The sequence below is a fragment of the Nyctereutes procyonoides genome, unplaced genomic scaffold (assembly GCF_905146905.1).
Source record: "Nyctereutes procyonoides isolate TBG_1078 unplaced genomic scaffold, NYPRO_anot_genome, whole genome shotgun sequence".
In the NCBI taxonomy this organism is placed as follows: Eukaryota; Metazoa; Chordata; class Mammalia; order Carnivora; family Canidae; genus Nyctereutes; species Nyctereutes procyonoides.
In genome coordinates, this window is record NW_026575041.1 from 20,592,642 (window position 1) to 20,664,309 (window position 71,668).

The 71,668-nt window shown below is 45.9% G+C and overlaps 1 protein-coding gene across 1 annotated transcript; it reads left to right on the forward strand.

The window, feature by feature from the left end:
• Positions 1-1,802: 1,802 nt before the first annotated feature.
• Positions 1,803-54,333, forward strand: PANX1 (pannexin 1). Its single transcript, XM_055320573.1, has 5 exons — positions 1,803-2,204; positions 33,708-33,844; positions 47,257-47,480; positions 48,509-49,167; positions 49,677-54,333. Exons 1-5 carry the CDS (start codon positions 2,024-2,026, stop codon positions 49,754-49,756), a joined length of 1,281 nt encoding a protein of 426 aa, XP_055176548.1. The 5' UTR covers positions 1,803-2,023; the 3' UTR covers positions 49,757-54,333.
• The last annotated feature ends 17,335 nt before the right edge of the window (positions 54,334-71,668 follow it).

Consider the following 71,668-nt stretch of genomic DNA (forward strand, 5'->3'; position numbering starts at 1 on the left):
CCTCTGTCATTCATCTCTATCAAAGACAGGGCACCAGTTTGGGCTCCTGTTACACTTCATGCGCAAAATTTCAACAGCCTTTCACCTGGCCTCCCTGCCTCCACTCAGCGTTCCCCATCCATTTTATACAGGGCTGGAAGATTAACCCTTTTAAAGCCCAACGCTATTTGTATAGCCCTCCCCAAACTGCCTAATGCCCAGGGGGGAAAAAAAGTTCAGACTACCTTCTCTGGCCCAACCTCTTCATCTTTGACTCCCTCACCTTCATCTTCCCTATACCAGTGTTAGATTTCTGTACTTCCCACGTCCTAACAAGTTCTTTCTTGCCTCTATTTTGAATTCCACAAACGTGCATTGATTGCCTCCCTGCTAAATTTTAAAGACTCTGCCAGGGCCGAGGACAATTTACGAAAAAGGCAGGGGTCCTGGCTAACCAACCTGAGGAACCCTGGGGGAGATCGTGGAGCTTGGTGAGGCAGGCAGTGGCCACGCTAAGAAATTTGGATTTTATCCTAAAAGCAACACACACTTTATGTAGGGCAGTGACACCATCCGATTGGAGCTTTTCAAAGCTCCCTCTGGCCGCTGTGGGAGAAAAGTGGCTTATCCGCCTTTGGGATCCACTGCTGTATGTGGTTAAGAGAAAGGATGAGCACTGGGTGTTATACTGTACGTTGGCAAATCGAACTCCGATAAAAGAATATACAGAGAGAAAGAGAAAGAGGAAGGACGGTGGCCTAAATCCCAGTGCTGGAAGGGCATGTGGAGAAACACCATCACCTTTTCACCTGGCGAGGACCAAGTGAATCTGGAAATTCACTTTCCAAACTATGGCAGCTGGGAGAACTGGAAGCGTCAAAGACGACGCTGGAGGCTCTGGCTTGGGTGGATGGCGGTGCTTTCCGCCAGCCGGGGAAGACCGGAGTTCAGCCGGAGGGGAAGATAAGGCCTGCGTTCCCGGGTCCTAGGAGTCCGAAGTCCCGGGAGCCACCCGGGCGGAGGGCGGCGTAACTGCTGGAAGAGCCTTAGGACAGGTGGAGACGTGCGCGACGGACCTGAGCGCAGGCGGGGGGGGGGGGGGGGCCGGGGGGGAAGAGCCGAGGAGGCAGCGCAGCCCGAGGGGCCCTCCTGCCTGCGGGTTCTGCCCGCCACAGCATCTCCTCGCGCTTCTCAGGCTCCACCTCCTGGAAGTGGGTCGGCAGCGGCGGCCGGCAGCGCCCACAGCCGGCGCGCGCGGACGGCGGAGGCTGGAGGCTCGGCCCCCCGGCGCGGTCACCGAGGCGCGGAGGGTGCAGAGCCCCGTCCTCTACGCCGGCCGCTGGGCTCTGGCGGCAGCCGTGGCCCTTGGAAGCGCTTGCGGCTCCTGTTCAGCGGGTCCACCGTGCAGAACTGCGGGGAGAGCGGCGTCGCGGGGACCGTCCCGTCTACGCGGCGAGAGGTTCCTTTCATTAAGGATCTCAGAAACCGCGGCCCAGGAAGGGGGCGGGGCGGGGCGGGGCGGGGCGGGGCGCTGAGGCCGAGGGGCGGGGCGTTTCCGCGGCGCCGCTGCTCCGCCGGGGATCGCCGTGCTGGGCGGGCCGGGCCGGCCGTCCCCGGGAGCTCCGCGCGCCCCGGCTGTCGGAGGAGCTCGGAAGAGCTCGGGTTCCGGGAGAGCTCGGCGGGCTCTGTGCGAGCGGGGCGCGGGCGGGGGCGCCGGCGGGGGGGCGGGGGCGGGCGGGCCAAGCCGGAGCGCACCCGGGGCCCGCGCGGGGCGGGCGGAGCGCGGGCGGGGGGCGGAGCGCGGGCGGGGGGCGGGGCGGGGGCGCGGCGGCGGCGCTGTGGGCCTCGCAGGCAGCCGCGCGCCGCGGCGCACAAAGGCTGGCGCCTGTGTGAGCCGCCCGGGAGCGGGCAAAGGGAAAGCGAAATCCGCGGGGGCGGCAGGTGACGGCGAAGGCGCGGCGCCGCGGTCCCGAAGCGGGGGCCCGGGCCTGCCCCGCCCCGCCCCGCCCCCTGGGCCCGGGGACTGAAGCGCGCCGCCGCGGCCATGGCCATCGCCCACCTGGCCACCGAGTACGTGTTCTCGGACTTCTTGCTGAAGGAGCCCTCGGAGCCCAAGTTCAAGGGGCTGCGGCTGGAGCTGGCCGTGGATAAGATGGTCACGTACATCGCCGTGGGGCTGCCGCTGCTGCTCATCTCGCTGGCCTTCGCGCAGGAAATCTCGACGGGTAAGGCGGGGCGCAGGGGGGCGGGGGCGCAGGGGCGCGGGGGCGGGGGCGGGCCGGCGGCGGGAGCCGCGTGGCCGCGGTCCTGGGTCTGCGGGACGTGGTCTGACTGCGCGCCCCGTCGGTGGACGCGCGGTGGAAAGGCAGCCCCAGGCTGATGGCCTCTAGTGTTCTTTGCGCACGTGGTGCAGGCTGTGGCCTGCGGATCCCGCTTGCATCCCCCCCCCCGTTCTGCCTGCACCCCGCTGATCCCGACTGCGCCTTGGAGTGCGAGCCCTGCCCTCGCACCACGGCCTCCTCATCCCGTCCTCTCTCTCCCACATTTGCGTAATTATCCAAAATTTTGGAGCAGAGAAGTTCTGAGTGGCCGAGCGGAGGGCGTGAAGAAGAGTACTCCACGGAATCTGTGCACTCCCTTCATTATCTTACTGGCTGATACCGAGGCTTGAGCTCTGGGGGGTTGGTTGTGAATGATGGGAAATGACTGCACTTGGCAGGTATTAGCGGGATCCCAGAATCCTCCATCTCAATGGCCTTATTATGAATGGGGGATGAACAAGCCCCCTTCACGTGGGCTGTCGTTTACTCATAATAACGCTTCTGAGGTGCCAGTGTTTGGGGCAGGATCCTGTGGTTGCCTAATAAGACTCTGGTCTTCCTCAAGAGCTGAAGCATAGAAAAAGGATACTTTCGAGGCAACAGGAAAGCAGCTAGAAAGTTTTGATGGGCGGTGGGAGAGAAGAGAGGACGGTGGGGCTGGGCCTGGGGAAAAGCCTATGTGAGAAATGGTGCCTGCCTCCAGCCGTGGAGCACAGTGGAATTTGCATAAGCAGAGGTGAGACCTTTGTTAAGATTCTGAGATCACAATTGCACTACTCGGGATTTACCCCAAAAATACAGATGCAGTGAAAAACCGAGACTCCTGCACCCCAGTGTTCATAGCAGCATGTCCACAATAGCCAAACTGTGGAAAGAGCCTCGGAGTCCATTGACAGATGAATGGATAAAGAAGATGTGGTCTCCGTATACAATGGAATATTCCTCAGCCATTAGAAACGACAAATACCCACCATTTGCTTCGACGTGGATGGAACTGGAGGGTATTATGCTGACTGAAGTAAGTCAGTCGGAGAAGGACAAACACTATATGGTTTCACTCATTGGGGGAATATTAAAAATAGTGAAAGGGATTATAGGGGAAAGGAAGGAAAATGAGTGGGAAAAATCAGAGAAGGTGACAGAACATGGGAGACTCCTAACTCTGGGAAATGAGCAAGGGGTAGTGGAAGGGAGGAGGGCGGGGGTGGGGGTGACTGGGTGACGGCCACTGAGGGGGGCACTGGACAGGATGAGCACTGGGTGTTATACTGTATGTTGGCAAATCAAACTCCAATAAAAAATATACCAAAAAAAAAAAAAAAGATTCTGAGATCACAGAGAATGTTATATATGTTCCTGGAAGGAGAAAGATAATGACTGTACTCCCTGAGGAGGAGCGTTAGTCAGTTTTGGGTTATGAGCATGAATATGGGTCCAGGTCCGTTAGAACAGAGTAGTACAGGCTTGGTAGTTTTAAAAGTGCAAAGTTATTGTGTGAGCAGAGGATGGACTGGTTGAAAACAGTACTGAATAAGCCTGGTGGTATCATGTAGGGTCTGGGATCAAGGAGGAGAATCGGAGCTAGGGAGGCCAGATGCCAGAAGATGGGGCCTTGGTTGAGGTCTTGTGCATGGATGGGGGCCAAGATTTGAAGGGAAAGGATGGGAAGGGGTGAATTCTAAGATCAAGGAGCAATAAGTGGCACCTGTGTACCTAGTTTTTAATAGGCAATGAAGGGCAGATATGACCAGAGTTGATGGAAAGGCTGCAGCCCAGAGTGATTGGAGAATGGTTGGGGGGATTTTTGTTTTTTAAAGATTTATTTATTTAGAAAGAGAGAAAGAGCACATGCACAGAGCAGGTGGTGGAGAGGGGCGGAGGGAGAGAATATCTAGCAGCCTTCCCACTGGGTGCAGAGCCTGATACGGGGGCTCGATCTCATGATGTTGAGATCATGACCTGAGCCGAAATCATGGTCAGAAGCCTGAGCCCCCCAGGTACCCTGAGAATGGCAGTACTCTTGATGAGAATAGTGAAGTTGCAGGAGGAGTTAGTTAGAAGAGGGTTATGGTAAGCTTAATTTTGTGATCTACAGCACTAAGTTGTTCAGCGTGGCAGGAAGTTGCCAAATTCATTGTGGAGAATAAGTGATCAGTTTTTTTGTCTTTGGGCAGGCATAGTCCTGGGGTTTCCTTCCGCCTTCCAGATGGACAGGAGTTGGGACTTCTAGTAGAAAGGAAAACCACCAAGCAGCTTGGGTCCTAGAGATAATCTCTCCCTTCAGCAGATGTTCTTTGGGTACAAGCTATGGGTTGGACCCAGTCCTATGCCCTGAGGGCCCAGGAGTAAATGAGGCACAGTCCCTGTCATGGAGGAGTAACACTCTTGGGCACCTGATGCCAGGAGGAGGGAGTTGGTTACCCTTGGTGATCAAAGTTGACATCTACCCCCCCCCCGCCCCCATAGTAGAGGGATTCAGAAAGCAGAAGCACTTTTCAACAAGTTTAAGTTGATGGGCTGAAAGGCATTTGGCTGGCATAGGGAATGGGTTCACCCAGCAGGAATCTGACCTTACGCTATGCGCAGAGCGCTGCTGTGTGTTGAATGGGACATGAAAGGAGTTTGAGGCATGGTCTTCCTCCCACCCTGTAAGAGTTTACCTCCTATCTGGGTGCTAGGACAGACATGTTGACAGGTGGCATTCAGCAGCATGTAATTCAATGGCAAGACAGTGTCAGGCTCTGAGCCCCAAGCAGGTGAAGGTTGGGGGAAGCTGTGGAGCAGACTCCCATTCTTCTCAGATGCTTCAGGCATGTGGGATGAAGCCAGCTGGACTGGGGAAGACCTGTCTGGTTGAGTACTCAATTGGGACAGCGAGAGTCAGGTCAGTCCAGCCAGGCTGATAGGGAAGAGCAGGAAATCTCACTCTTTTCCCACGGGTGGTGGCGTGTATATGTAAAATGTGAAAAATCACCTTTTCAGGGGCGCCCCTGCTAGGAGACATCCTTAACCCCTGAAGTGTAGCCAGGAGCCTTTGGAAGGCTTTGGGACAGTGAGCTACTGGCTGTTGAACTAATTAAGAATTAAAACACGCACCTGGTCTAGTGAGGCCTGATACTTCTAACTCTGCTGGTCTAAAACACTCCAGGCCCAGCTCCCCATAAGGTGAGCTGGGTTTGCACAAAAACCAACAACCCAACTTTACATTAACTTGGCACACAGCAGAAGACCGTTTCCATGTCATCGTGCCTGGACTAGGAAGACTGGGATGGAAGCCAGAGAAGGGAGAACTGACACTCTGTTTTACGGGCCCTAACTTTTTCTCTCCCCTTGCCTTGCCTCATGTCTTGTACACGAGTGCTCAATAAAAATACAATGAAGGAAATGCTGGAGCACATTAAGGACTTTCTGGGGTGCTCCCTTGGACTGTGGCTGGGCTCAGAGGAAGCAGGGGCATTCTGGGGAAGGGAAAGCATGGAAGAAAGGAAGCCAGGTTCCAAGGATAAGGTTAGGTCAAAAATTCCGGTTGCCAGGTCCCACCCAGTGCCTGGAATTCACCAGCTAGAGACAAGGGTTCCTGGCATGGAGAGAGAGACTTCCCAGTCGCTGGGCGACCCGGCATTTGAGAACACAAGTCATGCTGAGTTGTGGTTTCTATCCTGATGTCTGTCTCCAATAATAGCATTCACGGATACAGGTCATCATGGGAGGGAGCCAAGTTGCCCTGTTTGACTTATAAGTGTGGATTATATTCCGTGTACCCCGGATTCCCTTTGGCAGTATTTCATGATGAAGAGGGAGCTGTGTTTGTAATGTTGAAGCACTCTACTAGGTCAGGCAGATGAATGCCATTTCCTGTGGCCCGGAGAACACACACGTGTCACCAGTGTGGAAGCTGCAGGGAGGCAAAGTTCTTTGCCACAGAAGGACCCTTGTTCTAATACACCTATCCCCAGAGTTTAGAGTTTAGAAATAGGTGGGTGACACCTCTGTGTAGAATACAAGCATCAATAGGGGTGCGTGGGTGGCTTGCATAGTCAGTTAAGCTTAGGTCTTGATCTCAGGGTCCTGAGTTCAAGTCTCACATTGGGCTCCATGCTAAGCATGGAGCCTACTTAAAAAATAACAAAAAATAATGCCTAAGTAGGCTACATGGCCTTTAAGCTCTGAAGTTTTAAGAGCATTTATCTAAGCTATTAAAGAAATAGATTCCCTAAGCTACCTTTCAACATCAGTGGGACCCATGTTCTTGGACTCTTTCCACAGGGGCTGCCATGCAGTTGGCCTAGGGCTGTATATATATATATAGGTCCTGGTGCCGAGGTATTCCTCCTGCTTTGTTTCTCTGGTGCCCTAACCTGGCATGTCAGGAGGCCCTGGGAGAGGAGAGCCCCCGTCTCCTGCCAGGGTGCTTCTTGCCCTGAGCCAGGCTGGCTGGACCAGATGAGCAGCGGGGGCAGCCAGCAGACCCCTGGAAAAGGTGTTTTGTCTGCCCGGGGAGCCTTCTCTCCCTGCTGCCTTCCCAACGAGTACCCGCAGTTCTGGGCAGAGGGATCTGGTCTGTCTGGGCTAGTTTTACAGGGCCAGCATTAGGCCAGCCCGACACCGCCCCAAGCCCCGTCGAGCCGAAGGACAGACATAGATGCTAACTGTAGCTGCTTCTGATACTACTAGCTTACAGTTCTCCCTGTGTTTCCTCCACTCAGGAGAGGCTACGGATGGGTACAATTTCTCTGGGTTAATTTTTTTTCTTTTTTACTGTTGTATTTTTATTGTACAAATAGTACCTAAAAACCATTCTCATGGTAAATGATGCATAAACCACCTTCATCATGTGCTGGAGGTAACTTACCATTATGGATGCTTAGAACAGCTTCAAAGTCTCCTTCCTCTCATGAGTACACAGGTATACATTCTTTTAAAAACTAATTGAGTCCTGCATAGTGGTTTGCGTTTTCCCACTTCATATGTTTTGGAGGGTGTTCTGTGTTAGTACATAGGCATTACCTCACTATTTTTTTAATTAAAGTATAATTAACTTACAATGTTATATTAATCTCAGGTGTATGCTGTAATGATTCAGCACTTCCCTGCATTACTCACTCCTTTGCCCATCCCCTCACCCACTCCCCCTCTGGCAACCACCAGTTCGTTCTGTGTATTTAAGAATGTATTTTTTTGTTTGTCTCTTTTTGTTGGTGGTGGTGGTTTCTTAAATTTCACATGTGAATGAAATCATAGGGTATTTGTCTTTCTCTAGCTCCATCCATGTTCTTACAGAGCGTCACATATTCTTATAATTGGTTTAAGTACTCTTAATGAGGCACGTTTAGGTTCTTTCAAAATCTTTTTTTTTTTTGCCTTTTATTTTATTTTATTTAAATTCAGTTTGCCAACATATGGTATAACACTCAGTGCTCCTCTCATCATGTGCCTTCCTTAGAGCCTGTCAGCCAGTTACCCCATTCCCCCTCCTCCCCTTCTGCAACCCTCCACACGTTTCCTAGAGTCGAGTCTCTCACGGTTCGTCTTCATCTCTCATTTTTCCCCTCTCAGTTTCCCCCATTCCCTTATGGTCCCTTTCATATTTTTTATTTTCCATGTATGAGTGAGACCATATGATGATTGTCTTTCTCTGACTGACTTCACTCAGCATAATATCCTCCAGTTCCATCCACGTCAGTGTAAATGGCAGGTATTCATCCTTTCTGATGGCTGAGTAATATTCCATTATATATATAGACCACATCTTCTTTACCTGTTTGTCCGTCGAAGGACATCATGGCTTCTTCCTCAGTTTGGCTATTGTGGACTATGTTGCAACTAACATTGGAGTGCAGGTGTCCTGTCATTTCACTCTATCTGTGTCTTTGGGGTAAATACCCAATAGTGCAATTGCTGAGTTATAGGGTAACTCTATTTTTAACTTTAGGAGCCTCCACACAGTTTTCCACAGTGGCTATACCAGCTTGCATTCCCACCAACCCACCAACAGCGCAAGAGGGTTCCCTTTTCCCCACATCCTCACCAACATTTGTTGTTGTTTTTCCAGCTTTTTAAAGGGAGGCTTATATTGAAATGTATTTCCCTCTTAGGACCGCCTTTGTTGTATCCCAAAGATTTTGAACAGTTGTGCTTTCATTTTTGTTGGTTTGCATGAATCTTTTTAATTCTTCTCTAATTTCCTGGTTGACTCATTCATTTTTCAGTAAGATGCTCTTTAAACCTCCAAGTGTTTGAAGTGTTTGAGTTCCTTCCAAATTTCTTCTTGTGATTGAGTTGTAGTTTCAAAGCATTGTGGTCTCATATATGCAGGGAATAATCCCAGTCTTTTGGTGTCGGTTGAGACCTGATTTGTGACCCAATATGTGGTTCAATCCTGGAGAAAGTTCCATGCGCAATTGAGAAGAATGTGTATTCTGTTGCATTAGGATGGAATGTTCTGTATATATCTATGAAATCCATCTGATCCAGTGTGTCATTCAAAGCCCTGTCTCTTTGGTGATGTTTTGCTTAAAAGATCTGCCCTTTGCTGAAAGTGGAGTGTTGAAGTCTCCTACTATTAATGTATTATCTATGTGTCTCTTTACTTTGGTTATTAATTGGTTGATATAATTGGCTGCTCCCACATTAGGGGCATAAATATTCATAATTTTAGGTCTTCTTGTTGGATAGACCCTTTAAGTATGATATAGTGTCCGTCTTCATCTCTTACTACAGTGTTTAGTATAAAATCTAATTTATCTGATATGAGGATTGCTAACCCAGCTTTCTTTTGAGGACCATTTGAATGGTAAATGGTTCTCCACCTCTGCATTTTCAGGCTGGAGGTGTCCTTAGGTCCAAAGGAGTCTCTTGTAGACAGCATATAGATGGGTCTTGCTTTTTTATCCAGTCCAATACCCTCTGTCTTGACTGATCATTTAGCTCATTCACGTCCAGAGTAACTATTGAAAGATATGAATTTAGTGTCATAATGTTACCTATACAGTCCCTGTTTCTGTGGATTGTTTCTTTGGGCTTTCTCTTTGTTTACAGGGTCCCCCTTAATGTTTCTTGCAGAACTGGTTTGGCGGTCACATATTGTTTCAGTTTTTGCCTATCCTGGAAACTCTTTATCTTTCTTCAATTTTGAATGACAGTCTTACTGGATAAAGTATTTTTGGCTGCACGTTTTTCTAGTTTAGTACCCTGAATATATCCTGCCAGCCGTTTCTGGCCTGCCAGGTCCCTGTGGATAGGTCTGCTATTAATCTGATGTTTCTCCCAATAGAAGTTAGGGATCTCTTTCTCAAGCTGGTTTTAGGATTTTCTCTTTATCTCTGAAATTTGCAAGCTTCACTATTATATGTTGGGGTGGTGATCAGTTTTTGTTGATTTTGGTGGGGGTTTCTCTCTATCTCTTGGATATGATGCCTCTTTCCTTCCTCAGATTAGGGAAATTCTCAGACATGATTTGTTCATGTGTATCTGGTCCTCTCTCTCTCCATGCCCTCTGCAATACCAATGAGATGAATGTTATTCTTTCTCAAACTATCATTTAATTCTTGGAGTCTCTCTTTGTGGGCTCTTGTTTTTCTCTTCCTCAGCTTCCTTCCTTTCCAGACCATAAGTTTCTGGAGGGCAGGAACCCTCTGTCCTCTGGTTTACTGCTATATCCATAGTTTCCAACTAAGACTTGATACATAGTAGACATTTAACAGAGTGTGTGAATGAACAGAATATCCAGTCCCACTGGATCCTGAGTGTTAGTTATTCTATTGTCTGGAAGATGGAATTTTTTTGTATCTTCAAAGGGTTAGTTTTAAAAAAGTTTGTCAAAAATATTTGGAAACTCTGTATAGTATCATTGGAACTGACTCAAATAACAATAATAGAGGAAGGAATGTGAATTGAGAGAAGATAAGCAAACATTTAGTAATGATGAGATCAATTTTAAAGTAACTAGAACTTACCCAAGCAGCATTTGGTCTGTTTTCTTTTTTATTTTATTTTTTTTAATGTTTTTACTTGGCATTAATTGACACACAATGTTATATTAGTTTCAGGTATACAGCGTAGTGATTCAGCATCTCTATATGTTACGCTGTGCCCACCACAAGTATAGGTCCCTTCTGTCACCATACAGTGCTACTAAAATATCATTGACTATATTTCCTATAGTCAATTTCCTATATTTCCTATGCTATACCTTCTATTCCCATGACTTATCATTCCATAGCTGGGGCTCTTATTCCCCTTCCCATTCCCCTTCACCTATTTTGCTACTTCCTCCCAGCCCCTTCCCTCTGGCAACAATCAGTTTGTTTTCTGTATTTATAGATGTGGTTCTGCTTTTTGCTTATTTGTTTATTTATTCATTTGTTTTGTTTTTTAGATTTCATGTCTGTTGCAATCATATGGTATTCATTTTTCTTGGTCTGACTTATTTCACATGGCATAATACTCTCCAGGTCCATCTGTTTGCCCTAAGTGGCAAGATCTCATCCTTTTTTATGGCTGCATAATATTTTGTCTGTGTGTGTGCATGTGTACATACCACATTTTTATCCATTCATCTATTGGGGGACACTTAGGTTACTTCTATATCTTACCTATTATATATAATGCTGGAATAAACATAAAGCTTCATATATCTTTTCAAATTATGTTTTTGTTTTCTTTGGGTAAATACCCAGTAGTGGAATTACTGGATCATACAGTATTTCTGTTTTTATTTTTTGGAAGAACCTCTGTACTGTTTTCCTGTATCAGTTTTACAGTGGGGAAAAGAGTGTCTCCAATGAATGGTGCTGGGAAAACTGGACAGCTACATGCAAAAGAGTGAAACTGAACCAATTTCTAACACCATACAAAAAAATAAACTCAAAATTGATTAAGACCTAAATGTGAGGCCTGAAATCATAAAAATCCTTGTGGTTGACTGTGATTTCTTTGACATCAGCCATAGCAACATTTTTCTAGTATGTCTCCTAAGGCAAAGGAAATAAAAGCAAAAATAAACTATTGGGATTACATAAGGAGATTGGAATTATATAATAAGCTTTTGCACAACCAAGGAACCCATCAGCAAAACAAAAAGGCAAGATATTAAATGTAGGAAGATATTTACAAATGATATATTTGATAAGGGATTAATATCTAGAATATATAAAGAATTTATGCAACTCAACACCAAAAAAAAAAAAAAGGAGCAGTCTGATTAAAAATGGGCAGAAGACATGAACAGACATTTCTCTAAAGACATCCACATGGCCAACAGACACATGAAAAGATGCTCAACATCACTAGTCAGGGAAGTGCAAATAAAAACCACAATGAAATATCACGTGTATCTGTCAGAATGGCTAAAATTAAATTAAATTAAATTAAATTAAATTAAATTAAATTAAATTAAATAAAAAAATAAATTGGCAAGGATGTGGAGAAAAAGGAACCATTGTGTGCTGTCATTGGGAGGCATTCTTTCTCTTTGTTTTAGTGAACACTGTTTCCTGACTTGAAATTAGAAGACCCATTTTTGATTATTTACTCCCCCTGTCCTGTGCCCCCACCCTGACCCCTGCCCCAAGAAAAAAGGAAGAAAGGAAAATGAAACTATGGAAGAAAGTCTATTCTTTCATAATAGATGGAATTTCCACCACTGGCAAAAACTGAAAGTACATCTTGGAACCTTTACAGCTTCTAGTTTGGATTAGCAACACCCTTTAAAAAAAAAAAAAAAAACACATAAGCACCACCTTTCCTCTGCGCAGTACTTCCTTGGATTGCTTTTTGCCCAAACCCCTAACTGAGGCAGTAAGTTTGGTCCAGAGTGGAGAAGGGGAGGCAGTTTGGGAGCATCATGCCCACTGTGCCCTGGCTGAGTGAGGCAGACAGTGTGGGGACATAGGTGGCCGGGAGTGCAGGGACCCAGAGAGAACCTGTATAGTACTGAAGCAAGCCTTGCTGTCTGTGGGATACAGTTGTGTGTCAGGGAAAGGGGTTTTTCATTGTCACGGATTTATTCATCCTCTCTAAAGCTTGTGCCCCTTTTTCTCTGTATTTTATGTTTTTATCTGATGATAAAGACAGGGCTCAGTGTCAAAAATATGGAAAATAGGGATCCCTGGGTGGCACAGCGGTTTGGCTCCTGCCTTTGGCCCAGGGCGCGATCCTGGAGACCCGGGATCGAATCCCATGTCGGGCTCCCGGTGCATGGAGCCTGCTTCTCCCTCTGCCTGTGTCTCTGCCCCTCTCTCTCTCTGTGACTATCATAAAAAAAAAAAAAAAAAAAAAATGGAAAATACAGAAGAGAAAAAAATAGTAGTAATTCTACTGCCAGAGATAGCCACTCTTATATCTTGGTAATATCTTCCCCCGAGGCTTTTTAGATCTACATAGCTGACAGCTTCTACTCTTAAAAAATCAAACACTAAATCAGGGCCATCTTACCATGTATTCTTAAACTTGTTTTTTGTTGGCTACAAAATTGAATGTTGAATAGGAATATCAAAATGTAACCCTTTCACAATGTGTTTGCTAATATAAATAGCATTGTGGAGGACACACTTGAACAGAGCTCTCTTTCCAATGAAGATTCCAGTATTTTGACAAATTGTGTAAGTCTAATTAGGAGGTCAGAGTGTGCAGACATTTTCAGGACTCTGACATGGCAGGCCACCCTCCAGAAGGATCGTCCCCTGCCACTTCCACCAGCAGGTAGGAGAGGGCCCTTCTCCCACCCTCAGCAGCACGTAGTGTTTGTCGTTGACAGTTTAGTAGATGGATAAAGCTATGCCGTTGTTTCAGGTCACATTGATTCAGTCACAGCATTGAATGTTTTTCCCTAGATACTTATACCATTTACATAATTCTGTGAATTGTTCGTGCCTTTTCCTTGTCTTTCAGAGGGGAAGTTGGTTTCTCAATGGATTTTATTAACTTCTAAGATAGTTTCGGATATTTGGGGGCCATCCTTAAAGGCAGATACCTTCCTTTCCAGTTGTCAGTTACCTTTGAATTGTGACTATGGTTAGTTTTGATGAGCAGAAATTATTTTAAATTGTCAAAACTGTCTGCCTTTTAATTTTTTTATTTCTTCAATTCTGTTATGATTAGACCAGTGTAGCTCCTCCTTATGACAGTTAAATATCCATCTAGTTTTTTTCTAATGATCTTTGATGATTTTATTTGAATTTACCTCTTCAATCTGTTTTGGTCTTTTGATACTGTAAATTAAGACTCTTGCTGATAATTCCCTCATCGTTATTTATTGAGGAACCTATTCCTTACCCAGTGATCTCTGGTGATTTCTTTATTATAAACTCTGATGTGAATAAGCCTTGTTAGGACTATTTGTATTGTTCTATTGGTCTGTTAATTCTCATAAAATACCAGACCATCCTATTACTGCTTTCATCCTATATGCAAGGAGGTACCTGGGTAAATTAAATAAATAAAATCTGGAAATAGTGGAACCATGAACAAGGAAACCAAAGCAAAGCTCAGCAGTAGAAGTGTCTGACTTGCCTAGCGCAGAGTGTTGCATCTTCAGGGGATAAATTCCTCATAATATAGTAAATATTTAGAATGCTACTGAATTTTAGAAAGAGGATCATGATCAAGAGGTCCTTATTGGAACTTGTCAGGTCATCTCAACTACTGGACACTTTTTTCTTTTCGATAGTTATGAGAACCAGTGCATTGCCACATTTTGGGATGTTATTTAGGCTGCGTCAGCTTCCATATTTTGATCACTGCTATTACTAGTGTCTTTGTGATTACAGGAAGTTGTAACCAATTACAAATGGGTTCTGAGAAGAATTACAGCTTCCAAATTGGTTTGGAATGCGGTGAATATTCCAGGAGGAAGGATGAATAGGCTATAAGTTGCCTCAGTGCTTCGGCTGATGAAGCAGGCTGTGGGCAGTGAGACTCCTGAGATGCTCCCTGCACCAGCCCCAGTACATCCCACACCACCTGCTGCTGGTGTGACAGTGGAGGAAGCTTCCTCGATTCGAAATTCTAATTTGCCACATATCTTTAAGTCTGTGTGTTTGTGCGTGTCTGTGTTCAAGTTCAGACAGCAAGAGAAAGCGAAAGCCCTGCCCTTTTTTGGACACACCTACTCTTGGTCTCTTTCCCAGAGGTAACTACCACTACTGTTACTTGTTAGTGTTTTATGCTGCTCTGTGTTCCTTTGGAAAAACATGGTTTTATTTATATTTTATTCTTACTACATTTTAAACAAAATATTATGCCAAGCGTTAAGAGCTTGCAATTTGCTCATTTGTCTGCAATGTGTCCTGGAGATATTTTCATGTTGTTTCATGTAGATTTGCCTCATTCTTTTTTAGGTGTGGCATAATTTTTCCATAGTATGGACTACACCCCAGTTCATTTAGCCATTCAGTTAAGGGTCGTGTATGTTCACTCTGCATTTTCCTACTATACATGGTTGTTCAGGGAACATCCTAGGACATACTTCCTCAGGCAAGATGTGTTTCTCTAGATCAGTGGTTCTTAAACTTTTTGGTCTCATGACCCCTATATACCTCAGGCTCTTAAATTCCTTTGAAGATTTCAGAGAACTTTGGATTGGGGGTTGTATCTATCAGTATTTATCATGTTAAAAATTAAAACTGAGAAAATTTGAAAACAATTTAAATAATAAGTTGATTACATGTCAACATATATATTTTTATTATTTTATTTTATTCATTTATTCACGAGAGACACACACACACACACACAGAGAGGCAGAGACACAGGCAGAGGGAGAAGCAGGCTCTATGCAGGGAGCCCGACGTGGGACTCGATCCCAGCTTTCCAGGATCACGCCCTGGGCCAAAGGCGGCGCTAAACCGCTGAGCCACCAGGGCTACCCTATATATCTTTTAAAAAATAACTTTAAAACCAAAAATCTTGTAAGAAGAGTGATGTTGTTTTCCACTTTTACCAAATCTCCTCAATGTCAGACTTAATAGAAGACCACTGCGTTTTCACATCTGCTTTTCATTCATTGTGTGGCAATCTCACATGTCAGTGGCCTCTGGAAACCCCACTGTATAAACTCAGAATGAGAATATGAAGGCAAATAAAACTTGCTATTACTGTGAAAGTAGGCTTCACATCACGGAACTTCAATCTTCCATGGAAAGATTCTCAGGTTCTGGACCACACTCAGAGAACCAGTGCTCCAGGGTCAAACTGGAGGGTGGAGTTGGAAGTTAGAGGGTCAGGACGCCTGGGTGGCTGAGCGATTGAGTGTCTGGCTTTGGCTCAGGGCATGATCCCGGTTTGGGGATCGATCCCACATCAGGCTCCCTGCATGGAGTCTGCTTCTCCTCTGCCTGTGTCTCTGCCTCTCTGTGTGTCTCTCATGAATAAACAAATAAAATCTTTAAAAAAAACAAAAGAAGTTAAAGGGTCACAGGTGTGCACATTCCAAACATAAAAGGTACTTCCAGGTGGTCTCCAGAATATTCCCTCACCCTCCTACCGGCGATGGAGGGGAGTAGGCCTGTCCCTACAGCTTTACTGATGTGTGATATTTTCAGAGTTTTCTATTTGCTCTTCTCATTGAAACAGCATCTCACTGTTTCGGTTTGTAGTTCCCTATTTGCACTGGGATTTCACAAGACATAGTTCTGGGCTCTGGCTGTAACACTGAGCAGTGTTCTAGGGACTGCTCATTCTTTCCAGCCCATTTACTGGTGCCTTTTGGCCTTGGGTATTTGATCTTAGGGAGACCATCAGGCCTCAGCTGGTTATCATTGCCTTATGAAATCTCCCCCAACCCCAATCTATCCTGTTTCTTTTTATTTGTTTTAAGCTGAAAGTTAAAAAGAAAAAAAAAAAAGATCCTTTCCCTCTGTTCCCTATTTAAGTTTGGTCAGTGAGCAGAACTAGCAAATACCTTTTGGGAAATGTTAAAATGTCTTTCAGAAAGTCTTTCTTCTAAATGTTAACATCTGTTGCATGTTTGATGATTGTGTTGTGTAAGGGTCCTTAGAGTTTCAAAAAGCACAGAGAGAATTCTGTTCCCTCATTTGGGCAGGCTCACCTCTCCTCTGACCAGGCTTTCTTTGCAAAACAGAAAATGATGCCTGTTAAGTGAGATACTACATGGAAAACAGCCTGGTACCTGGCTTGTGTTTAGTACATGCTGCTTGACGCTGAAGCCGGTGCATGTTAAGCATCTGCAATCTGGAGGTGTTCTGCAATATCATGATAAACCAGCATAGCCAAGGTGAGCACTTCTCTCAGCTCCAGAGGAGGAGCCTGGATGGCAGAACCTCACTAGCCTCCTGTCCCTTCCCCTGGGTCCCTTAGAGGAAAGAGCCTGGTGATCTTGCGATTCTTCTTCTTAATGAGGCATCATTCCTTTTAAGTCTCTCTGAACTCACTGAGCCTTATGCCTTCAGTTTTCTTTTCTGCACACAGTGGAGTGAATACCGAAACAGGAAAGTGATGCTCTGTTAAAGAACTGAAGGAATGCCTGTATAGCTTAATGGCAAGGAACAGCTGCATGGCGCATGTGTGCCCAAAAGGCATCTGGCCCCAGAATCAGTCTCAGCCCTTGCAACATGAGGACAGTGGACTCCAATTAGTTATTGGGTGCCCTCCAGGACCCTTCTGATTCTTGATTCTGGCGCTGTGGTTCCTGCCCCACCTTAGGGTCATTACTCTTTTTCACATCTTGTTTCCACTAAGTCGTGTTCTTGTCCTTTTGGCCCATCCCTGAGCACTGCCCCTGGGAGCTTGCAGCCTGGCGGGGGCGGGGGGGGGGGGCGGATGGCCTCCCAGTAACTGCCGCATGCTGGCTATGAGAAGTGTTTTGGAACAGGTGCCCTGGTGGGGAGCCTCCCCGTTAGGGATGGCTTGATGAGGAGCAGTGCTGTACTGAGTTACCCATCAGCTTGTGCAGAGCCTCTTAGGGGAGGACAGACGTGGTTTTATTTCTGGGGAAAAGGGAACAGGATCAGTATTACTGGGGCCTGTGGAGCAGGGGGAGGCGTGATTGGTGTAAGATGAGAGAGGCAGGTAGGGGCCTGGTGGTCATGGAGCAACTGTGGCATTTGGATTTTAGTGTTGATCCAGAGCAGTCAGAGGGCTTTTAGCGGTACAGGGCATCATCAGATACGAATTTTAAAACCTTGCCCCAGGTACACCGTGAGAATGGACTGCAGCTGTAGAGACACTAGTTAGGGGCTATTGCAGTTGAATTTGGACTGATGATCTCTGTGCACTTGGAGGACAGGGACTGTCACAGGTGTCTTGGACTCTGCCATGGTACATTGTATGGGACAGTTTTTTTTTTTTAAGATTTTATTTATTCACGAGAGACATAGAGAAGCAGAGACACAGGCAGAGGGAGAAGCAGTCTGCCTGCAGGGAGCCTGATATGGGACTCGATCCTCGGACCCTGGGATCACGATCTGAGCCAAAGACAGATGCTCAGCCACTGAGCCACCCAGGTGCCCAGGATATCTTATAAAAGTTTAGTGGGGGCGCTGTGAGCACGCGGGGGCTCGCCAGCCTCTCCTGGGATGTTAGAGCTGATCTGGGAAGGTCCCGAGCTGGTCCCATTCAGTGGCTTTCTGCTCTGGGGCTTCATGGTCACTTGAAGCCTGGCCTGCCATGGGGCGGTGAGGAAGGAGTGGGCCAGAGCTGGTGTGGAAGCCTGGTCCTAGGTAGCCAGCAATCGGTGCTCATCACCTGGTGGAGCAGGAAGCCCTGTCTGCTATGAGCCTGTGAAAAACAGCTCTGGGAGGGCCTGGCCCAGGCCCCCGGGGATGGGGGCAGTGGAAGGTTGGCGTCCTGAAGGGGAATGCCACTTGTGCCTGCCCTTACTGCCTGCCTTCCTCTGCTGCCTTTAGGACCAGTGTTAACAGCTCCTGGGTGTGCATATGTAAACATACATATTTACATTTTTTGATGAGGCTTTACTTTTTTAGAGCATTTTTAGGTTCACAGCAAAACTGAGGGGAAGTACAGAGATCTGCTCTATACTCCCTGCCCCAACACATGCATAGCCTTCCCCGTTATCAATATCCCCCGCAAGAGTCGTACATTGTGTGGACTTGGGAAAAATGTGAACATGTGTCCATCATTATGGTATCATGCAGAACATTTTCACTACCCTAAAAATCCTCTGTGTTCTATTTTCCCACGCCCTACCCCCAACCCCTGGCAACCACTGATCATTTATTGTCTGTTAGTTTTGCCTTTTCCAGTGTCATAGAGTTGGAACCATACAAGTTTATAGCCTGTTGGCTTCTTTCACTTAGTCATATATATTTATGTTTCCTCCATGTCTTTTCATGGCTTGATAGTTCATTGCCTTTTGGTGCTGAGTGTCCCATTATCCCATTGTACCACAGTTTATACATTTCCCTTTTGAAGGACACCTTGGTTACTTCCAAGTTTGTTTTTTTTTTTTAAGATTTTATTTATTTATTCATGAGAGACACACAGAGAGAGAGAGAGAGAGAGAGAGAGGCAGAGACAGGCAGAGGGAGAAGCAGGCTCCATGCAAGGAGCCCGGCACGGGACTTGATCCTGGGATTCCAGGATCACGCCCTGGGCCAAAGGCGGGTGCCAAACTGCTGAGCCATCCAGGGATCCCTACTTCCAAGTTTTGACAGTTATAAGTAAAGCTGCCATAAATATCCATGCATAGTTTTTGTGTAGGCCTGGGTTTTCTTTTGGGCTAATACTAAACACAATTGCTGGATCATGTGTAAAATATGATTCGTTTTATAAGAAACTGTCTTCTGAGTATCTCTGTGTGTGCTTTCCCAGTCACAATGGACGAGCGTTCCTGTTGCTCCACATCCTTGCTAACATTTGGTATTGCTAGTGTTCCAGATTTTGGCCACTCCAGTAGGCATACACTGGTACCCTGTTTTAATTCGCCTGTCTCTGAGGACATACGATGTGGAGATGCTCCATATGCTCATTTTCCATATGCTCATTTTCCATCTGCGTATCTTCTTTAGTGAAGTATCTGTTAAACTCCTTGGCCCATTTTTAATTCAGTTGTTTGTTTCCTAACTATTGAGTTTTAAGAGTTCCTTGTGTATTTTGGGTAACACTTCTCTACCAGATGAAGCTGCCATAGACTGACATTGCCTGTGTGCTACATCCTCTGAGCACAGTGTTTGTTAAGCAGCAACCCTTCTGGACAGTTACATGTTTTTCACTTTTAAGAGACTATGGGATAGTTAAGATGTGAGTTTTGGGGGCACCTGGGTGGCTCAGTTGGTTAAGTGTCTGCCTTCAGCTCAGGTCATGATCCTGGGGTCCTGGGAGCCAGCCCCAGGGTGGCTCCTTGCTCATTGGGGAGTCTGCTTCTCTTTCTGCCTCTGCCACTCCATCCCATTTGTGCTTTCTGTATCACTCACTCTCCTCTCCCAAATAGATGAATGAATGAATGGAAGGGAGAGAGAGAAAGAAAAAAAAGGAAAAGGAAAGAAAAGAGAAAGAAAAGAAAAGAAAGAAAAGAAAAAGGAGAGGGGGGAGGGGCAAGATGGCGGAAGAGCAGGGTCCCCAAATCACCTGTCCCCACCAAATTACCTAGATAACCTTCAAACCATCCTGAAAATTTACGAATTCGGCCTGAGATGTAAAGAGAGACCAGCTGGAATGCTACAGTGAGAAGAGTTCGCGCTTCTATCAAGGCAGGAAGACGGGGAAAAAGAAATAAAGAAACAAAAGGCCTCCGAGGGGGAGGGGCCCCGCGAGGAGCCGGGCTGAGGCCGGGGCGAGTGTCCCCAGGACAGGAGAGCCCCGTCCCGGAGGAGCAGGAGCTGCACCAACCTTCCCGGGCGGAAAGGGGCCCGCAGGGAGTTGGAGCAGGACCCAGGAGGGCGGGGATGCCCTCGGGCTCCCGGGGACACTAACAGACACCTGCGCCCCGGGAGAGTGCGCCGAGCTCCCTAAGGGCTGCAGCGCGCACGGCGGGGACCGGAGCAGCTCGGAGGGGCTCGGGCGGCGGCTCCGCGGAGGGGGCTGCGGGGCGGGAGCGCGAATCCCACAGCGCAGGCCCCGGAGCACAGGGCGCCGGGACACAGCCCAGGATCCGGCCTCCCCCGGGACAGGCAGAGGCCGGGAGGGCCCAGGACAGCGAGGACGCTCCTGCCCCGAGCTGAGCAGATCAGCGGCCCCGCCCCGGAGCCTCCAGGCCCTGCAGACGGAGAACCGAGAGCCCCGGGCCCCGTAGTTCCTGCGGAGGCTGAATCCAGGCTTCCAGAGTTGCCATAGCAACTGCGGCTGTTCCTCCTGGGGCCCCACGGGGTAAACAACCCCCCGCTGATCCCGGCAGCAGGCAGGGGCAGAGCAGCTCCCCCAAGTGCTAACACCTGAGAATCAGCACAGCAGGCCCCTCACCCAGAAGACCAGCTGGACGGACCAGTGATACTCCCCCGTGTTCCAATACAACTTGTTTTTGGCCACTCTGCACTGAGCAAAATGACTAGAAGGAAAACCTCACCTCAAAAGAAAGAATCAGAAACAGCCCTCTCTCCCACAGAGTTACAAAATCTGGATTACACTTCAATGTCAGAAAGCCAATTCAGAAGCACTATTCTACAGCTACTGGTGGCTCTAGAAAAAAGCATTAAGGCCTCACGAGACTTCATGACTGCAGAATTTAGATCCAATCAGGCAGAAATTAAAAATCAATTGAATGAGATGCAATCCAAACTAGAAGTCCTAACGACGAGGGTTAACGAGGTGGAAGAACGAGTGAGTGACATAGAAGACAAGTTATTGGCAAAGAGGGAAACTGAGGAAAAAAGAGACAATCAATTAAGGGACCATGAAGACAGATTAAGGGAAATTAATGACAACCTAAGGAAGAAAAACCTACGCTTAATTGGGGTTCCCGAGGGCGCCGAAAGGGACAGAGGGCCAGAATATGTATTTGAACAAATCCTAGCTGAAAACTTTCCCAATCTGGGAAGGGAAACAGGCATTCAGATCCAGGAAATAGAGAGATCCCCCCCGAAAATCAATAAAAACCGTTCAACACCTCGACATCTAATAGTGAAGCTTGCAAATTCCAAAGATAAAGAGAAGATCCTTAAAGCAGCAAGAGACAAGAAGTCCCTGACTTTCATGGGGAGGAATATTAGGGTAACAGCAGACCTCTCCACAGAGACCTGGCAGGCCAGAAAGGGCTGGCAGGATATATTCAGGGTCCTAAATGAGAAGAACATGCAACCAAGAATACTTTATCCAGCAAGGCTCTCATTCAAAATGGAAGGAGAGATAAAGAGCTTCCAAGACAGGCAGGAACTGAAAGAATATGTGACCTCCAAACCAGCTCTGCAAGAAATTTTAAGGGGGACTCTTAAAACTCCCCTTTAAGAAGAAGTTCAGTGGAACAATCCACAAAAACAAGGACTAAATAGATATCATGATGACACTAAACTCATATCTGTCAATAGTAACTCTGAACGTGAATGGGCTTAATGACCCCATCAAAAGGCACAGGGTTTCAGACTGGATAAAAAAGCAGGACCCATCTATTTGCTGTCTACAAGAGACTCATTTTAGACAGAAGGACACCTACAACCTGAAAATAAAAGGTTGGAGAACCATTTGCCATTCAATTGGGTCTCAAAATATACCCTAAAAACTATAGAACACTTCTGAAAGAAATTGAGGGAGACACAAAGAGATGGAAAAATATTCCATGCTCATGGATTGGCAGAATTAATATTGTGAAAATGTCAATGTTACCCAGGGCAATTTACACGTATAATGCAATCCCTATCAAAATACCATGGACTTTCTTCAGAGACTTAGAACAAATTATTTTAAGATCTGTGTGGAATCAGAAAAGACCCCGAACAGCCAGGGGAATTTTAAAAAAGAAAACCATATCTGGGGGCATCACAATGCCAGATTTCAGGTTGTACTACAAAGCTGTGTTCATCAAGACAGTGTGGTACTGGCACTAAAACAGACATATAGATCAATGGAACAGAACAGAGAACCCAGAAGTGGACCCTGAACTTTATGGTCAACTAATATACGATAAAGGAGGAAAGACGATCCACTGGAAGAAAGACAGTCTCTTCAATAAATGGTGCTGGGAAAATTGGACATCCACATGCAGAAGAATGAAACTGGACCACTCTCTTGCACCATACACAAAGATAAACTCAAAATAGATGAAAGATCTAAATGTGAGACAAGATCCCATCAAAATCCCAGAGGAGAACTCAGGCAACACCCTTTTTGAACTTAGCCACAGTAACCGGAGAAGGACAAACAGTGTATGTTCTCATTCATTTGGGGAATATGAATAATAGTGAAAGGGAATATAAGGAAAGGGAGAAGAAATGTGTGAGAAATATCAGAAAGGGAGTCAGAACATAAAGACTTCTAACTCTGGGAAATGAACTAGGGGTGGTGGAGGGGGAGGAGGGCGGGGGGTGGGGGTGAATGGGTGACGGGCACTGAGGGGTACACTTGACGGGATGAGCACTGGGTGTTATTCTGTATGTTGGTAAATTGAACACCAATAAAATTAATTAAAAAAAAAAAAAAAGGAAATGAGTTTGGGAACCAGACTGCCCGGGTTCGATCCTGGCAGATGACCCATCCACTGTGAGACCTCGGCTGGAAAGCGGCTCTGATTCCGAAACCTGTGCACTTGGCCCTTCACCTGCCTTGTGAATGAGGAGCAGCAGACAGAGAGCAGGACAGGCTCACACCCCAGCACAGAAGTTGCTCGTTTATGCTGGGGCTTGGGCCCTGCTGCTGTGGGATCGTCCTCCCCACTGCTTGCATCACTGCTGGGGAGGCCACCTACTCTGTAACAGTCATGGCCAGTCCCTCCCAGCCCAGCACTTCGGCCTCTGTGGGTCATCAGAACCATGGCTGTGTGGATGACAGCCCTGAGGACATTAAAACACAGCTCCCCCACCCCATCCTGCCAAGCCTTCCCTGCCAGCACCATAGAGTCAAGTCTGCAGGGATGGCCCTTACCTGACCCCCAGCTGGACTCTGTGTTCCAGAGTGGTCTGCTCCCCTTCATAACCATCTGTGAACTTGGAAGACTCCAGGTGTTTGCTTGTGCCGGGTCCCTAGCCTGGGTCCTCTTCCCTTCAGATAGGAATACCTGCCATGGCTCAGCCATTATCTTTGTGCAGGTTGTTTTGTCTCTTATCATTAGCGGTTCTTAGTCTTGGCCTCCCTCACTGGACTATAAGCTGTCGCAGGACAGGGATCATGCCGCCTTTAGCTTTGAATCCCCTGTGTCCTACATGGCACTATGTACACAGTAGATGCCCAGTGACTCCTTGGGTTGAGCTCAGCACTATTGAATTCTGGGTACTTTAGGGAGAACATCTCTTTTCTGTTGCCCCATAATAGATACAGGAAGAAGAGAGCACTTGGGGAGGCCAAAGGTCCTTGGCTCTCTCTGACATGCTGCTGGCACAGAGGCTCTGTGCCATTAAATACCCAGCTCAGATGAACTTGGATGTCTCTCTTCTTTTCTGAGGTTTCTTGAGAAAAGAGCATTTACCCCAAAACCCGTGATGGTCTACTCAGAATGCCTTTGTATTTGCAAAGAAGTCTCATGACTGATTATCTAAATAATGGTAACAGTTGTAAGTTCTTTTCGTTTTGTTGGAGTCACTAATCTCTGATTCATTACCAGATTGAGACACTCAAGGCCTTCTCCTACACAGTAGGGTTCCTTTGTTGCCAGAACCCAAAGCTAGCTTTTAAAAGCCATCATTGAGGGAGAGATGATGCAAAAGGACTCAACAATGGTGGGTCTAGTCTCAGGCTGTGGCCCCATTAAATCTAAGATCCCAGTTATCCATGGCAGGCTTTCATGGTGCAGATGTTTGAGAGCCACAGAAGATATGACAAACGAGTAAACCAGTGAGTACAGGTGAAATTCAGATCATTCTAAGTGCACTAAAGAAAGTCATACGGGATGTGAGAAAGGAAACTGTCTGTTTCCAGCGCTTGCCTTGGTGCCTGCTGCATAGAAATAAAAATGGGAGCTACTGTTTATTGAGTTCTTACTGTGTGCTGGTGCTATAGCAGGCATTTCCTTTGATCTTTTTTTTTTTAAAGATTTTATTTATTTATTCACGAGAGACACACAGAGAGAAAGAGATAGAGGCAGAGACAGCCCGATGTGGGACCTGATCCCGGGACTCCAGGATCATGCCCTGGGCCAAAGGCAGGCACCAAACTGCTGAGCCACCCAGGTGTCCCTTCCTTTGATCTTTATAGGAGTTCTGTGAGGTTTTGCAGATGAGAAAAATAAGGTTCACGGAGGTTAAGGGACTTGTTAGTAAAAGAGAAAACCCAGTGGCTATTCAGCATAATGAGATGTTTGTTAAAAGCAATATTCAGGAATACAGAGCCCTGTTTTATAGATGTACCTAATTTGCTCCTTGAAGCTCACAGGCCTTCCCTCTATCTAATTGGACTGCCAAGTGGTTCCATGCAGATTAGACCCCTGTGTCAGTGAAGGCTGGCTAGACAGTAGCTTTCTTTTAACGCTTTTCGACTTAAAAGTGTCTCTGACATTGCTCGTGGCCTTTAAATGGTCTGTTCATTCGACATTTTTCTTAGGCTGACCTCATGCCCCGTGACATCCTTTTTTGGGCAGAATCCTTATGTTCATTTTGAAATGGTGCCTCGTTTCCCCACCACACTCTTACAATGCAGAAGTCAAGACCGCGTTTCCTTTGGTAGAGGTGTGGCAAGTCTGGCACTGCCACAAGAACCTATTCTGTCTCTCAAATCTCCCATTCCCCCTATGACACTTCAGAAGATACAGTTTATCTGATCTGTCCCTTCCCTCGTGTGGGTCCGGCCTCCATCCTTACTGAGTAAAGCCCGTGCCTGCAATCTCCTTCACCTTGCCAACAATCTTATTCTGCACAGAACAGCAGTAAGTGTTTTGGGGTAAGTCTTCACGCACCAGCTGTTAACCACATGGGGCTGCTCTGGTTGGCTCTGGTTGGCTCTGGTTTTTGATGACACTTTCTTATGAACTCAGGCCTGGAGCGTGGGCCCAGGCTTCTGGGGAGATTGAGGCTGGCCATTTCCAGCAGCTTCTTGTGCCGTTGGCTGGCCTGGCACTGCCTGCAGCACCTGTTCTTCTCCACTCCTCCCTGCCCTGCCTCCATCTTCTCTCCTCCCTGGTCACTCATTCCCAGGTTGTCATCACATTGGACAAAGAGTAGGGCCACACACTTAGGATTGTGTCACACCTATGCCAGGTATTGACTGACATTGGAAGTTAGCCTGAGCCTTATTTCTGCATCTGACAAATGGAACTAAGTGATAACCAGTCTATAGGCTCTTTCATTGAATTGAACAAGAGCATTTAATTCCTATTTAATCATAGTATTTAATAAATGACTCCCATTCTCCTTTAGTAGGCGATTCTGTGATGGGAAGAGCTTCTGTGTGATGGGTACACAGGGGAATACCAGCATAATGGGGGAGTCACACTGGTTCTTAAGCCTTGGAGTATACACGATGCCCATTTGCCACAGGCTCTTCTTTTTGGCTCCATTTGGCCATGTGTTATGTTTTAGAAATGCCTCCAGGCAGGTCTCTCTAGTCCTTGTACATTTTGCTTTTTATCCTTGCGTGCCTTCCTTATATACCCCTTCGTTACACTAGTGTGTTTTTATCAGGATTGGTGCTGTTTGGTTAATACTCTTGGTACAGATCTTGTGTGATTTTGCCAAGCACAACTATTCTTTTTTTAACACATAAATGGCATCCCAGCAGAGGTGTTTGTGCCCAGACTGGGCTAGGACCTAGAGGTAACAGAAGAGACTGGAAGCCAGTGTGTGCTGTGACTGGTTCTTAATACCATCTCTCACCTACATGATGGCGATAGACTCTTGACCTGTGTCTGCTTCTGTTCTTGACTCTGGATGGGTAATTACTGACACAGTGTCCAGAGTAAACCTTTTAAAATGAAAATCAGAAAATGTGTTTGCTTTAAAAATTCTGAAATTATTCTGTGTGAGTTTTAGGGTTGAGAAAATGAGTAACTATGTTGGTATATTTGGTATCTAGAGGGTCTCTCTATAAAAAATAAAAGATACAAATATGGACTGGGGGAAGGCCATGGTGTTAAATTGGAATCTGAATATCCAACATAAGCTCTCTGTCTCTCTCTCTCTCTCCCTCTCTCTCTCCCTCTCTCCCTCCCTCTCTCTCCCTCCCTCCGTCTCTCTCTCTCTCTCTCTCTCTCTCTCTCTCACACACACACACACACACACACACACACACACACACCTCACTGATTTCCTTGCTGTGTCTGCTGAAGGCAGCTAAGAGCAATGGCATCCCAGTAGCAATGAGCACATCCAGCATCCATAGGTTTAGACATTTTCTTACCCACTAAAAGGAACCAAGGGCTCCCTGAAGAAATGGCCAGTGGAAGGGCTGGGGCAGGGAACATATAAGAGGAACCCAGAACATCTTGGGCCATGATGTGCAGAGTGCTCAGAAATGAAGGGGAATGTGTCAAAGGAATGGGAGCTGGTTTGAAACAGTTTGAGCATCAAAATGGGTAACAAAAAAAAAAAATGGGTAACAGCGACAGTTTGTAAAGTATTGAAAAAAGACTATATGAGTCCATATTGATACTGAAAAATGTAAATTGGAGGAAGAGGAAGTTCCTCTTTATAGTATAATGGTGACTAACAAACACAGAGGGAAGGATAAGGTTGGAAAACCATTTTGCAACCCCAGTAGAAGCGTCTGATTTACCACAGGGTAAAAGCTTTGCTGGGGAATGGGATACGTCCACAGTCAGAGATTTCCACTCAGACAAATTATTTCTCAGGGAAAAGGGCATTTTTACGGTACAGCCCTGACGACAGCTTAACCAAGAAATGGTCATATGTGACATCACTTGCCCTGAAGGAAACTGATGTTTGGTGCCTCCTGAGGTGTCCTGCAGAGGCCCTACACCCATTTGTGGGAGTCCTGCCTGCAGTGCAGAACCTGGTCAGAGCATGCAGACAGATGAACATAAATCAAGAGGCATCACACAAAACAGAGGACCTGTGTTCTTCACCCCTGTTAGGGTTGCAGATGACAGAGAAAAGCTGTGGAACCCTTCCAGGGTAAGACAACTAAAGACACGTGACATCTGAATGCATGGTGTCTGGTGTGGGATTGGATCCTGAGAGGAGGGGGAGAAAGTTTCTGTAAAGGAGAGTTAGGAAAATCCAAATACAGATAGCAGTATTGCATCTTAAAAAAAAGTTGATAATTGTACTGGGTCATATATGAATGTTTTGTCCTTAGAAGATATATGCTTCTGAGAAAAAGTGTCATGACCTTTGCAACTTACTCTCAAGCTGATCAGGAAGAAAAAGAAATTATGTATTATGTATACATGTATAGAGAGGACAGGTGGCAAAATGTTGACAGTGGTTGAGTATTTGTGATTTCACTATTATGTTCTTTTTTTTTTTAATACTGATACTATATTTTATGCATGTTTATGGATTTTACGGAATTCTTCCAGTTGTGTTGAGCTGTAACTGACATATGATGTTGTATAAATATAAGGTGTACCATGTAATTTGACAGATGCATATATTGTAAAATGATTACCACAGTAAGTTTAGCTAACATCCAGCGCTTCACATAGTCTTTTATTTTGTGATGAGAACTTTTAAGATCTGTTTGCTTATTAGCAGCTTTTAAGTATACAAATACAGTATTGTAGTTTTAACTATAATCACTGTGCTATTACACCCTCAGAACTTCTTTACCTTATACCTGAAAGTATGAACCCTTTGACCACCATCACCCATTTCCTGTACCCCACCCCCATATTCCACCTCTGGCAACTACCAAACTGTTCTCCATTTCTAGGAGTTTGGTTTTACTAGATAAAACATTTAAGTGAGATCATATAAGATTTGTCTTTCTCTCTCTGACTTATTTTACTCATCATAATGTCCTCAGAGTCCATCCATGTGGCAAATGGCAGGATTTCCTTCTTTTTTTTGGCTGAACATCATTGCAGTATTCCTGTAATTTTTCTGTAGGTCTGAAAAAAATCCAAGTAAAATGCTCAATTTTTTTTTTTAAAGAGGTGAATACAACAAAATATTGCTTTAAACTCCGGGGTGTCTCTTACCTTATTTTCTGTAATTTTCTGTGTATTTGAGTTAATCAATCTCAGATGTTAAAAGTAATCTAATATTCAAATACATTGAGTGCTATTTTGCCTCTTTCCTAGAACACTGAGTTCTTTTCATGCCTTTTTTTGCCCTGGTACCCAGGTCATGAGAATTTTATTCACTGGACAATCATCAGGTTTTACCCTGGGTTTACACAAGCTCCTTTTTCCTGTGGTGTAGACTTTCCAGGTTCCTCACCACAGAAAAGGAACTGTTCAGACTACTACTTAGTTCTCCAGTCTGTTCTTTTGGGTAGAGGCTGACTCCATGGTTCCGTGCAGGCGGGGTCTGATTCCAGCTTCCTTTTCTCTTCTGCTCTTGCATTTAGCAAGCTTAATCTGTTGTGTTGCTTATGCCATCAGTGCTTCCCTGAATGAAAGGAGCCTCGTAGGTTCCATCTGAGGCTCACCAGCTTGGTTGTGTGTACCCTTTGTGCAGTCTGCTGGTCACCCATCCTGGACCACATGGTCGGTAGGTAGAGGCTGTTATTCCTGTCCATTTAGTGAGAGCATTGTGCACCGATGGGGCCTTTTCTAATTTGTTAGGCCTCGAAGGGGAAAACCATTCATTCTGCTCTATAGAGCCGGGATGGGTAGCGAAGTACCTGAGGACTTGGAACTCAGTTACAAGAAAACACTTGATTAGCCCTGGTTGGGTTCTCTTTAAAAGCCAGGGCAGGGGGCAGCCTGGGGGGCTCAGCGGTTTAACGCCGCCTTCAGCCCAGGGCGTGATCCTGGAGACCCGGGATCGAGTCCCGCGTCAGGCTCCCTGCATGGAGCCTGCTTCTCCCTCTGCCTGTGTCTCTGTCTCTTTCCTCTTTCTCTCTCTCTGTGTGTGTATCTTATTCATAAATAAAAAAAATCTTAAAAAAAAAAAAAAAAAGCCGGGGACGGGGGTTGCCTGGGTGTCTCAGTTGGTTAGGTGTCTGACTCTTGATTTTGGCTCAGGTCATAGTCTTGAGGCTGTGAGATCAAGCCGCATGTCAGACATGGAGGCTGTTTGGGATTCTCTCTCTCCCTCTTCCTCCGTCCCTCCCACCCCACCTCCCTCTCTAAGAAAGGAAAAATTCGGGTTTGGGTGTGGAAAACAGAGACCTGATGAGTCAGTTTGATTTAAGGGGAAACAAAACTGTTGTTTCAACTCAGTGCCTTTTTTTTTTTTCTTGTCAGTGTGGGCTATAGACATTCTTGCATTTTCCCACTGGTTTGAAACATGTTTGCACCTGGGGGTCAGTGCCTTCAAATGAAGGCCTAGTAGCCCATTTGGGACTTCCAGAATGTATTTACTTGCTGTGTGAGGCTTTGGGTTGATGTATCCTGGAAAGATGAAAGGGGAGAAATTTGGTTCTTTTTAAGAAAGAGATACTAGTTCTAAGATTCTAAGGCTCAGGCTAAGGCCAGGAGGATGGATGGGGAGATGTCTGTGGTGTGGGTCCCTCACTTAGCTGGTGCCACGTGTCCATGGGGCACATGAACACACATTCCCTCCACATGATCTTTCACTGCATCTGGCCAGACACATCAGAGTAAAGCCCACAGCAGCCTCTGGACTCTCAGCAAGTCGAAAGTTGTGGGGTTTTTTGTTCCTGGTGTAAACCTGAAACTCATTTCTTGCTTTCTGCACAGTTGTGAAAGACAGTTCATATCTCACTAAAGCTACTCCCTAGAAATCAGAGTGCTCATTCAGCCATCACACAACACAGAGGAGTGGGAAGAGTGTGGGAATGTGACTGGAGGGTCGCTGTGGTCAGCAGGGAGCTCTGTTTCCTCAACTATCTAATGGGATGGTGCTATCTTACCAGGATGCTTGAACATTGAGACAGTACTTATGATAGTTGTTCAAAACATTTAAAGCACCCGACAAGTGTTACTTATTTGATACAGGGTTCTATATGCAGTTGAGAGAGCCAGAAAGACTGTGTGTGTGTGTGTGTGTTCGTGTATATGTGTGTCCACCCTGTTGGTGGAGAGTTGTGATAAGATACACATGCATGTTTATACAGCGTAGTTGAAGGTGATGATGCGCATGTCTCTGATGGAGCTCAGTAGGGAGGAAGCTTCATGGCTTTGATAGATGGACCATAGCAGTAAACAGTGTAGATGGGACATTGACTTAACAAGCAAGTGTCAGACATAGCCCCCCCCCCCCCCCAGAGGTACTACTGTGAGGAAAGACACAGATTTTAGGAACAGATTGGGCCTGGGCAATCCATAGCATTGATTGGGTTGGATTGGAGCATCGGTTTGGATTTATACTGTGGGCAGTAGGAACCAGCAAAAAAATGTTGAGCCAAGGAAGTGTGAAGACTAGAACTGGGCTTTTAGGAAGAATAATCTGGTGAATAGTTTCAAACAGCCAGAGGAGGGAGAAACTGGAAGCTTTCCTTACTGGAAGGCCACTAGGAAAATATATAAAGCACCTTACATATTTCCCAATATTATTTTGAAGACTGAATGAGGTAGAAGTTATGGAAGTACATTTGGAGAGATGAGTCAGGACCATCCAGGTCCCGAGCATCCTAGGCTCCCAGCAGCAGCTGAGCACCCTGGCAGGTGTGCCTGGAAGCCAGGATGGGCTGTTCCCAGGGTGCAGAGGCACTGGGCTGCACAACCCACCCAGCCCATGGCAGTCTCCTCCCCTACCACCACCCTCATGCTTTGCCCTTCTCAGTACCACCACCTTTCACTTTGGCTCTCTCTGCTGCCTGGCTCTTGACTTCCTTTGTTTCTCATTGCAGGCCTGGGACTACACCTAAGGGCTTGATCTGTTTCCTTTCCAGGATTTGGCCTTGACTCTTCCCAGAAAGCTCTGCCCCTCCTTGTCACTTGGAATCACTTGTTCAAACCACCTCCTTTCCGACAGAGCCCTGGCTCCCAGGACCTCCCCAGTGTGCCCTCGCTGGAGTGACTGGCCCAGAGTGTTTTTAAAAGATCAAGAGATTAAAATTCTGCTGTTACCAGTTACTAGCTTGGATAGGAATTAGCTTTGGGTTCATCCAGGGTAAAAGGAAGATAAGATACATTTCTCCCTCCCTCTCCGACTGGGTTGTGAGGTTTAAATGAGGCAGTGATTTAAGGACTGCTTAGTGTCCTGTGAATATTGGTTGTCTGAGGTCTTTTCTTCTGACCTTCCAGTCCAGATGAAGAACATTTACTCCTGAGCTCAGCGTATCCTCATTTTCCGTCTCTCTAGACTCAGTTATATTTCTTTCTTCCCCTTTTGCAGAACCTGTGGTGTAAAAAGTTTAATTATTTATGCTCTGGCAGTTTCCACCAGTGCCTTGAAAGAGATTTGGGAGGTCCCAAGACAGGACATGCCCCACCTCTTCCTATAGAAAGAATGTTAGTATGTGTTGGCTGTGTGGTACTGCCAGGACTATACCAAGAGATGCCTGGGCCAGACAGATTTTCATGAAATCCTAGTAGCACTGTCCATTTTCATGAGAAAGTATTTGGACAGATGTTGCCCAGTAAGCAGCTCACCGGAAACCATCCATCTATGACCTGGGCCTGGCTTCCTCCCGTGTGTCTGCCGCTCGCTCAGTAAGCCTTGGTGGGTGGGACTGCCTAGGCAGCACTTAGCAAAGTCATGCTAACTCCAGAGCTTTGTGGCCTGAGTCCTGTGACCCTGTGTTGTTCCAACTAGTCTATTTTTTAAAACATGCAAGAACCCAAGTTTAACATGTAAGCATTGAAAGGGCCTTGAAACCTGTGACCTACACCCAACTCATATTTGAGCCATTCCTAGCTGGCAAGAACTTACCGTATCATAGGACACTTTCTGATGACATGGGACTTTTCAGTGATCTCTCTCTCTCTTTTTTTTTTTTTTTTTTTTTTTAAGATTTTACTTATTTATGCATGAGAGACACACAGAAAGAGGCAGGAACACAGGCAGAAGGAGAAGCAGGCTCCCTGTGGGGAGCCTGATGCGGGCCTGGATCATGACCTGAGCCGAAGGCAGATGCTCAACCACTGAGCCACCCAGGTGCCCCTCAGTGATCTCTTCTAAGGGCTCCTGCCAAGGAGTCCTTTCTTGATATCTGTGGGCATAGAAGTACCTGATGAAGGGGGGTGGTGCTCCGGGCCCATTGTACCTCCTCCACTGCAAGAATCTCTCCCTGGAAAACCTCCATTACTACCCTCTCCTACCACAAGTAAAAAGCCCCACCCCCTCCCCAAGGGAGGTTACCCTTTGGAGCTTTTGTTTGCCCCAGGGATGAGGGAAGTCTACCCCAGTGGCTTCCTACCATCCTTTCCCCTCTTTCTAGGGTGGACATGCCCCTGCCCTGTAAAGCAGTAATGGAGCCTGCTAGTTCACAGAGAAGGATGTCATACTTCCTGAGCAACTGCCAGGAACCAGGCAGTGCACAGAGAATGCAGACATTAATGCCATTGTCCGTTTGGAGAGCCTTGGGTTCAGAAAGTGAAGTGACCTGAGGTCACCCAGCTATGAGCAGCAGGCTTGGGTGGCAATAAGAACCAGCATCAGAGCATGAGCACTTAGCACCTGCTAGGCTGTGTGAGGTATGGAAGGCAGTGTGGCTGCTCTGGGCCTGAGCCTCTGGTCACCATGCCTGCATACGTAGGCACATGCTCCCCCATGTTTCCTGCCACCCCACCCCAAACCCATCCCTCTGTCTGCAGGTCTACACTATCCTGCGGGGGCTGTGCTCTCACCTATGCTACCTTTTTTCTTGGAGGAGACAAAAAACCAATTTGCCATCCCATGGTCTATCACCCAAAGGTTCCTTTGGCCTTCCTTGGTCAGGCTAAAAGTCCTGACTTCTCTGTTCTGAAGGACCTCTCCTGTAGTCCAATTTTCTGATCAGCCCTCCTCCTCCTCCCCCTGCTCCATAACCCTCCCTTGTCTCAGTCCTCATCCAATTCAGGTGGCCCTGTACATGTCTCCCTGCTATACTTTTGGCTTTGGATCTTTTCCTGGCCACTTTTTCTTTTTATGGTGGTTGCACTTCTTTCCAGAGCTTACCCCAGCTGAGCCCAAGCTGCTGTCATGACCACTGTCGACCAAAAATGTCTTAAATTCTCAGTCTGAAAATGATGCTGGGCACTGGGTTTTAAGCTTTGACCTACTCTTGGCATGGTGCTCCATGACTTTGCTAATACTAAAAGACCTGAGGTGGGGAGGGGGGCCAAGGAGGAAAGGTCCATACTCTGCACTCATTTATTTGGCACCATCTGTTCTTGCTTCTCAGGTACTCAGATAAGCTGTTTTTCCCCAAGTTCCTTCTCCTGGCGGCAGGCTGCCTTTGTGGATTCTTACTGTTGGGCTGCTGTTCAGCAGGACTCCTTGCAGGGCGATTCTGGACGCCTTCCACTATGGCTGCATAAGGTAACTGGGGATGTTTGCAAATTTCACCTGTTTGCTTTGTAGATGTGAGAACGGAGGCCCAGAGAGGCTATGCCAGTCCACAGCCACACACAGGTGTGTCGCCAACCAGCAGTGCTGTAACATGGATCATACAGCCATAGTGTTTTCCAGTCAAAAGAAACCTCAGAGGTTACTTGGTCCAGAACCTTCATTAGCCCATGAGGGGGCTGAGGCACTCTTTGGATTTTAGCCCTATTCAAGTGGCTGCCTCTTGTGTCTAAGTCACCTTTCTACTCTTTCTGCCCTACAGCATCTGACACATAGTAGGCTCTCAGTGCCTCCTGAATGCCTGGGTGGGCAGTGTTAGACAGGGGCAGAGCTAGGACTCAAACCTAGCTTTGGCTGTTGCCTTTTCCACTGGTCACAGGGTCCCTTGGGAAAAGTAAGGGCCAACATACAATTTAGTTTCCTCTAGCCAATGTGTTGCTAGAGCATTGGGAAGCCTAGTGATGATTCTCTGCGGGAGGGTGGGGGGGGGGGCGGGCATTGGCTGTAACACAGTCTTCGGGATAGATTCCTTTGCTTTTGGATGGGTCCAGATATTGCAAGGAAGGGAAGGCACACTGCATGGGAGACACCAGTGTCCTACAGAAAAGAGGTACAGTCAGGAACTCCGTGGTCGGGGGGGGGTACGTAGAAGATGGGCAGTGAGGAACTTAGCTGGATTTGGCAAGTTTGTGCAGGAGAATGTTCTCTGTGTAATGAAGTGGCTCCTTTAGGTCTTCTCTGTGTGTATAGAAGTAGGACTGTGCATCAGCCAGTCATTATTTTCAATCACTGGTTCTATTGTCCATCATGAAAACAAGTAGAAGATTTATGTTTCTTCTTCTTTTCTCCTCCACTGTGGGGAAAGCATGCTATTTTATTTTCTGAAAAGGCAGAAGCTAAAGTTTGACTCTCTCCAGCCTTGACCTATTGTGGAACACACAGCATCCTTCTTTTTTAAAAAGAACCATTTAAGTCCTTTGCTATGACTCAGGCCTCTTCCCCTGTTTGTTTATTGCATGCCATCAGGCACAGTGATGCCCTACAATGACTTCTTTCTTCTTTGGGGTTGGGCTTTTCTCTTTGACTTTTACTCTTAGTGTCAGTTGGGTCCCCATCAGCCCTTCGTGTCTTAGTATCCAGGCCAACAGAGAATAATAATATGGATGGGCATAGTTCCAGAAGCTGAACAACTGTGTTTGCAAGTCGAAATCCATGCAGTTATAGCTTAGATCCCTTTGTTCTTAGGAGAAAGGAGGTGGTAACTAGTTGCTGGGTTGGGCATTGATGGAGCCACAGAAAAAGAATGTATAATCTGGCTTGTTCAGTTTAAGAACTGGCAGAGATGTTAGAAATTGTGACTTTTAGAGTAGGAAGAAACACGAGGATCTTGATGCAGTGTAAGGTGAAGGGCACCTAGAGAGAGCAGCAAGCTGGGGACTCAGGACTAGTTGCTGGCTCCAAGACTAGAATCAGGTCCCTGGCCATCTACTGCCCCTGCAGTGGAGGAAGAGAAACTGTGTAGAGCAGTGTGGGCAGCCAAGCCTTCGGTCTTGGAATCACTTGTTCAAACCGCCTCCTCCAGTGTCAGTGAGAGACTGAGGAGCTCTCGTTTCTGGTGCTAGTAGTCTAGTTTATTTGGAAGAAAGTTTGGCTAAGAGATATTTCCAGATTCACAGGTTTGGGGGCAAAAATTAGAGTTGGGACCAGCCAAGTTGGAGGGACCCTGGTCATCACCCCAGACTTGAAAGTCCATTCCTGGGGAGCAAAGGATGATCCTAAGTTAGACAAGCCCTCATGGCGGCTAGAGGCCTGGTTTGAATCATTTCAGTACTGAATGAATGAGGAGATAGGAGGATTGTCAGTGTCTCTAGTCTCCCCACCAGCCAGCAGCAGAAAGGAGACAAGTAACTTCATCCAGAACCTCAAACTTTTGCCCAGTTTTTCACATGTAATTTCGGTGGTCAATCAAAAAAATAACCAGTGTACAAGAAAACCAAGAGAAAAATCAGAGACAGACCCACAGAACATCAAGATAATAGATTGATCAGATACAAATTTAAATAATCACTGAATAATCTGGTCAAAGAATTAAGATAATATGAGGAATTTCAAGAGAAGTGGAAATTCTTGAACTGAAAATAATAGATGCTGGAGAGTTGATTTTAGCCAACTCCTTGAAGACCTGCTTGCCGTATACTAGAGTGTATGCATGGCATCAGAGAGCCACACATGCAGTGGCCCCTTCCTCAGAGAACTCCCTGTCTGGTTGCAGGGGAGGTGAGAAGACAGATGTGTAGAGAGACACTGAGAGGGAGTAATCAGACAGCTGTTGGGTTATCGTGTAAACCAAGAGGAGAGTGTCCTTAGAGCGGTGAACTCTGTTCGGTGCTCTTGCAGAGGAGACAATATAGGAGGAATCAAACAAACTTACTGACCTTGGTGAAATCTTTAGTGACTCTGGCAGGAGTGATTTTAGGAGAGGCATGGGTGCCAGATGGCAGTGGTGAAGGACGGGAGGAGATGAGAGTGATGGTAATAGACAATTTCTTCAGATTTTTTGTTTTTTTTTTCCAGAAAATCTCTCTTGCTGGGAAAAGGAAGAATGAAGAACAAGCTGAGTGGTAGCTGGAGGGAAGGTTTGGGGATGTGGGAAATTTTGTAATAAGAGGGCGTTATAGAATACACATAAATGCTGACGGCAGCAAGGTAGAGAAGAGAGGCTGACTGTGCACTGCCTGGGGAGGGCCAGTGACACCTGCTGGGAGAAGGAAAGGTGCTGGCTTGTCCTGTTGGGGGGCAGTGGGGTTGTGATTGACTCTGCAGGCTCAGCCCAGGTTATATAGGGCCTCAGAAAACTTAACAGATGTGGAGGCTAAATGTTGGAGACAGTGGGAGCCACTGCAGGTCCCTGAGTGGGGGACCTTGGTGTTTCCAGGAGTTTATCCTCAGTGATGGAGTGCAGGAGAGAATGGGGGCAGGGAGGGAGCCACTTGGCAGGCACAGGGTGAGGCCTTTATTCCGGAGGCAGAAAAGAAGGGAAGCTCTCATCTCCAGAAAGGTAAAGAACAATCAAAAAGCAACACAGGTGTTTTATTGCTGACTAGAGGGTTATACTGAAGGATGGCCCAAGGTGACGTCAGTGTTTAGACCAGGGGTCAGTGAACTTTTCTTTGAAGGGCCAGATGGTCCATTTCCTTGTCCTGGTGGGGCACGCATCAGCCACAGCTCCCCAGCTCTGCCAAGATAGATGATGTGTGCACGGTGAGTTGTGGCTGGATTTGGCTCCCGGGAGTGGTTCCTGGCTCTGTGGGCTGAGAGAATAGTAGTGCAAGTGGCCAGGAACAGAAAGACTCTGGGCATCTCAGAAGGTGTACCAGCTGGACATGGAGGGTGAGGGAAAGGTCAGAGTCACAGACACGGCACAATCAAGGATTTAGGCGCTGGGTGACAGGGAGGCCGTTCACTCCTTGGAAGAAGTCTGGGGAAGGAGAAGGTTTTGGAGGAAACCAAATGGATCTGCTTGAACACATGACATCAGAGCTGCTCGCTGCCTGGAGTGGTGTCAGATAGGCAGTGGGCTGTGATGTGTCTGGAGGTCCAGGGTAGGAGGGGTGTGGACGCGTCCCATAGCAGTGTGTCAGAGGGAGGTGGTATTGAGCTGTGTGTTGGGGTGGGCTTTCCTAGAGAGGGAGTGTAGACAGAACACTATCTGAGGGCGCTTCAACACTGTGAGCTGCCAGAGGAGGAGGAGTTGGTGCAGGAGTCAGAGCTGGGGGTCGTGAGGAAAACGAGAACAGTGTGCTGCGCAAAGGAGAGCCAGGAGACCCTGTAACGAAGGCCTATGACAACATAGTGCCCTGTGTCAGGTGCTGCCAAGACATGGGGATGAAGTCTTTGTTACGGTTGGTGTTGTGGGTGGAACCCTAAAAGATGTATTGATGTCCTAATGCCTGTCCCCTCGAATGGGACCGTTTGTGGAAATAGGGTTGTTGCAGGTGGAATTAAGGTGAGGTCTTACCAGAGTAGAGTGTCCCTAATCCATTAGGACTAGTGTCTTCAGACATATACAGAGGGCAGAGATGTGACACACTGGGCAGGAGATGGCGTGTGACAGAAGCTAGAACAGAACACTTGGCTGCCTCACTGCAAGAGGCAGGGAAGGGTCCTCCCCTAGCGGCCCTGGCACCTCCATTTTAGATGCCCAGCCACCCAAACTCTGATGGAAACTGGGGTTTGAACAGCCCAGCTTGTGGACCTGGTCATGGCAGCCCTAGGGAACTGAAGCAGGTGGTCAAAGAAACTGAGGCTCCAGCCTGATTGGAGGAGAGAGTGATCCTATGTCAGATTTGAATGTCCGCGTGGCTTTGCTGGCCAGGCCAGATTCTGTGATCCTAGCTGCTTTATTTTCACATAGATTTCTTCTGTCAGCTTTTTTTAAAATTGTGATAAAATACACACTGCGTGAAATTTACCCTTCTAACCGTTCTCTGTCTGTCTTTTGTCTACTCTCCCATGTGCCTCCTATCGCTGAGGTCGATGTGTCCTTTTACATCTGGCTGATTGCGCTCCACACTCCACGTGGTGTTTTCAGGTTTGCTCACATGGCAGCATGATCAGAATTCCCCCCCTTTAAGGCTCTGTCCTACCCCGTCTGTGCGTAGACCACATTTTGTTTGTCCCCACATCCCTCGGCGGGCCCTTGGGTGGCTTCCGGCTCAGGGCTCTGCAGTTAATGCCACTGTGAACACACGTGTCCAGGGGCCTGTGCGAGTCCCTGCTTGCGGGTCTTGTATTTGCCAGGATGTGATGCTGCTGGGTCCTTTCTCAGAGTGTCAAAAGTTTTTCCTGATGGTTTTCTTCTGGTCTCTCCACATTTAGTGGACTTGTGATTGCTGAGCTGGCAAGGGCCCTCTCAGACACCTGCGGGTACAGGGGTAGGGGCTGGGTCCAGGGCCCCATGGCCAGCCGGTGGGAGAACACGTGGCCTCCGAATCTCAGCGGTCTTTGTGCCTGAGAAGGTGCGGGTTTAGTGTGTGTGGCTTCCGAAGTCTGCACCCTCACCCGGGCTGGCTAGCAGGCGGTGAACGTGAGCTCCATGCAGAAGGCGATCTTGTAGGAGAAGAGCCGTCCAGTGGGGGAACTAACGGGGGACCACCACGAGGGCGTGGTCCCAGGTGGCCGTGAACACGTGCGTCTCCTCCGCATAGCTTTATTCTTCACCCTCACTGCTCTTCCTCCGCATGAAAGCCTGGCTCCCTCTCTGTTCTGGACACGCAGCTGCCCTCTCCACTCCTGTCCCTTGCTGTCACGCTCCCAGTCAGTCCTCATTCGTCCACGACTCTGGTGACTGCTCACAGGCATTTCCAGCCTATGAGACCTGGATGAGGCATGCAGCCCACCATCCTCTGCTTTCCAAGGACTGTGCCCCCTCTCTGTGTGTCCTCCGTTCCTGCGGCTGCCCGCACCCTGCATTCGTCATCACCTGAAACTGAAGTAGGGCACCCCACTCCCTGCCAGCTCCTCCCACCCCCGGGGCCCTCCCCCACCACTCTCAGAGAACACGGAAGCTCTGACATGAGAACATCCGCAGCGTCCTGCCGTCACACTGATCAGATGTCGGCAGGCCAGCCCCAACCTTTTCCTTCCCTTCCAAGAAATGGAAGAGGCCCCCCATCTCCTGACCAAGGCTGGCCCCCACCCACCGTGTGTCCCACCTCTGTTCTGGAGTCTCCCACCCCCCTGGCTGCAGGAACACCTCGTCCCCCATCTTTTCCCTCCGCATCCTCAGCCTCCCCTTCCTGCAAGCTCTCTTCCCGTGAACGCTTTGGCACATCTATCTGTCCACAGTCTGCCCTCACTGCATCACCATCACCGGCAACCTCTCTGTCGCTGTATAAATAAACACTGCTCCTCTCCCCCCCAGGGGCTTATCCTACTTAACTTCTCTGTGATATCCAGCCCTGTGGCCATGCCCTTGTGCTGCAGAAGCGCTCTGGACTCCTGGCGCACGGTCTCCTTGGCAGGTTCTTTCTCTTTTGCCCAGCACTGAGAAGCTAGGGTTCCTCCGGTGCTCTGTCCTGGACCACCTCCCTTTCTCACACTGCCCCCCTTCCTGGATCACCTCACCCAGCGCCTCTCTCGGCTTCCTCCCCTCTGCCATCAGCACCCAGGTCTTTGTCTGCAACCCCTGCCCCTCCTGAGCCCCAAATTTGACCACCCCACCCCCCTGTGTCCTGAGCTTGTGCTCCCTGATGACCAAGCATGTGCCGCCAGCATGTGCTCGAAGCCGAAGTCCGTTTCCCTGCCTGTCCCTGCTGTGATCCCTGGCTCTGTAGAGGGATCTACTCTGACACCTACCAGGAATCTGAGGGCCCAGCAGGCCACCATTTCTCCCTCCCAGACTCCTTCAGTGTTCCTTCCCACTGCCCTCACTCCTGCTCCTCCTCTACCTCTTTCCACATAACTATAGGTGGTCCTTTTTTGGCCTTTCTGACTGTAACTTCCCTAAACAAAACCCTCCACTGTCCTGACACAATGTCTGTGTTTCTTTTAGAAGACAAGCTATTTTGGTTACCAAGGTTCACTGTCCCACTGGCCCCTGCGAACCCCCCAGCCTCCCTGCTAGGCCCATCCCCACCATCCCCGGGGCCCCAGGGACCCCGACTTCCTATAGCTCGCACATGTCTTAGCTGTCTCACACACACCTTCCTTTGGAAAACCTCCCCCTGATCCTCGCCTCCAACCTGGCTATCTCCTAACGTGTTATTCTGGTCTCAGCTTAAATGTTCCTAGCCACCTGGATGCTTCCTCTGAACCTCCAGAGTGAGGGTTGTTGCCACAAGTCAGATCTCATTCAGGGCCAGCCCAGGCAGGTCAACACAAAACCTCTGTGTGGACAGGCTGCACAATCTGCCTTAAGGCAGTGAGATCTTGGAAATGGGGTGCTGGCCGAGCAGAACCACGGGCGCACCACACTCTGGTCTGTTTGGGCATTCCCGGAGCAGCTTCTGCTTTTCCTGGAACAACCATGGGAGGTGGCACTTATTTGCCATAATCCTACTTAACTGATTCTTTATTTCTAGACTGCACATTCCACTCAGGTAGGGATTATGCCCAGATCTCCTTCATCAGTTGCTTCTGAGGCAGCACATCACCCACAGTGTGTGCTCAGAACACATATATGGAAGGGAGGAGGGGAATGAAGCGATTTGTATGTCCTGTTCAGGACAGACCTCGTTCTCCAGGAGCATTCAGGGTCTCCTGAGGGGATTCGAGGCACAGGGTTTATGTGAACACTCCTCAATTCAGTTCTGACACCAGACTTAACACCAGGAGGCCCAGGCTCCCTGCAAAGAGATTGCTCGCTGTAATATTTAAGTATCAGTGTGAAGTTTGTGGCCTTGGTATTCTTAATGCTGTGATTTGTCCTCAGCTACCACTTTCACTCACGTCTCCTTTCTTCCCCATTTCTGGTGGCCTCTAAGGGAGTTTTTAATTGAAATGTGTGTGCATTCGAGGGGACCAGCAGGTGGTGCTCTAGGACTGTTTGATAAGTGACCCCCCCCCCTTTTTTTTAAGTTCTCTTTGTTCAAGTTTATGTGTAGGCAGCTACTAGGCAAGATTTTTTTTTTTTTTTTCTGAAACAAGACAGCAGGGTTTTCCCTGAAAAAAAAACAAAACAAAACAAAACAAAACCCAAAAGCAACAGAACAAGAAAATAAGATTAGTAGAATGAATAAGTCTTTATTTCTTTTAAGTGGATTCACATAAATTTAGTTTGGAGGGGTCCCCTGAGGCTCCCAGACCAGAGGTTTCCAAACTTTACCCTTACCTGAGGGTCAGGAATCTGGTTTTGTTCAGCCTCCCAGGAGATGCTGATACTGCCTAGTATCTTGCAGATTCTGTGTCTGTGTAAGTCACCTAGGACCTTGTTGAAATGTAGGCTTAGGGTCAGTAGGTCTGACCGGCCCTGCACTCTTCCTTTCTAACAAGTTCCCAGGTAATACTGAAGGTGCTGCTCTGTGGACCACTCTTTGAAAAACAAGAATCCAGAGCAAGGGATTGAAAAACTACATGCTCCAGCCAAATCTAGGCCCTCCATCACCTATTTCTGCAAATAGCTTTATTGGAACACGGCCATACCCCTTCCTTTACACATTACCTGTGTCTGCTTTCGCCTATGCGCCAGAGGTCCTATGGCTCACAAACATTTACTGTCTGGCCCTTTGCAGGAGAAAGTTTGCCTGCCCCTGATCTAGAATTCTAAAGCCCTCCCAGGTGATTCATTGAAAGGAACTCCCTGCCTCCTGGGAAAGTTCATTCCATTTTCACACAGATCTCTAGGAAAGTTCGTCCTTGCTTCCATCGCACACATAAACGCCATGCTTACTATCCTGTCTTCTGTCGACCTCTCCTCGTGCCAGGACCCTCCCAGAATGTCTGAATCATGAAGCCTATGGGTGTCTTCCCATGAGTGCAGAGTGGAATGGAGTATACCACCTTTCTTCCCTGTCTTCTGGAAGCTGCTCATGGATGCACTAGCCATTCTGGGTAGCCCTTCACCCATGACTTCACACATTTGGAATTATCTTACTGTCTGAACGACATGTGGCCAAGCGCAGTCATCTTTCATGTGTCTTTTTTTTTTTTTAAGATTTTATTTATTTATTTATGAGAGACAGAACGAGAGAGAGAGAGAGAGAGAGAAGGAGAGGGGGCCGGGCAGAGACACAGGCAGAAGGAGAAGCAGGCTTCATGCAGGGAACCTGACATGGGACTCGATCCCTGGTCTTCAGGATCAGGCCCTGGGCTGAAGGAGGCTCTAAACCGCTGAGCCACCGGGGCTGCCCTCATGTGTCTTTTTATGTCATCTTCCTAATACAGCTTGTTCTTGGTTTACCTGGTTCCTACTTTTGGACCATTTCTTCCCATCTCTTCCAGTGTCCTCTTTTTTGCCCAACCCTGCTGTTAGGATCCCGTGACCATCCCTGGCCCTCTTGTCTCCTTCTACACATGCTCCTTGGATGAGCTCAGCCATTCTTGGCTTGGATCATCTCTGTGTGCTACAGAATCCTGAATTGTAAGGTCAGCTGGATATTTCCCCTTTATTTTCAGTTACCTCCTCACATCTCTACTAGGGTTTGAATTCTTGAGGATGAGTATTTTATGTTCACAATTTGTCATCTTCTTGGGTCTGCCTCCCACCTCACTCCCCTCTGTTGGGAATCCGTTCCTTTTTGTTTTCTGTAGGTCAACCAATGGCACTGCCACCAGCACCCTTCCAAAAGGACACTGCAGCATCTGTTCCTGGCTGTCTGCGGCTCTTCCATACACCTCCCCCCTCCCTCTGCTGCCTCTCAGTCCAGTGCCTAACACTTCTGGCCGCTTTGCTGCGGGAACTTCCTGCCTTGTCTCTCTCCCCTGCACCGGCTTCCCTTCTCCATGGCTATAGTAATCTTTCTAACATCAGTTTCCATCATGTCCTCTACCAGGGGCCTCCCATTGCATGTGATGTGGGAAGCCGTGGGCTTCGTGATTTAGTTCCTACTTCCACTTTGTGTGAGTGGCGAGGCCTGCTGCAGCAAGTTCCTACCACCTCAGTAGCTTGCCACAATAGCAGTTTATTCTCTCATATTTCTGGAGGCCAGGAACTGGAAATGAAGGTGTCAGTTTGGTGGGGTCCCTCTTGGGGGCTCCGAGGGAGAACTGTGCACCCTCTTCTACATTCAGTGTTGCCTGTCTTGTAGGTATGTCACTCTGGTCTCTGCCCCTGTCTTCATGTGCCTTCTCCCCTGTGTATCTCTGTGTCTTCAGGTGGCCCTCTTAGAGGGAAACCAGTCACTGGATTAGGACCCACTCTAGTATGACCTCATTTTAACAAATTCCATCTGCAAAGACTCTGCTTCCAAACGAGCTCACATCCTGAGGTTGCTGGTGTGAGTTTTGGTGGCAGGACACCTTTCAGCCTAGTCCATCCCTCTGGCCTTAGCTCTTACTATGTCCTCACCGTGGGCTCAATCGTCTGCTTTGGTGCCCTGGATGGATGGGCATTCGCAGCGCAGAAAAGGGGATAGAATTCCATGCAGAGGAAAGAGTGTGTCCAAAGGGCCACAGAAGTGGTGCAATTTGAGTGGAGTCTTAATGTATGAATGGCATTATTGTATGTTTTTGTTGCCTCACAATACTTGAAAACATAGTTCAGATGTCACCTCTTTTGCAAAGCCTTCCCTGACCTCCCCAAGGACGCTTCTAGTCCTCAGCACTTAGTACCTGCATATTTTGCGGCCATTACTTTTACGTTTTGATTATTTATTTATTAGTGTGTATTCCCACCTGGTCTGTGTGGTCCTGGAGCCGACTCTGCATTCTGTCTGCAACCATTCTGTCTATGGCTTTGAGGGATGCTAAGGGTCTCAGACCTTGTTTGGAGTAGACAGAGCTAATGGACAAAGCCGTTCCCATCCAGTAGATGCACTCCTAAAGCTCGACAGTTTTCTTGTGTTCCTTATGTGGGCAAAAGGATCTTAAAGACTATAATTTAATGCTTTTTGGCATTCCTGTTTCAGTAGAATGATTTTAATACCACCTTGTTACAAGAGTCACTCAATCACAGTTTCACAAGAGGTTTAATAACTGTGGAGGAAACTGAGAAATGGAGAATTCACCTGCATTCCTTGCAGATCAAGGTGCGAGGTACCAACGATCAAGGTACGAGGGTATCTGAGGAGAAAGCAAACACCTAATATGTAATAGCTTCAAATACTCATTTTTCCAATTACAGTGAGCTATACCGATCTATTCATTGGTTCTAATTATTGCACCATGTAGACATATTGGAAAAAGTGTCACAGACTGTAAACAGTCACTTTTTAATCCAGAAGAACAGTTTGAGGTAAAATTCTTTAATTAAAAAAGCTTGAAACAAGAGTGACTTGTAAAGATATCCCACAGCCCTGAATTAGAAATAGAGTTCTCCGTGTAGTTTCCCCAGAAAATGCTTGGCTGTCTTGGTTATGAAAGCAGCACAGACTCCGCATCACACGGTGACATTTTTGTGCTAATGGGCCCCCTTCAGAGCAGGTGAGGGCCAAAGGCACAGTGCTTCTCACTTCCACCAACTATGAATTATGTAGCCAGAATCCATCTGATGACAGCCTGGTGTGTATTCACTGTGTAGTGGCCCTCTGCAGATTGGGCTGATTTTCAGAAACCCTATCCTAGGCCAGCACCCCATATGGAAGCAGTGGTATTGAGGATTGGGCTTTGCAGAGCTTCAGAAGCATTGGTGCTGCTGCCCTCTTTCCCGTGGTGTGGGAATCCCAAACATGGCCTCCAAGATTGTGTCAGGGAGTCTGTGAACCAGGATAGAAAAACATGTGACAGCTTGATTTTTTTTTTTAATGCATCTCTAACAAAAATTTAACATCAAAAGATATGTATTATGTAGGCAACAATCCCTAATAGGATTAGTGGTATTTGTGATTTTGTCAGGATTGCTTCACCGCTTCAAAGTTGATGTTAGACCATTTGTCGGATCCTATTAATAAACACATCTCAATTTGGTTTTTAATGTCATGATAACTATGTCAGTTATCCCTTTCTTTTGTGAACTTTTGGATACTATTTTATACATTTAAAAATACTATTCTTGGGGCTCCTGGCTGGCTTAGTCGGTAGGGTGTGGGACTCTCGATCTTGGGGTTGTGAGTTCAAGCCCCACATGGGGTGTACAGATTACTTAAAAATAAAGTCTTTAAAAAATACATCATTCTTCATGAAAAATAAGGAAAATCTGAGAAACTGTCACAGAACCAAGGAGACTAGAGAGACATGACAACTAAATGCAACAAAGTGGGAACACTGGAGAAATCCAAGTGAAAGCCTGATATTTATTTGATGATGGCTTCCTAGGCTTGGCAAGCGTACCGTGCAAATGAAATATGTTAACAATGGGAACACTACTGTCTTTGCAACTTGTCTGTATCTCTGAATTTACAGTGAGAGAGGCCCAGTGATGGGTCTGCTGTTTGCTCCCAGATGTGTGTGTTCCGTGTCCTCTCAAGGCCATGACTGTCACAACTCTGAGGAAATTGGAGAGACAAACTCAAACTTAGGGAGACGTTTTCCAGAGAAGTAAAATGATTTGCAGTGTATTATGGTGGAAAAGGCATGGCTCTGGGTTCAGAGGGCAGGCTTCACATTCCGTCCCTGGCTCCAGCTTTGGGCTCCATGGCCAGGAAGTGTTCAGGGCTTCCTCTTCTCCTTTGTGCAGTGAAGTCATCAATAAAGGCCTTACCAGGGTCGAGGCGAGATAAAGATAATGTGCCCATGCAGTACTCCATTTGTTGTTTTCAGCTGGTGTGTTGTAGTGCATTTTACACACCAGGTACCACGCTGAACATTTTGCACAAACTATCTATCTCAACTGTCATGATTCCTATATTACCCAACCGTTTCATAGGTAGGGAACCTGAGAGTCAGAGGCTCAGTGACCTAGTTCCCAAGGACGTGAAGATGAACTTAAATTCAGATCCGTGCTAACTGTAGTCCATGGTCCTCCTTTACCTTCTCTTAAGGCTGAGCCTTTCCCCATGGCCTGATGCACTTGGTTACTGGTCGCTCTTTGTTTTCTCTGACTTCAGAATCTCCTTGTGTTTGTCGGTGGACATATGTGCAACATATGTGTTGTGCTCTCCACGTGCTGTGGCCCTAGTGTGGTTGGCTTATCTGGGCCTGAGATCACTCAGCTGTAAAATGAGGGTGTTGGGTACTCCTCAGCTGTGTCCCAGCACGGAAGGTCCATTCTGTGAATTTTAACTGCTTATTCCAGCTGTTCAATGGCATGATCACTGGATCACCGAAGGCACAATTTTTCTAATTTGTTTTGGGCAAAGTTGGCATTTCTGTGTCATTTTCCCATATTCTAGAGCAAGGGGAAGAAAAGAACTCTAAGATTAGTGACCTCCTAAAACCATGGCAATTAAAATCAACCCTCCAAACCCAGCAGAGGCCACTGTGACATTTACCTACTCCTTAATTGGGATTTTATTAACGGATTGCTCTAAAGGATGTGGAAGTAATTTTATTTTTTTTTGTTTCTTTCTGTGATTATAGAGGAGCCACCATGTGTCACCATGTAGTTGCTGGTTATTTCAAATTAAAGTCTATTGAAGGGGATAAAAAAAGGTGTAGTGATGTGAAGTGCCTGGGCAGGTGAATTTAGCCTTAAATAGTTAGGAGGTGATGAGCCTCCTCAGTAAGTGACCTGAGCATGCACATTTGTCTCAAAATGAAAAAAATTGAGAGCCTCACTTGTACACTCAGGTTACTAATGTGAGGACTCTCCTGATGTGATGGATCTCCTGATTCGCTCTCTTGTTTTGCAGTTCTTCCCTTACATCCTGCTGCTGGTTGCTATCCTCCTGTACCTGCCCTCCCTGTTCTGGCGTTTTGCAGCTGCTCCTCATCTTTGCTCAGATTTGAAGTTTATCATGGAAGAACTTGACAAAGTTTACAACCGTGCAATTAAAGCTGCAAAGAGCGTGTGTGATCAGGACATGAGAGATGGTGGCAGCCCAGTTGTGGGTGTTAATGAGAACATGGGGCAAAGGTAATTCAACCCCAGCAGATATCTTGGCAGGTTTTGGGGCATGAGGTCTCAGCCCTCCTCCAGCCCACCTGGGCTTAGTGTTCACACTATAGTAGATGAGTGGGGGCTATCACCCACCTACAGATACTCTGTCAGCCAGGGAGGCCCACTCTCCCCAAATCTCACTCCCACCTGCCTGCCCCAGCACCTGTCCTCACACACAGAGGCTTTCCCACTGTCTCATGTCCTGAAAGGCAGTTGCAGCTGGGGTAACAGGTACTTGCTGGCTTTGACCTACTCCATAAATGGAGGAGAGCAGAGGATTATGGGGCCACTAAGATTGGAGAACCTCTGAGAGAGAAGTGGGAGGCAACACCTTTTCACATTATTCCTCACTCTTGTTATCAACAAGGGTCATCATATTAATAGCTCTCATTTTTTAAAATACTCTCTCCCAGAGGCTGTTTGGAGTTCTCTGGGTACATTATCTCACTTAGCCCTCAGAACGTCATTACAACTAACTGCATTTACTTACTGCCCCCTCCCCAGATAAAAACTGCCCTACAGCGATCAGTGGGAAAGCTGGAACCCAGCCCAGGTCCCTGAGCCCAAAGCCTAAGCCCTGTGCCCATTGGGCTGTCTGCCTCCCACCCCTCCTGCCTGGAGAAGGCGCATGTGTTCTAGTCAGGCTGGAAAGTCTCCTTTATTCTGCATATTGAGAAAACTATAGTTTAGAGACAGTAAAATAAGAACAGTCAACCTTTCGCATTTACCAGGTGCCAGGCATCTTAAGAATTTCCAAATCTAACTCATTTAACTGAGTTGACTCCTTTAAAATACTCAGGAGGACACTGTTCTGTGTTTGCTTTTCTTCTTCTTTTTTTTAAAAACTCGATTTTGTTCCCCACCACGCCAGTGCAGTTGCAGGTAAAGTAGGGAGGGAGGAAAGGTGGTCAGGATGCTTCGTGGGATACCGCTCTGTGCATTTACGTCTTCGATATCTGATTTCCAAAGAGTATAAATTTCTCTCATTCCTTTGTTGTTGTCAGTTTGTGGGAGATCTCCGAAAGCCACTTCAAGTACCCAGTTGTGGAGCAGTACTTAAAGACAAAGAAAAACTGTAAGACCTTGATCGTCAAGTACCTCAGCTGTCGGCTGCTGACGCTCTGCATCGTACTTTTGGCGTGCGTCTACCTGGGCTGTTACTTCAGCCTGTCCTCCGGGTCTGATGAGTTCGTTTGCAGCATCAAGACGGGGATCCTGAGGAACGACAGCACCATCCCCGCTGGCTTTCAATGCAAACTAGTCGCTGTCGGCGTCTTCCAGTTGCTCAGCCTCATCAACCTCGTGGTCTATGTTCTGCTGGCCCCCGTGGTCATCTACACACTCTTTGTTCCGTTCCGACAGAAGACAGACGTCCTCAGAGTGTATGAACTCCTGCCCACTTTTGATGTCCTGCATTTCCAGTCTGCAGGATACAGCGACCTGAGTCTCTACAACCTTTTCTTGGAGGAGAATATAAGTGAGCTCAAGTCATACAAGTGTCTGAAAGTCCTGGAAAATATTAAAAGCAGTGGCCAAGGCATTGACCCGATGGTCCTCCTGACTCACCTTGGCATGATCAAAATGGATGTCGTCGACGGCAAGAGAGTTGAACCCATGGAAATGATGGGAGAGGAGCCAGAGGACCCGATGACAGAGCTCAAAGGTAGGGTTAGCTCTCAGGGCAGAGGCTGAGGGAGCCCACAGAGCTGTCCTTTGTCAGCAAGCGGCAGTCTTGCCCCTGCCCCCTCATCACGAAGCCTTTTTCCTGTGTGGTCTTGGGTGAAACCCCTTAGTACCAGCAGACAGAGGAGAAGAATTGGTACTGCCCCAGATCTCCAAGGGAAAGTGTGTTTTCTTCAGACAGTCCTCCTTCCTTCCTTGTCTTTCTCTTGCCGTCTCTGCCTCTGGCTCAGGCATCCCTCCTTGCTCTCATTCATCCTGGTGGCTTTGTCCCTGTACCTCTGACACTCTTGCCCATTGTCCTCCATCTCTTTCAAAAGAGAGTTGGTTAATTTAGCTCTAGCCCTAACCTCACTTCACTATGCCTTGAACTTTGGCTAAGAAGTAAAACCTGGTTAAGGCAAAGAACGTTAGGCTTATAGAAGAGAAGGCAATTCATGCTGCTGGTTCCTGCTATGTGACTTTTGTCCTATTTGTTTTCCATTTTGACAGATTCAAATGTACCCAGTGAAACTAAAGTAAACAACGGAGAGAAAAATGCTCGACAGAGACTTCTGGATTCTTCTTGCTGATAATTTCTTTTCCCATTGAACTTGAGATCCGTGACTCCAGTGACATAGATTTATATTGGCCGAAGCGCTCTGTCAGGTGCCCAGCTGATTTGCAGCAGGTGGTTCTTGGTAGAGTAGAGATACTGAGTGTGCCTGATTGAGTCTCCAATGAAAATGACGACCCGCAAAACATTGTGGGAGAGTGGTTCATGAACTCCCGATGAGAAGCACCGTGATAAGTAAAGCACAGCGAGCATGTGTAAGTCCTTGTCACATGGAAAGAGGGAAGGCATCACAGTCAAAGTCCACGCCCTGTTTGTGCCTCAAGGAAACACCTTTCTGTAGAAATGGTGCAGTGGGACTCAGAGGTGCCAGTGAGGACTTCAGGAAGGGTTTATTTGTGGTATGAAAGAATATAAACATGTCAGGATCCAATTTTAATATGAATCTCCTATGTGCCCTTAATGACTGTTGCACAAGAAAAACATTCACTGGCCAGCAGTGGACTCACAGATGGACCTGCCGTTGGTGGAGCCTGTGGTGGGCAGGGGCCTGTGTTGGGGACAGTGCTGGTGTAATGGGTCTTGTTCCACCCAGGCTCTCTTTGCACTGCTGCCTGTCAGCCAAGGCTGAGATCGCCGACCACTGTTTGCTGCTCTCTGTTCCTATGGGCCGCGGCCCACGCTCTGCTTCCCCCGGAAACTTGGTGAAGACTATTGCCCCCCCGGGATATTTAATTGTGACTTCTGTACAGGCAAGGATGCTTCTCAGAGAGCCCAGTGAGGAAGCCTGGACACAAAGAACAAATTATTTAAATCAGTTTTCCAAGAGGTTTTGTGCAGGTCATTCCTTTGCTATCAAAGGAATTGAAACAGGATGTTACTTAAACAAATGAACAGAACACAGAATTGCTTTTCAAAAGGGGACATTTTGCTTATTCTGATCAGAACATGTAAATGACATCTGCCATATGGTGTGCTTGGAACCAGACCAGCTTAGTGGTTTATTTTATTTATATTTAAGCACATTTTTAAAAAATTCATTTTAATTTAGAATCGTGTGATGTCAGAATTGAAGCCATGTGGGAAGGATGTTCTAGCATTGATGGAGAATTTACAGATGGCTATGTAACACCCAAGAATTATTTCATAAACATTTAAGGCCAATTCAGAATATATAAACACCTCTCTCAGTTCTAACCATGTAAATTAGGCCCAAACTAAGTTTACATTTTATACAAAATCCTTTGAAACTTTATCTGTGGATCTCCCTGGTTTTACTCTTAGGAAGTTAACACATTACTAAAGTGAGTAATCCTCAGGAACCTCAAAGTTTACATTGGACCCTAGGGAAAGCTGTTTACCTAACCTAATTATGTTTGAAAAACAAACATTATATAAGCTGCTCAGAGTATTCTGAGAGTATTCTACTCTCTTTTTGGAATATTCACAGAAGTAGATTTAGTTGCACTTCTCTGATTGTTTCTGAGATGGAAAGTTAATGCTAAATCTTAAGGATGCAATCAGTGCTTTAAATTATTCTTATATGATATTTATTACCGTTGAATCACAGTGCGACTTAGAAGTAGCAAAACCTAAATACTCCATTTTCCTCATTTTTATATCACCATATCCAAGTGTCCATCACAGCTCTCTAGACTGGTTTCTTTTTATACTTTGAAAAGATTTCAAAGAGCTATTTTTTCTGTGGTATAGTCCAGCTCCCCGCCAGCTCCATCTTGTCTATAGGCTGACCCTAATTTGTGTTTTGAAGTAATAAAGTGGATCCATTTTTTAGGAAACCAGTAGCTCCCTAAGCCCTATCACATATAATCCTTTCATCAGAGTTGGTATAGTGGGACTCCTTGACCTCTATTCTTCTCCCCTCTTCTTCCATGCTGAGCTCCAGTAGGTTCTGGGGTGTCCCAGGCTCGTCATGCTCGTCACTGATCGTTGCATATAATGAATCAGGCTAGTTCCCGTCTTGGAGGAGTTCAGAGCCTAGTCAAAGGCAGCAGCAGGTATAAAGAAGAGTTGCCACAATAAAAACCCTTCCAGAAAACTCCCAGCAACTGCTCTGTGTTCTCGGGAGGCATCGTATTGTTCTCCTCTCTCCCATAACTTCTGTAGCTGGTGGTCTCTAGAGTCTAGTTGTAGTTTTTTCCAAAGATTTTTTAGCACCAGTCTTCCACTGTGAAACTTGAACAAAACGCTAGCGTAGTGATTTTGAGCACTAAGAGCTCTAATGGCCTTCTGGACCTTACCGTGCAGGGGAGGGGAGAGGGCAAGCCCTTGAGTGACCGTCATGGAGGTAAGAGGCTGACGGAGATCCCCAGTCCTACATGCCGGCTTGGGGAAAATTGTTATCAGAAAAGTGAACTCATCCATCTCCTGCAAGTTGCTGACTTAAAGGACTACTTCTGAGGGTTCCCTTTCCCGAGGGTAAAGAGTCATTTCATTGCTTTCCAGAAAATGGGCAGACAGATCCTAAATGCGTACACAGGGCTACTGACTTTGTTTCCAGCTCATGCCTTGCTAGTAAACCACCTGCTGGAGCTGGAACCAATCACTCTGAAAGCAGTGTCCACCTACGTGTTTGCTTTCACCACAGGACGGGCAGAGACTTCCAGCGTGTACATTGTTGGAAGTTTCGGGAAGTTACAAACCCAAAATATTTTAAAAGCTACAAACCCTTTCCTGTGATACACATATAAGACTAAATACACCTTCTGAGGCCACTGGCGTCCGCGCACCTAAGGTTCAAATGCTGTGCTCCCATGGCCAGAGACCAGGCCACAGGCAGACAGTAGAGTCCCCTGTGCCCTGTGGAAAGCCAAGGCTTCCAGTGGTGTCTCAGCTCTGTGTTTACTTAGTAAAATTATGTTTGCACACTCATAAGTGTGCCAGACCTTTTTTGAGGAGCGGATCTCATTTTTTAGAGACAGGCTGAAAAAGCGGGTTACGGGAATGGGTGGGTGGCAGTACCCTGGAGAGATCAGGCTGTTGCCAGTGACCCCTAGTATGTGGAGAGGGTGAGCGTAATGCTTCTACAGAGCTTTGTGCGACTTTATGGTGGTACTGTGAAAATGCTAGAAACTTCAGTTGGGTGGCAGGTCTTGTTGCATGTTTATGTTTGTTCCTAGAAGCTACCTGTTAACTGAGCATCCTGTCCTATCCAAGAACGAGCCAAGCTGGGATGGCTGGGCGCCTCTGGCCTTGCTCCTGTGCAAGCCCCACTCCCGGGGCAGATTATTGCAGTTCTTAATGTGTGTTTGTATTGGCTTATTTTGCTTATTGTCAGTGCCAGGTTAACAGAACATCCACGAGGGGAGTTTTTATCTACCGCTGTAGTGTAAGTGAAGACAGTGACTGGCCTGTGATAGGCAGCCTGTAAATATTTGCTGAACAAACGAACACACTGTTGTGAGAAGTCTGGTGTGTTGGCAACAGTGATTTGATTTTAAAAGGCAAACAGGCCTCCGCAGGAGACGAAACGGGAGACTCGCTCAGCCTCTTGGTGGAGAGAGGAGTGTTTCTGTCCATGACCCGGCCTCCACAAGTAAGCAGTGAACAGAAGGTTCTTAACTTCTTACTGTGGAGTCAGATGTGGCCTCCTTTTCAGTTCAACACAAGTTCACTCTTGCCCTGCGATGATTAGCGGAATTGAAATTTTGAAGCTCCGGATCTCAGTGATTTCCCAGAACAACCTCTCAAAACGGATCGCAGATTGAAATGTGTAATTAGCACTGACTGGGGTTTCCGATGAGGGCATGGAGGTGAAATGGCCCCTCTGGGCAATCGTTGGCCATTGGCCTTGTTTTTCACAGGTAATATGAACCCTTTAAAAAAGGTTGTCAAAGAGGACACTGTGTCATTTGTGGAGCAGAATAGATGTAAATTCACCATTGGTTCGTTCGGCCTGCTTGAAATGAAGTGTATTATGTTTGAGGGGGTTCTCTTTTTAGCTGTTAAAAATACTTTGTCACTTAAAGCCTGCAGTTTGATCTGTGATCCTTCTTCAAGTTCTTAAAAGTTGCTGTAGTTTCTCATGCCTGGAGTGCTTTCCCCTGCCCAGTGGAGGAGGAAAATCCTTGTAGAATTCAACAGTGTCACAAGAGTGTTCCCTACAAAAGCTGAAGCCGCCAGTTCCTCTTAAACAAGTTGGCTTCTTAAAAGCACCATAATTACAGTCTATTGGAGTTCTTTAAAGTGTTGCTCTGGGCATAATTTAAATTCTTTTTAATGACTAAACACCTTCAAAACTTTTAAATAAAAATACGCGTGTTCCCTTCTGTGCCATTCGGTAAGCATAATCGCTTTCTAGTCCACAAAGATCAAAAGATGACAGCGTATTATGGTGTTAGAAAATGATCCTTTAAAAAAGCACAAGAATCTTGAAAGCTCTGCAGTTTGATGGTTCTAACTGGTACATTTTATATTTCCACGTAAGTCGTTTGTCCAAGTTCTGCAGTCTCATCAAGCCGACTTCCCTTTAAGGAGGGATCAGAGGCTGCCCTGTCTGTAGATGAAGCTAAAACAATGTTTTGGTTTTGTACTGTCCCATCCACCTCAATAAAACTTCTCTCCATAATGGAAAAATGTGTCTTAATATTTTTGGTCTTTTCAGGGAAGATGTAACAGAAGATGAGTCCTGAAATGTCATGAGGCTGGTTCTCTCTGCTGGGTACATAGCATTCAGTGGGCGCCATGGTGCTTACTAACATCCAGCTGGCAGTAAGCAAAGGAAGAAAGTCCCTGGTTAAGGGCCTACAACCCTTGTAATTTCCAAAGGTGAAATCGCATGCCTTCTGATTGGGGATTGTCTGTCCGGGCTTGGCGGGGTGGGAACGGAAACAATATGCTGCTAAACACGGGTTGGCCTGCCTGCCTCTCTCAAGAGGGGGACTCCCTTGTATGTGCTCACTTAACACAATTTACTGCTGTAGGTAGGAAATCCCAGCCATCCAGAGCGGCGGTGCCTGGCTGAAAGTAATCCGTAAACACTGGCTGCAGCCCTCCTTGCCTCCTCCCACTCCCCAACTGTTTTCCTAGGGCAGCACCCCACAGAACCTTAGAAGTTGCACTCTGTTTCCATCATTCCAGAACAAATTGCCACAACCTTAACACCTCAAAGCAACACACCTTTATCATCTCACAGTTTTATGGGTCAGGGGTCTGGATGTGGCTGAGTTGGATCCTCTGCTCAGCTCAGGGTCTGAGAAGGCCGCAGCCAAGGTGTGGACCAGCTGCAGCCTCCTCTGGAGGCTTAGCTGGGGATGGAGCTGCTTCCAGGCCCCCTCGGGTTGCTAGCAGATTTTGTTTCCTTCTGTCTGACTGCTTCTCATTGCCTGTTGGCTGGAGGCCAGCTGCAGTTCCCTGCCATGTGGGTTTCTCCAACATGACTGCTCATGTCCTCAAGCCCAGAAGAGTTGTGTCTCACCTCAGGGAAGGCCCAACCCTTCCTTCAAGAGTTTGTACCTGAAGTCCTGCTACTCAGGATATTCTCCCTTTAGGTGAACTCAAAATCAGCTGCTTTGGGAGCTTCGTAACATCTGTGGAATCACTTCAGCTTTGCCATATTTTGTCGCCCAGAAGCAAAGTCACAGTTCCCATCCACACTTGGGGAGTGGGGGGAAACAACACAGGGCACAAACATCAGGGAATCCTGGGGCCGCCCAAAGAAGTTTTTCTAAATCCTAGCCTCTCTGTCTCTGAGCTTCTAGTATAACCTCCTCAACATCCTCCTCGGGCCTCAGTCCGTTCCCAGTGCTGACTCATCACTTCTCTCCTGAATTCCTCTTAGAGTCTTACCGTATAGAGCCATCTTCGACATTCCTGTTGGGACTCTTTAGACTACAAATCTGATCACTGCCAACCCTCCCTACCTCACTTCCACCATTTTAAATTCCTTTGGGACCTTTCCTGGCTTTGTGGATAAAGAACAGACTTGTGTCTGCCACAAAAGGCCCCACTTCGTGAGGCTCATCCCGTACCACCTAACAACCATGCCTCCCATCTCGGATGCAGCTCTGTGTACTGCTCCTTAGATGCCCCCCTCCTCCCTCCTCTCTCGGGTGCTCTTCCCTGCCCTGACCCCTCTTACCTTCCATTTGTTGGTGGGAATGTAAAATCACAGAGCCACTATGGAAAGCAGTACATCGGGGCCTCAAAAAATTAAGCAGAGAATTACCACCTGATCCAGCAGTTCGATTTCTGGGTTTGTATTCATCAACTGAGGCTGCCATAACAAAATGCCAGAGGCTGGTGGCTTACACAACAGAATTATTTTCTTAGGAGAAGGGAGACTTGGTATGGAGGCTAGAAATCCAAGGTGGGAGTTTCCAGCCAATTCACTGTCTGGTAAAAAACTCTCTTCGGCTTGCAGATAGCAGCCTTCTTGTTAGTCCACACATGCCTTTCCTTGGTGCGTGTGGTGATTGGGGGTAGGAGTAGGGGTTTCTTTTTTTTAAGATTTTTTTTTAAGATTTTTGTCTATTTATTTTAGAGAGTGGTAGAGAGTGGGTGGGGGAGGGGGAGGAGCAGAAGGAGAGAGAATTCTAGGCAGACTCCATGCTGAGAAAAAAATCCTTATGCAGGGCTCCATCCCTGGATCCTGAGATCATGACCTGAGCTGAAATCAAGAGTTGGACACTCAACCGACTGAGCCACCCAGGTGCCCCTCTCTTCCTCTTCTTCTAAGGCAACTAGTCCTATGGTGTTAGGACCCCACCCTTATGACCTCAGGTCTTCTCAAGACCTTATCTCCAAATACAGTCACCTTAGGGGTTATGGCTTCAACCTATGAATGGGGGGGGGGGCAGGCAGAGAACTATTTAGTCTGTGCATTCAAAGCACAGTGCATAAGACAGGCCACTGCTGTCAGCCTTCTGTGACCATATCAAGTGACCTCAAGGAGAAACCCAAAACAAGAAAACCAGAAAATCAGTTAAGCAGAGGGAGGCAAGCAATATTTCTGAAAACTCAGATATGACAGAAACAATGTATTAAGACAACCAGAATGTCTCTCACATGTCTGTGAAAATCAGTAAACTTTAATTTTTTTAACCAAATTATACTTTGTGACACGTAATCATACCTTGAGAGAATTGCTTGTGAGCACGCATATCCCTTCCTTCTTTGCATATGATCCCCTGTAAGCTAACAAGCTTCAGAGCAGTCCTTCAGAACTATCTGGAATACTGTCTCACAGGCTGTAGTCCTTACAAGACAAGAAATGAAGCCTTTACTAACGTACTTTGAGTTTGATTTTTTTTTTCAGTCCACAAGTCCAAGGTAGGGTACTTGCCTCAGAATTGAAGCTTTTTTTTTTTTTTTAGGAAAGTGGATCTTGAGGAGGTATTTGTACATCCGTGTTTATAGCACCATTATTTACAATAGCCAAAAGGTGGGAGCAACCAAAATGTCCATCAGCGAATGAACAATTAGAAGAAATGTACATACCCAGACCTTCCTTTCAAAAGGAAGGGAGTTCTGACACAGGCTTCAACATGGATGAACCTTGAAGACATCATGCAGTGAGGTTAAGTCAATCACAAAAAGACAAGTCTGTGTGAGGAACCTGGAGAGAGTGATTCACAGAGATGAAGTAGAATGGGGCCGGCCGGGGGCTGGGGAGGGGAGAAGAGTAGTTTGGTTTAAAGAGGACAGAGTTCAGTCTTGCAAAATGAAAGGGGTTCCCGAGATTGGTCACACAACAGTGGGAATACACTTATCACTACTGAACTGCACACTTAAGAATGGTGAAAGCAGTGACTGCTATGTCACATGCACTTTACCACAATAAGAAAATGCTCCGGATAGGCCGTAGGCAGCTCTCTGAGACCTCCCTCTGCCCTCTGCTCTTACACCCACCTCCCCCCCGCCCCCCCCCACCACCCTGCTCAGATGAGATGACAAACAGCCTCTGTCTCAGCCCCAGGCAGCACCCACCTTCTCCCTCCACAGAGGCAGCGCCTTCCCGTCCTTGTCCCTGAATCCGGGCACCTGGCCCACAGCCACGCCATTCTTTCTCCCTTCATCTCCTGAGAATGCCCAGTGTGGATGGGAGCATCAGCTGAGAAGGGACACTCCCCGGGCCCATCATTGGGCTCGCCACCACTCCCTCCAGTTTGCCCGATTCCTGTGGCCAAAGACAAGCATCCCCTGTTTCCTTCTCCCACTTCAGTGACTGAGGGCTTAACTGGGGCCTTTCTGAAACACTTCTAAAGAGCTTTCCCGGTGGGTGGTTTTTCCATTGGTGCCCATGCTAATTCACACCTGAGAGGCTCATTTCATTTTCCAGGGGCTCTAATATACACCACCTTATGCACCTCGGCATTCTGATTTGAAATGCTGATGGTGATGTAGTAAGAGGAGAACCATGACATCTTTTCTATAGTCACAGTCTTGGAGAGGCTTGGTGCTTCCCCTGCTCCCACTATACTGCCAACTCTCCCACCCACCACCCCCACCACACTCCCCGGCACCACCACCCAGAGGTGAGGACAGTGGGGGAAGGGGGGGAGAGACTGGGCTGGAGGCTGTACCCTTCCTGACAAAACCGAATTACAATAACTAAACAGAATGGAGAATGTGTTCACTCAAATCCTACCTCTTCCCCCTTCGAATAACATCAGTGTTCTGAGTTCTTCTTGAAAGTGAGCTGAAAGCAGGAGCACATAAATGCTCCTTGGTGGTACACCAGAGACTGCAGACCCCTCAAAGAAAGGAGAAAGCAAGTCAAATCCAATGAATGAAAGAAAAGCCAAAATACAATTTCCAAGAGCCCTGATTGTTTCAGTGTGGCTTTTCAGATGCAAGGAAAAGAGAAACCAAAGAAACTGAAATGCTATAAAAAATCACTTCCAAATCCAAACTGTGATTCACATGACCCTCAGGAAGCCGAGTCCAGCAGAATCCGAGCTTCCCTGGAAAATTCAGGAATGTAAGAGGGAACGTTCTGATGGTAATTTCAGAGGAAAAGATTTTAACATTCATCTCCTTTGCTTGTTTGGATACCAAAACTGCTTCAAAGGAAGCACTGTTAAGCACCGAGGCCCTTGAGGCTCTTTACCATCTCTTAAAGTACTTTATAAGTAATATCACCCTTGAGATCAGGGGAGTTCATTTAAGAAAAAAGTAATTATCCCAAACTATGGCTGCTGCAAAAGGGAGCAGAAAAGAGAGTGGCCTGGACAGGCTGTTCAATAGAATAAGATGAGAGCTGATGAGAGAACAAAGGCAAGGGAAATGTAGGTAAAATTAAATTTCCTTACAACTTGCAGTCCATTGACAAACACTTGAGGCAGGCCCAATATGACATTCCTGCAGGAACTCACAGCTGCCTTAATGGTAATGCTTTGCCAGAGACAAAAAGCAGCCTTAGCTTAACATTATTCAGCCCTCCAGGACTTAACGAATGAAAATATCTACCATTTACATGGACCTGGGTGGAACTGGAGGGTATTATGCTGAGTGAAGTAAGTCAATCAGAGAAGGACAATCATCGTATGGTTTCACTCCTATGGGGAATATAAAAAAAAGTTGTGAAAAGGGTTATAAGGGAAAGGAGGGGAACTGAGTGGGCAAAATCAGAGAGAGAGACAAACCATGAGAGACTCCTGACTCTGGGAAATAAACAAAGGGTTGCAGGAGGGAAGGTGGACGGGAGAGGGGGGCGGGATGGGGTGACTGGGTGACACTGAGGAGGGCACTTGATAGGATGAGCACTGGGTGTTAATACTATGTGTTGGCAAATTGAATTTAAATTAAAAAAAAAAAAGAAAAAGAAAATCCCTCTGGAAACTTCCTTTATCTCTACTCCCCCCAAGATACATTTTAACAATCATCCTTCAAACGTAAGGCCCACTGATAGACATCGGAAGGGTCTCATGGCTAATGGCTAGTAGTAAATCACCTTGTCCTACCAGCAGCTAGGATAGCCATGGTCCTCAAGGTCCTAAAAGCCATGCTTCAAAATTCTTTAGACACTTATGCTATCTCTAACCCCCCACAAACTAAAAAGTTATAATCAGTCACTCCTTACAATCCCAGTGCAGCTCTTTCTGCCCACAGGTCCCATTCCCGTGCTATAATAAAAGCAACTTTTTTGCACAAGAAACATCTCAAGAACTCTTTCTTGACCATTTGCTCCCAGATCCTACATCACATAAAGAGCCACATAAGTAATTTAGGATTTTCTAGTAGCCACATAAAAAAGTAAAAGGAGACAGGTGAAATTAATGTTCAGGTGGAATAATGTAATTATTTTAACCCAATATATCAAAAATAGAATTTCGATATATAAAAAATATTGAGAGGTCCATTTTTTAGGGCACTAAGTCTTTGAAATACCAGCATGTCTTTTACACTTACAGCACATCTCAGGTCATATTAGCCTCATTTAAAGTGTTCAGTGGTCACATGTGGCCAGTGGCTACCATATTGGACAGGGTATGTCACAACAGAATGCTTTGCCCATATCTGCTCCACCCTAAAGGCATGTACTTTAATCTGCTTATATCTTTGCCAGTGTCTTTCTTCTGGTCTGGGGTTCTCTTTTCCTGATGCCTACCTCCTTTCTGAAAGAATATGTGTCCTTCTTATCAAAAGGATGCATATTCTCTGCTACCTTGAAACTCAAGTCTGTATCTACTGATGCAGGAAAAGACATTAGGATTCGAAGCTGATGGCCAAGAAAGAATTCTTGACACATCTTGGTGCAAAAAGGTGATTTTATTAAAGCGCGGGGATAGGACCTGTGGGCAGAAAGAGCTGCACTGGGGTTATGGGGGGGCAGCTGATTATATACTTTCAGGTAGGGAGGGGGTTAGGGATGGCATAAGTCTCCAAGGAATTTTGGAAACAAAGTTTCCAGGACCTAGAGGGGCTAGTTATTGTCGGGAAAAGGTCATGTATTACCATCTAACAAAACCCTAGTCATGAGACCCTTCACATGTACATCAGTGGGGGATGGTGGCCAACACATATTTTGGGGGTTTAGAAAGAAAGGAAAATTCTAAAGGAATTTTTTTTTTCTAAAGGAATTTTATATGTTAAAGTAGACTCACAGGATCCTGGGGGTTGCCCTTAGCAAAGAATTAACATGGAGGCAGTTGAGTCCCTAGAGGAATGTCAGTCATTCTGCCTGTTTCAAGGACTTGTCAATGGGCTGTAGGTAGTAAGGAAATTTAATAATTTTTTTTCTGCCTTTTTTTCCCACATCACCTACCACTTGCTCACAATGAAATGTACATTACAAACCTGCCTTTGAAGCAGCTATAATCTGGAATGAGTTCATAGCTGCTTCCCCAACCACATGCTCTCTTGCCTTCATTGTTGTTTTGTTTGTTTATTGCTACTTGTCCTTGTTCCCCTCAAATGGGCTATAGACTCTGTTAAATTCAGGTGTCTTCACAGCAGACCTCTCCACCCCAACCTCTGTCCCTCAAGTGCCAAGCACAGCAAGACGAAGTGAGATGGAATTTGCTGGAGAATGTTAAGTGTGTGGGGAGGAGAGCAATCAAACTGCAGGTGCTCAGGGTCATTCATTCTCCTTTAACCAAAGCCTTGATGAAGCTGGGCAAAGAGGTGTATGTAGTAAGACGCACAGTAGATACCCTCCAAAAGGGCTTGCCTATTAGTGAGTGCCTAAGTCATAGACTCTCATCTCTCAGGTAGAAAAACATGAATCATGAATTCCCTTGGCAGGATGAGGCACTGAAACTCTAAAGAGAAACCTTCGAAGCGAGGAGTGGAGGAGAACTTGGGACAGCCTGAGCTGGCTTCTGGCAGCTCCCTTTCTGTGCACAATCAAGATACAGAACTGTTTTGGAGTCCTGAGTTAAGATAGAGGAGGAATAAGAGACTAATTTTGTCTGGTCCCTGGCCTTCAGCTGGATAGTTGTCAAATCATTCTGAACATCTGCAAAATCAACCAAAGATCTGAAAAAAAGAATTTCTATAATTCTACAAAGAGAAAGTGACCCCTTTTTGCAAGGCAGGAGGTACAGAGACAGGAATCTGAGGTGATAGTGGAAGATAAACTGCAGGGGGAGAGAGCCTTCTAACACTATCGGAAAGTGTCATAAGCAGCAGAGCGCAACATCAGAACTTTTAGAAGTTTGCCTAAAAGGCACTCAGGAGGTAAAGCAGGGCAGAACCCCAGGTAGGAGAGCGGGGTCTCCGAATCCCTGGGGTCACAAAAAGAATGGGGGTGCCTGAGTACAGCAGAGTCCCCAGCATGAGAGCAAAGAAATCAGTTGCAAATAGGGAGCCCAGGCACTGCCTTTCTACTAGATGTTGCCATAAACTGCCAACCACTGCACAGTCAGGTGACCACTCCTCACTGGAGGGGACAGCAAAAGGCAAAACCACGAGGAGACCTCCCCTCCCTTCCCCGGGAAGAGTGGTGCAGGTGCACAGTGCAAGAATCCGTAAAGTTTGGAGACTCTAAATGGGGTTACGTGCCAGAGATAAAAACATAAGAATGCTTGGTTATAGTCTGGGTGAACACAGAGTACAGATGGAAACCAGGGAGACAAGAGTGATCAACTGCTTTTCCGTGAGGGCCCACTGAAGAATGGGGCTGAGATCTTTCAGCTCCAGGGCTGGAGATCGGGGCACCACCATTTTCATCCCCTCCTCACCAGCTCTGGAGCCACATACACTGAACCCGGCTCCCAGGCCAGGGGCTGCAACTCCTCCTGGACTAAGACACCTGAGAATCAGCACAACAGTCCCCTCCCCCAAAAGACCAGAAGGAACTTCTGGCAAATACCAAATTTCCCCATTATATAGAACTGCAAAACTCCAACTTCTGAGAAAAGAAGATAGCATTCAAGGTGTTTTCTTATTATTCTTTAGTTCTTCAGTTTTATATTTTATTTTCATTTTTAGCTATTTTCTTAGTTTATCAATTATTTTTAAAGTCTTTTTAATTTTCATTTTTTAAAATATTTTTTATTGGAGTTCAATTTGCCAACATATAGCATAACACCCAGTGCTCATCCTGTCAAGTCCCCACCTCAATGCCCATCACCCAGTCACCCCATCCCCCCGCCCACTCCCCTTCCACTACCCTTTGTTTGTTACCCAGAGTTAGGAGTCTCTCATGTTTTGTCACCCTCTCTACTTTTTCCCCACTCATTTTCTCTCCTTCCCCTATAATCACTTTCACTATTTTTTATATTCCCTGTATGAGTGAAACCATATGATTGTCTTTCACTGATTGACTTACTTCACTCAGCATAATACCCTCCAGTTCCATCCACTTACATTATATATATTTTTTATATAAAATTCCTATATATATGTATATATGCCTTACACTTTTGGCTTCCTTTCATTGTATTCAATTTTATTTTTGTATATATATATATATATATATATATATATATATGTTTTTCTTTCTGTCCTATTTTGTTATCAAGTTTCTTTTTTTTTTTTCAAGTTTCTTCTAACAAACCCAAATACACCCAGAATCTAGTTTACTGTTCTGTTCAATTTTTTGTTTGATTTTTATTCTCATTCTTTTCTTTTCTTTTTTTTTTTTTTTTTTGGTTTCTCTTCTGATTTGTGTAGTGTATGTTTTTCTGATGTCATTGTTGCTATTATTATATTTTCCCACTCTTTCATCTATTCTTTTCTGAACATAATGACAAGATGGAAGAATTCACCCCCAAAAAAGAGGACAAGAGGCAGTACTCACTGCCAAGGATTTAATAAATATGGATATAAGTAATATGTCAGAACTAGAATTCAAAACAATGATTATAAAGACACTAGCTGGGTTTGAAAAAAAGCATAGAAGACACTAGGGAATCCCTTACTGGAAGGCATAAAAGAACTAAAATATAATCAGACCAAAATAAGAAAGGCTATTTCTGAGATGCAATAAAAAATGGAGATTCTAACTGCTGGGATAAATGAGGCAGACAAGAGAGTCAGTGACATAGAAAATAAAATGACAGAGAATAAAGAAGCTGAGAAAAAGAGAGATAAACAACTACTGGATCATGACAAAAAGATTCAAGATATCAGTGATATGATAAAATTCTAATAAAACAATATTAGAATAATTGGGGTCCCAGAAGAAGAAGAAAGAGAGGTGGTGGGGGTACAGAAGGTTTATTTGAACAAATTATAGCTGAGAACTTCCCCCAATCTGGGGAAAGAAACACAGAGAACTCCAGGAGACACAGAGAACCCCCCTCAAAAATCAATAAACGCAGGTCAACAAGTCAACATATAATAGTGAAGCTTGCAAATTTCAGAGATAAAGAGAAAATCCTAAAAGCAGCTTGAGACAAGAAGTTCTTAACCTACAAGGGTAGAAACAGACCAGCAAGAGACCTATCCACAGAGACCTGCATGATATATTTAAGGTGCTAAATGAAAAAATATGCAACCAAGAATATTTTATCCAGCAAGGCTGTCATTCAGAATAGAAAGAGGGATTTAAAGCTTCCAGGACAAACAGAAACTAAAAGAATTTATGATCACTAAATCAGCCCCACAAGAAATATAAAAGTAGATCCTGTAAGTGAATAGAGAGCCCAAATGTGACAAAGACCAGAAAGGAACAGAGACAATATACAGAAACAGTAACTTTACAGATAATACATCAGCATTAAATTCATATCTTTCAATACTTATTCTGAATGTAAATGGGCTAAATGCTCCAATCAAAAGACACGGGGTATCAGATTGGATAAAAAAAAAACAAGACCCATTAATATGTTGTCTGAAAGACTCATTTTAGGCCCAAAGACACCTCCAGATTGAAAATGAGGAGGTGAAGAACCATTTATCATACTAATGGACATCAAAAGAAAGCTACTGTAGCCATCCTTTTATCAGAAAAATTAGATTTTAAACCAAAGACTATAATAAGAGATGAGGAAGTACATTATATCATAATTAAAAGGTCTATTCAACAAGAAGATCTAACAATTATAAATATATATGCCCCTAACTTGGGAGCATCCAATTATATAAACTGATTAATGACAAGATTAAATAACTAGTGATAATAATGCAACAATAGTAGGGGACTTTAACACCCCACTCACAACAATGAGCAGATCATCTAAGCAGAAGGTCAACAAAGAAACAAGAGCTTTGAGAGACACACTGGACTAGATGGACTTTGCAAATATATTCATGGCATTTCATCCTAAAGCAACAGAATACACATTCTTCTCAAATACACATGGAACATTCTCCAGAATAGATCACATACTGGGTTATAAATAAGGTCTCAACCAGTACCAAAAGATTGGGATTATTTCTCACATATTCTCAGACCACAAAGCTTTAAAACTCAAACTCAATCACAAGAGAAAATTTGGAAGGAACACAAATACGTGGAGGTTAAAGAGCATCCTATTTAAGAATGAATGGGTCAGGGGATCGCTGGGTGGCTCAGTGGTTTGGTGCCTGCCTTTGGTCTATGGCGTGATCCCGGGGTCCCAGGATCGAGTCCCAGATCGGGCTCCCTACATGGAGCCTGCTTCTCCCTCTGCCCGTGTCTCTGTCATTCTCTGTGTGTCTCTCATGAATAAATAAATAAAATCTTAAAAAAAAAAAAGAATGAATGGGTCAGCCAGGAAATTAAAAAATTTAAAAACTTCATAGAAGCTAATGAAAATAAAAACACAACAGTTCAGAACCTTTGGGATGCAGCAAAGGGAAGTATATAGCAATACAAGCTATCCTCGAGAAACAAGAAAGAAATAAGAAAAGTCTCAAATACGTAACCTAATCTTACACCTAAAGGAGCTGGAGAAAGAACAGCAAATAAAGCCTAAACCCAGCAGGAGAAGATAAAAATAAATATTAGAGCAGAAATCAATGAAACAGAAACCAAAAAAACAGTAGAACAATGAATGAAACCAGGAGCTGGTTATCTGAAAGAATTAATAAGATCAATAAACCCCCAGCCAGTTACCAAAAAGAAAAGAGAAAGGACCTAAATAAATAAAATCATAAATCAAGGAGGAGAGATCACAATACTGAAGAAATACAAACAATTATAAGATTTATTAAAAGCAACTATATGCCAACAAATTAGGCAATCTGGAAGAGACAGATGCATTTCTAGAAACATATAAACTACCAAAACTTAAGCAAGAATAGAAAACCTGAATAGGCCAATAACCAGCAAGAAAATTGAAACAGTCATCAAAAACCTCCCAAGAAACAAAAGCAGGGACAGATGGCTTCCCAGCGGAATTCTACCAAACATTTAAAGAATTAATACCTATTCTTCTGAAGCTGTTTCACAAAATAGAAGTGGAAGGAAGAAAACCTCAAACTCTTTCTGTGAGGTCAGCATTACCTTGATCCCAAAACCAGACAAAGACCCCACCAAAAAGAAGAACTACAGACCAATATCCCTGGTGAACATGGATGCCAAAATTATCAGCATGATACTACCCAATAAAAATCCATCAGTACATTAAAAGGATTTTTCACCATGACCAAGTGGGATTTATTCCAGGCAAAAGGGTGGTTCAGCATCTGCAAATCAGTCACTGTGATACACCACATTAATGAAAGGACAAGAACCCTATGATCCTTTCAACTGATGCATAAAAGGCATTTGATGAAATACAGCAGATTTTCTTGGTGAAAACTCTCTGCAGTGTAGGGATAGAGGGAACATACCACAAAATCATAAAAGCCACACACACAAAGCCCATAGTGAATATCATTCTCAACAGGGAAAAATCGAGAGCTTTTCCTCTAAGGTCAGGAACATGACAGGGATGTCCACTCTCACCACTGCTGTTCAACATAGAAGTCCTAGCCTCAGCAATCAGACAACAAAAAAGATTTAAAAAAGCATCCAAATCAGCAAAGAAGAAGTCAAACTTCCACTCTTCACAGATGACATGATACTCTATGTGGAAAACTCAAAAGACTCCACCCAGAATTGCTAGATCCCATACAGGAATTCAGCAAAGTGGCAAGATATAAAATCAATGCACAGAAATCAGTTGCATTTCTATATACTGACAATGAGACCGGAGAAAGAGAAATTAAGGATTCAATCCCATGTACAATTGCAACAAAAGCCATAAGATACCTAAGAATAAACCTAACCAAAGAGGCAAAGGATCTGTACTCCAAAAGCTACAGAATACTTATGAAAGAAACTGAGGAAGACACAAAGAAATGGAAAAACATTCCATGCTCATTGATTGGAAGAACAAATATTGTTAAAGCATCTATGCTACCCAGAGCAATCTACACTTCAATGCAATTCCTATCAAAATACTATCAACATTTTTCACAGAGCTGGAACAAATAATCCTAAAATTTTTATAGAACCAGAAAAGATCCCGAATAGCCAGAAGACTGTTGAAGAAAACCAAAGCTGGTGGCATCACAATTTTAGACTTCAAGCTATATTTCAAAGTCATAGTCATCAAAATAGTATGGTACTGGCACAAAAACAGACACATAGTCCAATGGAACAGAGGACCCAGAGATGGACCCTCAATTCTAGAGGGTTCATCCAAGATGGTCAACTCATCTTCAACAAAGCAGGAAAGAATGTCCAATGGATAAAAAAGAAAGTCTCTTCAGCAAATGGTGTTGGGAAAATTAGCCACATGTTGAAGAATGAAAATAAACCATTTTCTCACACAATAAAGATAAACTCAAAATGGATGAAAGACCTAAATGTGAGACAGGAATCCATCAAAATCCTAGGCAGCAACCTCTGTGACCTCAGCCACAGCAACTTCTTGCTAGACACATCTCCAAAGGCAAGGGAAACAAAGGCAAAAATGAGCTATTGGGATTTCATTAAGATAAAAAACTTTTGCACAGCAGTGGAAACAGTTAACAAAGCTAAACAGCAACCTATGGAATGGGAGAAGGTATTTGAAAATGACATATATCCAAGATCCATAAAGAACTTACCAAACTCAACACCTAAAAAACAAATAATCTACTCAAGAAATGGGCAGAAGACATGAACAGACATTTCTCCAAAGATGATATACAAATGGCCAACAGATACATGAAAAGATGTTCAACATCACTCAGCATTTGAGTTACCACCTCACACCAGTCAGAATGGCTAAAATGAAGAAGCCAAGTAGCAACAAATTTTGGCAAGGATGCAGAGAAAGGGGAACCCTCTTACACTGCTGATGGGAATGCAAGCTGCTACAGCCACTCCAGAAAATGATATGGAGGTTCCTCAAGAAGTTAAAAATAGAGGTACCCTATGACCCAGCAATTGAACTACTGGGTATTTACCTCAAAGATACAGACGTAGTGTTTGGAAGGGGGATCTGCACCCCAGTGTTTATAATAGCAATATCCACAACAGCCAAACTATGGAAAGAGCCCAGATGTCCATCAGCAGATGAATGGGGGAAAAAGATGTGGTATATAAAGAATATTACTCAGCCATCAAAAAAAATGAAATCTTACCATTTGCAACAATGTGGATGGAACTAGATGGAGTTATGCTAAGTAAAATAAGGCAATCAGAGAAAGCCAATTATCATATGATTTCACTCATATGTCGAATTTAAGAAACAAAACAGAGGATCCTAGTGGAAGGGATGGAAAAATAAAGACAAAATCAGAGAGAGAGACACAAATCATGAGACTCTTAACTACAGGAAAAAAAACCCTGAGGGTTTCTGGAGGGGTGGTGGGTGGGGTGTTGGGCACTAAGGAGGACACATGATGTAATTGAGTACTGAGTGTTATATGCAACTGATGAATAACTGAACTCTACCTCTGAAACTAATAATATGCTGCTTGTTAACTGAGTTTAAATAAAATTTTTAAAAAGATACAGAACTGTTTCATATCTACAAAAGAACTCCATGCTACCCCTTTATAGTCAGGCCTCACCCACACCTCCCCAATCCCTAGCAACCACTAATCTAGTCTCCAGCTCTATAATTTTGTCATTTCTAGAATTCTGTATAAGTAGAATCATACAGCATATAACCCTCTGAAATGGCCTTTTTTCCACTCAGAATGATGCCCTGGAGATCCATTCAAGTTGCTGCATGTATCAATAGATTGTTCCTTTTTACTGATGAAGAGTATTCATTCCATACAAGCTTATTTTGAGGGTCCTACAGAAAAAAAAGCGCAGAGGCAAGTCACTAGCACAGTGGTCAGTACACATTACTTTCCTGGTAAACGTTCCTGGCAATTGATTCTGAGCTCTTGCTGAAGATGAACACCAGCCTAGGGCAGCGGTTCCCACTACCCATGAATTCACCCTCCCGCTGTTTGTCTTTCTGTCGTGTAAAGCCCTGTGGCCAGAGCTCATCTGGTCCACTCCTTGTAGAGTGAAGGGTAGTAAGGAAGCCCAGAGAGAGAGGAGGCCAAATATGAGCCTCTAGGTCACGTACTCCCTTCCCAGCATCTTTCCACTGTACCGTGCCTGCTTCCAAGCTTACAGTCTCCACCAGCTGGTTAATCCCTCACTTGGCCAGGGGCAGTCTGTGTGCAGCACGTCAGCTGGGACACTGGCTCCTCACCAAGCCAGTGAGTCACCTCTGAACACTGATTGAGTTGGGGCAGGGAGCCAAAAATCGTCGGTTTTTCTCTAGATACAAAGCTCCAGGGGGGAGACTTCATGACTTCAAACTCTGCTCACTGCCAGATGAGGCTGGCATTCATTCATTCAAGAAAGCCTTTGCAAACTCCTACTATGACCAATGGTGGATATAAATTTGAACAAGCCAGTAGGTCCCGGGCTTCATGGAGCTTCCTGGGGATGTTGGTGGCTAGAGCGGGGAAGGCTGAGAAAGGCTTTGTTTCCATCCATCAGTTCACTGCCCCTAGGTGTCTGCTCAGAGTGGGCTAGACTAACCAGCCTCTGAAGCCTAACGTCCGTGTTTCTGGGATCATACTGTCACACACTAGATCCTGGGAACCCAGGCAGAAGAAGAAAGGAATTAGTATTTGTTGGGCACCTGCATGCCAGACATTTAAAAATACACATTAGCTCCCTAAATCTTCACACTCTGGTGAGGGTGAGCCTGTTCCCTTAGTTTTGGGATGAGGGACCTAATTAAGGGGTTAAGGGAATGGATGCCTCAAACTGCCAGGGTTCCATCTGACCCCTGTATGACCTTGGTCCCGGACTCCTCTGGTCCTTGGTCTCCTCCTTTATAATATCTATGCCATCACAGGGTTTTGGTGACGATCGAAGTCGATCATCTAAATAAAGGCACTAAACGTTGGTTGAAAGTCTAACAGCATTTTCTTTGTTCACAAAGTAAACCATGTTTGAAAACTAGAAATGCCCAAACTCTTGGTACATAATGAAAGGCAGCTTGGCATCCGAAAAAGGCTCAATTTGAGTTCTGATCAGAAAATCTGGCTCAGTTCCTTAGCTTTAACACTTACAAGAGGTGACTGTGGGAAAGTTATTTACATGTTTTTCCTTGGGCCAAAGTCCCCCTTTCAGGGCTGTTGTGAAAATTCAATGAAATGAGACACCTGGCTCTGAATAGGAGTTCAACAAATAGTAGCTACTAATCTTACCTCAAATAGAAACCCACTCACAACAGCTGAGGGCAAGGGAAGCCGCTTCGAGGTCTTCATACAACCCAATGGCCTGACGTTTGGCTGGGAAAATATCTGGAAAGGTCATTGCTAAAACAGGAGAACTTTTACCTTTTCTAAGAGCAGCTGGACACCCTGCCCTTAATCCCCGGGCTTTGTGGCTGGGCCCCACAGGAGTGGCAGCAGAGAGGGAGGATCATAAGGGTAACTTGGGGCTTTCCAGAACAATTCAGGAGTGTCCCTGACTCAGCGAGAACCCGAAGAGGAGCCAGATGGGCCCTGTGGGCGTGAACCTGTGAGCATTTGCAGCGGAGGCTGGAGAAGCTTCCTGGGTCCCCCCAGCCTCCACGCCCTTGTGCTGTGGGAGGCGAGCGCAGGTCCTGTGCCAGCCAGCACCCCCGTTCCCACGGGTGGGTCCTGCAACCCCCTTCCTAGCCTTGAGATTGTGAGGAATGAGGGCTCCTGCTCTTGCTCTCCCCCTTTCTTCCTTTTGGGTTTTCCCCCTCCAGGGCCTTGCTCTGCCCACTTAGTTCTTTAAGGACTGAATCATTCAGGAAGAGGAAGAACATCATAATTTTCTAACACATATATTTTTCTAGCAACCTGTGACATTTCAGTCCAGCAGTACTGGCTTGAAAGGCATTCTTTTGCAGGTGGATTTAAAGAGGGTTAAGAGGGGGTGCTGTCAGGCTGGCTCCCAGTGTGGTTTTATTGCATGTATTTGGGGTTCTTCAACAACTCCATATTCAACTGAAAAATGAGGAGAGTGTCCCTACCTCAGAACCCCCTTATGAGGCTTAACTGAGGGAAGATAAGTGAAGATGGCACCAGTGACGTCTGTTAGCTCTCCTTCCTCGATTCCAACCCCTCGTGTTTGCTGTACAATGTTACTCTTAGACAGTCATCTTTTCTGCCTTTTCAGGCTCTTGGTGACCACCTCACAATGGGAATCTCTCCTCTTTCCTGACTCTGAAAGGAGCCCAGTGAACTTAGGCTTCTGAGGATTCTAGAATCCACACTCAAAGGAGTCTGGTCTTATCCTCTCAGACCCTCAGTTTCCTCATTTATAAAATGGTGATGAGAACAGAATTGTGGAGAAGACCCATTGAAGAATATATGTAAAGCACAGAGGCCCATGGAAGGCCACATCCTGTAGCAGATGTTATTATTCCCAATGTCGTGATAAAATCAGAAAACGTATATGAAGAATTTGGGCCAGAGGATGCTCAATATAAATTAGCCATTATTTTCATTATCGGTATTATGTATGGAGCATGACATCCTTAAGAAACCAACTTTGGATTTGAGTGTGCCCAAATCCCATACCCAAGAACAGAATTATTTTTCCTGTGAATAGCTTCATGTGCATTTTTCCTTG

Excerpts from the sequence above, each read along its gene's own strand:
- PANX1 (XM_055320573.1), top strand. The coding sequence starts at position 2,024 with ATGGCCATCGCCCACCTGGCCACCGAGTACGTGTTCTCGGACTTCTTG. Across the intron at positions 2,205-33,707 it reads CGCGCAGGAAATCTCGACGG|GTACTCAGATAAGCTGTTTT; the intron begins GTAAGGCGGGGC and ends CTTGCTTCTCAG. Across the intron at positions 33,845-47,256 it reads TTCCACTATGGCTGCATAAG|TTCTTCCCTTACATCCTGCT; the intron begins GTAACTGGGGAT and ends CTTGTTTTGCAG.